This window comes from Micrasema longulum, unplaced genomic scaffold (assembly GCF_059751315.1).
Source record: "Micrasema longulum isolate JH-2025_06_02 unplaced genomic scaffold, ASM5975131v1 h1tg001083l, whole genome shotgun sequence".
NCBI lineage: Eukaryota > Metazoa > Arthropoda > Insecta > Trichoptera > Brachycentridae > Micrasema > Micrasema longulum.
This window is the reverse complement of record NW_028278271.1, coordinates 1-68,834: the sequence shown is the minus strand read 5'-3', so window position 1 is coordinate 68,834 and position 68,834 is coordinate 1. Positions and strand designations below refer to the sequence as shown.

The 68,834-nt window shown below is 35.7% G+C and overlaps 3 protein-coding genes and 2 long non-coding RNA genes across 6 annotated transcripts; 4 read left to right on the top strand and 1 right to left on the bottom strand.

Moving 5' to 3' along the window:
* Positions 1 to 9,905: 9,905 nt before the first annotated feature.
* Positions 9,906 to 35,506, top strand: LOC148277102 (zonadhesin-like). Its single transcript, XM_088233333.1, has 7 exons — positions 9,906 to 10,080; positions 11,802 to 11,993; positions 13,075 to 13,257; positions 15,824 to 16,000; positions 23,093 to 23,275; positions 33,830 to 34,009; positions 35,286 to 35,506. The coding sequence occupies exons 1-7, from the start codon at positions 9,906 to 9,908 to the stop codon at positions 35,504 to 35,506; spliced, it is 1,311 nt and encodes a 436-aa protein (XP_088089459.1).
* A 4,055-nt stretch (positions 35,507 to 39,561) lies between these two features.
* LOC148277101 (uncharacterized) lies at positions 39,562 to 41,266 on the bottom strand. Its single transcript, XR_015823591.1, has 2 exons — positions 41,192 to 41,266; positions 39,562 to 40,162 (listed from the first exon to the last, which is right to left on the bottom strand). It is a non-coding gene; the product is annotated as an uncharacterized LOC148277101 (long non-coding RNA).
* Positions 41,267 to 44,286: 3,020 nt separating this feature from the next.
* LOC148277100 (tubulin alpha-1 chain) lies at positions 44,287 to 46,824 on the top strand. Its single transcript, XM_088233327.1, has 2 exons — positions 44,287 to 44,383; positions 45,442 to 46,824. The coding sequence occupies exons 1-2, from the start codon at positions 44,381 to 44,383 to the stop codon at positions 46,789 to 46,791; spliced, it is 1,353 nt and encodes a 450-aa protein (XP_088089453.1). The 5' UTR covers positions 44,287 to 44,380; the 3' UTR covers positions 46,792 to 46,824.
* A 9,188-nt stretch (positions 46,825 to 56,012) lies between these two features.
* LOC148277099 (uncharacterized) lies at positions 56,013 to 58,228 on the top strand. The gene is made up of 3 exons (XR_015823594.1): positions 56,013 to 56,957; positions 57,706 to 57,844; positions 58,085 to 58,228. It is a non-coding gene; the product is annotated as an uncharacterized LOC148277099 (long non-coding RNA).
* Positions 58,229 to 61,810: 3,582 nt separating this feature from the next.
* Positions 61,811 to 68,799, top strand: LOC148277098 (inducible metalloproteinase inhibitor protein-like). Of its 2 annotated transcripts, none has more exons than XM_088233324.1 (4): positions 61,811 to 62,089; positions 65,137 to 65,247; positions 67,625 to 67,816; positions 68,605 to 68,799. In XM_088233324.1, the coding sequence occupies exons 2-4, from the start codon at positions 65,160 to 65,162 to the stop codon at positions 68,796 to 68,798; spliced, it is 474 nt and encodes a 157-aa protein (XP_088089450.1). In that variant the 5' UTR covers positions 61,811 to 62,089; positions 65,137 to 65,159; the 3' UTR covers position 68,799. The 2 variants fall into 2 exon arrangements, with proteins under 2 accessions (XP_088089450.1, XP_088089452.1); XM_088233326.1 differs by having other exon boundaries at positions 61,939 to 62,089; positions 65,140 to 65,247.
* The last annotated feature ends 35 nt before the right edge of the window (positions 68,800 to 68,834 follow it).

The window sequence follows — 68,834 nt, the reverse complement described above, 5'->3', positions numbered from 1 at the left end:
ACGGTTGGGATTCTAGTTTCTCGTTTTTAATTAAGAACAATAAAAAATTATAACAGATAGGGGCTAGATTACAGGACGTCTTGCAGCTACAGAGCGCATAGACAGTTAGAAATTTAGCCCCCATTTACACATTTTAAAAATTGACAAGTAAATTTAGTGTATTAATGATATAAAAAAATAAAAAACAATAATAATAATAAAAAGGAGTAAGATTACAACACGTCTTGCAGCTATTAAGCGCATATACGATTGGAATTCTAGACCCCATTTACAAAATTTAGGTATTTTAAAGTTGATATTTGAAAGCTAGATAACCAATCATCGTGCAGCTACAAAGCGCATGGACGAGTGGAATTCCAGCAAAGTTAGAATGATATCAATAAATTTATAAAAAATAGAGCATAGTAGTAAATTTGTCAAGTGTTCATGCCAAGAAGTAAGCAATAAAAAACTAAATAAATTAAACACTGTTTCAACTCCATGATAAGGTCAAATGGAGATAGATGTCCGAAGAGAAGCTTTTGTAGACAGTAGGTTGATACCGTCGCCATGTGGCCCACTGGCTGTTTGATAATTTCTGGAAACGCACGTGTGTAGTTACTGGGGGATTATGCCTATTGTTCCAACGACTTGGTGTCCATTTTGGACCGTATTATTTCGTTTTATGAGACGCAACATTCCATACTGATACTATGATTAACAAGTCACTAAAACTCTTGGGTTTTGTTAGCAGGACGTCTAGTAACTTTACTAATATGTTCACGGTTAAAATCTCAGAGTAATAATGCGTAACCTAGAGAGAAGCCCTATCACTATGTTTCATAGAACGCAAGCGATGTTGGTTCGTTGGTTAGCAACCAATTGGTGGGCATTTTGTTTTATTTGACAGCATAAACATAACGGTTCGATCGGATGCTTTTGTAGCTGTGCTCTGCTTTGTTTGTAAATAACTTGGATATTTACGTTATAATAAATAAAAATCCACTATGGCGAATTGAAGTATGTTTGATTGCAGCAGTAGGAGCGCCAAAGCTGTTAAAGGAGTCAGTTTTCACAGGTAATTGATTCCGAATATTTTCCCATGATTTACATTGATTTTTGGCATTTATTGTCCCGACACGTGTATTATGTTGCTTAAAAACTTTCCTTATAACAACATATTTACTTCAGATATTATTTTTTCTCAATTTAAGGAATAAATTTGTGAATTAAAGTATGTTTCCTGTTGACAATGACAGTTGATTACGGGCAATATGTCGGGGCCGCACTAGGCATCCATATAAAGTTTGAGTTTTTATCGAGTAGAGGTTGATTAAAATTTGACTCGAAAATAGCAACGTTAAACTTGAAATCGCATCTAAAATGACGTGTCCAAATTTCAGGCCGCTACGACTCGCCGTTTCGGAGATGTGACGGACAAACAAACAAACTCAACACAGGACTTTGGTTCCATGGAGTTGGGATTTATGTCTCAATAAATATATTGTGAATAAAATGAATAAATAAATAAAAAAATTAACACAAACATGTATTTTCAGTTTTATAAAATAAGTATAGGCGAATTATAGAAAAACAGATTGGAATAACCCCTGCAATGATAAGAACACGGGTACATATTTAAAAGTAATTACAATGCAAATTAATATCCATTTGGCAATTCTCGACCTGAGTACGGCCCATTGTTTTGCTGCGAACTGTAGCTAACTTAATACCCAATAGACATAGAATGGTTTTCCTACGTTTGGGCTCCTCTCTAGGTTACGCATTATTACTCTGAGGTTAGAACACTATATTGCTCACTTGTTCGGCCTCTTTTAGAATATGCCTCGGCGATCTGGTCTCCCTTCTACGTAGGCCGGATAAATCATATCGAATCGGTGCAAGATCGTTTGCTAAGAAAAGTAGCATGGATGATTGGCCTCGAGAGGGGAGACTACACTTCGGAGAAATGGAGTCAAATAGGTGCGAAGGTTTTCACGGTCACTGTTATCAATATTATGTATCTTTTTTGGGTGATACCGTGTATGTTGGATTTGATCCGACGTTTCGGCTACCATTGCAGGAGCCATCTTCAGGGAAAGCTGTGTGTTTTATAGAGAAATGTATGTGTTTATGTACTAGTAATTTGTACCGTGTCACAGTCAGCAGTAAGCACATTTCTAGTTTTGTAGGAAAGAATAATTATGTTTATGTACTAGTAATTTGTACCGTGTCGCAGTCGGCAGTAGGCACATTTCAATTCGTTTTTGTCATATGTAGTGCTGGGAACCATGTTGAATTTAATTTAAGCCCGTCGTCTTTGTTTATATTATTTGGATGTCTGTGTATTTCAATTGCCTCTTTTATTATTCGAGCACTATAATTACTAGGTTTATGTAGAATTTTTGGTTCAAAGGCGGAAAAATGTCCTGTGTCGTATAAAGTGTTCCGCTATTGCGGATTTGTCTGGGTGCCCAAGTTTACACGCTCTTTTGTGTTCGTCAATTCTCTTCTTTGCTGTGCGCCCTGTTTGTCCAATATACACTTTATCACATCCTTGGCAACTTAGTTTGTACACGGCTTCAGTTTCCAGAGGATTTTTATCTTTTGGGTTTACTAAATGGTCTTTTGTTTTTCCCACAGTCCCAAACGTTGTTGCAATATTTTGTTTCTTCAGCACTTTGGCTATCCTGTCAGTTACATTCTGTACATATGGCAGGTATGCAGTCCCTCTGGTAATATCTTCTTCCTTGTTCTTCTTTGTCCCTTGCGATTTAATAATGTTGTCAATTTGTTTCTTGTGTATTGTGGTGTATAGAAAACCAACACATACGAATCGATACTTACACGCTGATTCACATCATCATCCAGCCCAAAAACGAGGATTAATAAATACACTTCTAACAAGAGCGACTCGAATATGCGAAGATTCCGAAAAGGGCGAAGAGTTCAACAAAATTTCAGATGCATTGGAGCATAATCTCTCTAAGTCTCTAACATTAGTGCGTAGATTATTCCACAATCGAGCGGTTACTACTGTGAAAGACGAGGCAAGAAAATTAGAGCGATGACAGGGTATTAAAAGGTTCTCTCGTTACTAGAACGAAGAGATAGTCCGTATTGTGAAAGAGGTTGGATGAGCTCTCTCAGATAAACAGGCGAAGTGGGATTATTTAAAATATTGTGAAGAAGTTATAGAATGTGAATGTTTCTTCTATGCCTGGTACTCAGCCAGTGTAGTTGCGTGCGATACTCGGTTATGTGGTCGAATTTGCGAAGATGACAGGTGATGACAGATAAATGCTCTCCGTCATTGTATAAAAAATATGTGATTGTTGCTGGTACCTTACCCCTTAAAAACAATAGCGCCGTATTTTCGTTCTAATGAGATTTTACATACAGTTAATTCTAGAATTCCTGATGGGTGAGAACCTGATATATGAGTAACTTCAAATCAAATAAATTATTTAGAATCAAATATACACATCTACATTGAAGATCGAAAGTCGAAAAAAAATACCTCTAAAACGGTAAGTCGCAGCGACGTGAAATTCATCATTATTCTGTCCGCTCCCTAGTTGGAGCATCTGTGTCCACAAAGATCCTCCAGGCATCTCTGTCGGCCTTGTGGTCTAATGGTCAGCGCGTTTGCCTACCATGCGAGAGGTCTCGGGTTCGATTCCCGACAAGGTTGATATGAAATATTTATTTAAAAGGGTGTTTTCACACCAGAATATTTCATAGTCCCTAGGCTGGTACGCGAAGCGTTAGACTGATCATCTTACTCTCATGTAACAAAAATGATCAAGATACGCTGCGATTGGTGTACTAATACAGTGCCCTATGGAAAGGGAATGATGATGATGATGAATTTCAATTAAATATATTATTTAGAATCAAATATACCCATCTACATTATTGAACACCGAAAAAAAAAATACCTCCAAAACGGTAAGTCGTAGCGACGTGAAATTCATCATCATTCCATCATTGTCCGCTCCCTAGTCGGAGCATATGGTGTCCACGAAGATCCCCAGGCATCTCTGTCGCCTGACGGCTCCTGCGCATCCGCCAAGTCAGGTTCGCGTCTCGTAGTTCTGACACGAACTGCCGACGAACGTCCAGGACGTCGAGAGCCTGATGCCTCGTAAAGTAGGCAAGCGTGGTTAAGGCTCTCGGGAGGCGTCGGCAGCACATGGCCGAGCCAACGGTATCGCCTCCGCTTGATGACCAACGCAGACCCGAGATTCTTCTGAGACACCTTTTTCAAAATTAAGTATTTTGCTGGTTTGGGCCCTGGAGTGGGGCCACGATTCGCACCTCTAGAGGAGAATAGGTGTTATGCAGGCGTTATATAGGCGGAATTTGGCGTTCACTGAGTAAATATCCGATCTCCGGACAGCCTTCATACTGTTGAAGTGTTTCATACAGTAGTAATGCGTTGAAGATGTTAGGATTTGTTCCGCGTACTGCCAGGGTTTTCGAAAATACCCGCGTACTGAGAACTCTTTACAACTCCTCGGTGCGAAGTAGACTCGAGAGTCTGGGGGCCACATGAACTGAAGTACTCTCTTATGATTGAGAAAATCCAAAAGAAGTTTCTGAGATATCTCTACATGAGAGAGTGCGGGTATTATCCTCGGCTCTACCCGACCGAGTTTTTAAAAAAATATATATATTTAAATTTCATTGATAAACCCTTACTTACATTTAACAAAATATTTTCACTTTTAAAATTCACATTCTACTGTTAATAATAATATTTTTAACATCTTGTGTAAAGGTTGTCTGAGTCTTTTGTTTAGTTTTGTCTGGTAGTTTATTGTATAATTTCAGTCCATGGTTTATTAGTCTCGATTGTTCTTTTCTCATTTTGAAAGATTGTATATGATATTTTTCTGATATTCTCATATTGTGTTCATGTTTAGTACAGTTTTTTTCAAGTTTTAATTCTTCGTCTACAATTACATCAGTGGCTAATTTGTGAACAAATTTTAAAGATTCTAGTTTAAAGAGTTCAGTCACATTTAATTGTTTAGTTTGTTCAAAAAGTTCTTTAGTTGCTGTTAGATAGGGAAGGTCATATACTAACTTTAATATTTTATTTTGCTGTCTTTGTAGTCTGTTTATGTCATTTTGATTTCCTGTTCCCCATAGTAGTTGCATATAACATATTTTAGTTTTTACATAGGCTTCATACATTTTTTTTTCCTTTGTTGGAACATAGTTTTTGATTTTAAAAAATAGACTCGATAAAGTCGCCATTTTGCAAATTAAATTGTTGATATGAATTGTCCATGTCAATTGTCTGTCTATTGTTAGTCCTAAGTATTTAACATGTTCAATTTCAGTTAGTCGTTCATTATTTATGTAAGCATCTACTTTGTGACATATTTTTCTAGATTCAAAATGGATAATATTGCATTTTTTTTCATTAAGTGTAAGTAAGTTTGTGCTTGTCCATTTAGTCAACATAGTAAAGTCTTCGTTCATGTCATTGCTTGTTGTACAATGTTTCTCCAGGGTATGTTCGGCTACAACAGTTTAGAGACTAGAAGGAATGTTATTTGACTACACATTTTTATCGATTGTTGCGCGGTATGATCGATAATCCTGAGATTATGATGAGCATTGGTTTGTATGTTCCTGATAATTACCTAAGACAGCGTCAGCATAGATTGTTTCATATTCCTTGTTGTTGGAAGGGCTATCACTACGCAGAACAACATCGCTCTGGATATTGATCTGTTCCATGTATCCGAAGGGGTTTTCCGGATTCTCCTACTACTTTGACATGAGTATCTTTCGTGTATTTTTTTCTTTTTTATATTATGTACGTATTGAATACATGTTTGTAATGTATATGTTATATTAAAAATACATTAATTGAATTGAATGTGGCGCCTGCTATTCTTAGCCGCACTTTCAGTTATTTTTGAAAGCTGCCATTTTCTGTAACTCCCGGGTATTTATTTATGCTTTGTTAAGTTAGTTCAAAACATTTTAAGAACTAATATAAACTTTTGATAATATTAACATATTACAACAGAGATGAAGAACATTTAAGAGAAGTTAATATAGAAGAACCTCACAAACATCAACAGATGAAAGAATCGAAGTAATATAGATGTTCAAATATGGGCAGAATGGTGAATGTTACACAGTGTGTAAAGTGGCCACTTAAACCAGCCATTGACAGGTCATAAGCCCTGTAGATGCCTAGACTTATATATTGGCGGCCTCCGTGGTGTGGTGGTCAAGACGCTTGACTCACGCACGGAAGGTTCCGGGTTCGATTCCCGGTGAGAACACAAAAATTAAAATGTGATTTTTCTCAAGCCTGGGTGCTCTGTGATGTAATTCACCGCTGTAATTAGGCCTCCTGGCCTGTTGTGGTGCAAAAAAAAAATGTAAAAAATACATTACCTTCTCTTAAATGTTCTTCATCTCTGTTGTAATATGTTAATATAAACAGCTCCCCAGGGAGTTGAATCCAGTCCTTGTCTACAAAAATTTGGACAAACTCAAAATATTGTTGCAATTTTTTTAATTTTTTTTTTTGTTACATATTGAGTATGTTTTTTAAAATTTAAATATCTATCCAAGTAGACCTTGAGATACTTTATTTCGTCCTCATGATTTTTATTCATATTATCAATATTGATTTTGCAACCCTGAGGTATTATTTTTGTCCCAATAATCATATATTTTGTTTTTGATATATTTAATTTCAATTTATTTACTTTTAACCATTTTGATATATTTCCTAAATCGTAATTAATTTTATTTATCATCGTGTCATAATTATCTTCTGATATGTAAACTAGTGCATCATCTGCAAACAGTTGGATTTCACAATTTTTTTTTAAATTTGTTTTTTAACATTTTTGGTTCGTACTTAACTTCAATATCAATGCATAGATGGCGCTTCCAACTCGTTTGTGGATGGGTTCTTGATTCGTAGCATATATACAAAAACCAAAAATGTTACCTGGTGTGGATATTCGCTAAATAAGCGTAATGGGGAATGTTGTAGTACCTACATAAAGTGGCCACTTAACCCAGCCAATGACAGGTCATAAGCCCTGTAAACGCTCGAATATCCATAATCCTGAATCTTGAATTTGAAAAAAAATCTACCTCATCTCTGTAGGGATATAAATAAAAATAAATAAAAAAAATGGATTTAACAATATTTTAGAGATTTACTGATGTCATTTATGCATCTTCCTTCTCTGGTCCCAATCCTGGGATTGGCTGGCAGCAATTACCTTCATTCTTCTCCTCCATTCCTCCCTGTCTTGTGCGGCTCTTCTAAAGTCAGCATATGATGAGCAGCGCACGTCCTCTCATAGGTCCTCCAGGTACTCTCGGCGTGGGCGTCCCCTAGAATTTGTCCCCTCGGTCATCCCCTCCATTATGACATTCTTGACGTATTACGTGGCCGATCCACCTCGCTCGCCTTTCGGACAAGGTCCTGAGCAAGTGCCTTCCACCTTCGATTCTTTGGAGAACCTCTTCATTTGTAATGTGGTCTCTCCGGGAAATTCCTAGTAGTCTTCTATAGGAACACATCTCAAAAACCTCTAGTTCATCTCTTTCGGATAGGCACCATGTAAATATGTATATGATAAACAATATGGGCCCTCTATGAAACTATGAAACTCTCGACCCTTTCGACGACTCGGTTTGACAGAGTCAGGGAATTTTGGGCATCAAGGCATGAAGCGTCACACAGTACATGGGTTTTTGCATCATTGATTTCAAACCCATGCATGCGGAGTACCTATTCAGGCTATCTACAGTGACTGAATCGTCCAAAATCCAAACCGTCAATGACTGGATGTCATCAAACAGACTCAAACTCAATCCATCCAAAACTAAGCTTCTTTTGACAGCGACAAAAAAGCGACAATGCCTTTTCGACCGATCTCCAATTTCAATCCCAGGTTGTGATCTTACCCTTAGTATAAATGCTCAACTACTGGGTGTTCATTTAGATTCAAATCATTCTCTTCATTCTGCACTACATTCACGCCATAGTGACATGAAGAACAAAGGAAAGTGGCCTATAAAGAGACCACAGTGCGTGCCCAGTCAGCCCAATGAATCAGCTTGAGCAAGTCAGGTACAGTTATTTATGATTGAACTACAGGAATGGAATCCAGGACCTCAAGTATGGAAGGCGAACGAGCCGACTACTACACAATCAGATGGCGGTGGTTGGCGCGTCAACTTACGTCCACTCGATTTTCTATTTCAGGTTTTTTACCTTAGAGCAGCCATCGAGCGGAAAACACTCGTTCAGAATTCTGGCTCTATTTCACGCAGAGAACTGTATAACGCCCAGACACAGAGAAAATGTATTAAAAAAACTATTTCAAGATTTAAATAAAAAAATAATATTTAATGATTTAGACGTACCTGTACATTGTAAGTTATTAAACCAATTTATGTTTTAGGACGCTCAATATTAAAAATCACACCATGGGGAAAATGTTACCACTCTTGCTGATTGCTTTATTGAGCAATTTCGTGAATGGTATGACTATTCTACCAACATATACAACTTTGCGCGGACCGATGACTTTCCCAACAGCTCCGCCGACAGAGACAAGGACAACTTCACGCGTACCTATAACTTTCCCGACAGCTCTGCCGACAGAGACAAGGACAGCTTCGCGCGTACCGGTAACTTTCCCGACAGCTCCGCCGACAGAGACAAGGACAACTTCACGCGTACCGATAACTTTCCCGACAGCTCCGCCGACAGAGACAAGGACAACTTCACGCGTACCGATAACTTTCCCGACAGCTCCGCCGACAGAGACAAGGACAGCTTCGCGCGTACCGGTAACTTTCCCGACAGCTCCGCCGACAGAGACAAGGACAACTTCGCGCGTACCGGTAACTTTCCCGACAGCTCCGCCGACAGAGACAAGGACAAATTCACGCGTACCGATAACTTTCCCGACAGCTCCGCCGACAGAGACAAGGACAACTTCGCGCGTACCGGTAACTTTCCCGACAGCTCCGCCGACAGAGACAAGGACAACTTCGCGCGTACCGGTAACTTTCCCGACAGCTCCGCCGACAGAGACAAGGACAACTTCACGCGTACCGATAACTTTCCCGACAGCTCCGCCGACAGAGACGAGGACAACTTCGCGCGAACCGATAACACCTACGCCCACAGTCCCACCGACAGTCACAAAGACGACTCCGCAAATAAAGCTGCCCACAACTCCACCTAGACTTCCAACAACTCCACCCACAATCCCGCCAACATCTTCGCCTAGATCTACGCAGACAGTTTCACGGACAATACAAACAGATCCGCCAACACCTACATCAACGACAGGTATAGTCTAACACAAATTTTATTTGTAAAACGTACTATTTTTCTTTTTTCAAATTCAAATTTCAAATTCAAATTATTTGTTCACAAAGTAACATAACAAATAACAAAGGATTTAAGACGTTAAATTGGAAGTTTATATCAAACCAAGAACCCTTGAGCAATGGTTCGACATTACTAAGGTATAATACTCTCTAATAGCAAGAGTATTTGCCTCTTAAACATAGTTTCACTAATGTGAAAGGTGTCGATCTCTTAAGTGATAATGTTCAGCTGCTTGACTGCTCTTCCAATCGGCATGACCAGAGGCAGGTTGGTTCTGGAAACCGGGAGGTAAAACAGTCTGTGCTGACGCTGTCGGAGATGGCCATCAGGAACATAAAAATTGATACTCTCTAAAATGGCCGAGTTTTCGATGAAACCCCTAACAGTCTGAAAAAATAGGTCAGTGAAGACCCATCCCTTCTAAGTTGCAAACTATTGGTCCCAAGCATACCCAAGAGGAACCCAGTGGGATAGAGCCACGGATAACTACCATACTCCCTCATGTAGAGATACCCTCTCCAACATGAGGGAGTATCTCGCTTCCTGCGGACTCCAAATCACCGATGCACTCTCAAGCCTCGAGCGAACCAACGAGTTGTACAAAATTCTGAGTGTACGGGGATTCTCAAAAACCCTTCTAGTTCGGAGAATAAAACCCAACATCAAGGTCACATGTTCTCTCGATGTGAGCATGACAAGTCCTGATAGCATTCTGGTTTCTGGCACATCATTATCATTCCCTTTCCACACCTAATGATGCATAGAGCACTGCATTAGTACACGAATCACAGCGTAACTTGATCATTTTTGTTACATCACGGTAAGATGATAAGTCTTACGCATCAGTTGCCAGTCCAGGGACTATGAAATATCCTAGTGTAAGAACACCTTTTAAAATTAATATATCGAGTCAGCCATGTCGGGAATCGAACCCGAGACCTCTTGCATAGAAGCAAACGCGCTGACCACTACGCCACGAGGCCGACGGCTGGCACAGTTATCCCATTACATTCCAGATACCGCAAAAGTGAATCTCCTCGGCGGTGCTCACTAATAATCTCACAATAATTGTTTGTTCCTGAACGAGAAAAGCTGCCGTAAGGAGCTCTTTGTAATCTGGTAGCATTGGCATCGTTGTGCCGAAATAAGATAATCCAGAAGTAAGATTAATTATTTCAAATTAATTATTTTATTCAATTTAGGACACAAAATTACGCTAAGAGCTTTATTTTTTTTTAAAGATTGAATTTTACTGTAACAGAGGGGAAAACATTTTTTATAAGGGAATATGGAAGTCTAGGCATTTACATTGACTGGTTTAAGTGGCCACTTTACATAATGTGTAACAATCCAAAATTCTGTCAATAATTAAACATTCACATATCCTCAACTCTTTAATCTGTTGATGGAATTATGTTTTCTTATAAAGAAAAAAAACATTTTCTGATGAAGGTGAAACTCAGCTGCCTGAATTATTTGACCATGAAAAGACTTTTCAATGTCTGTACTTCTTATATTTAACGTACGGTTATCAAAATAATGTTATGAAAATAACATGTTTTTAAAATAACCTGTTATTAAAACAACCTAATATTAAAATAACATGTTATTAAAATGACCTGTTTTAAAAATGACCTGTTAATAAAATAACATGTTATCAAAAAAACATGTTATTAAAATAACCTGTTTTCAAAAGAACCTGTTATTAAAATAACCTGTTCTTAAAACAACCTGTTATTTGAAAAACTTGTTATATTACCAACATGTTATTAAAATAACCTGTTCTTTAAATAATGTTATTAAAATAACCGGTTATTAAAATACCATGTTATTAAAATAACCTGTTATTCAAATGATGTTATTAAAATAACCGGTTATTAAAAAGCCATTTTATTAAAATACCATGTTATTAAAACAACCTGTTATTAAAATAAACTGTCAATAATATAATCAGTTATTAAAAAAAACCTGTTATTAAAAAAACATCGTAGTAAAATAACCTGTTATTGAAAAACATGATTTAAAATTATGTTATTAAAACCACCTATTATTAAATTTAGCTGTCATTATTAATTGGATATCAACATTTAAATTCAATATTAAAAAGTTATTAAAATACCATGTTATTAAAATAACATAGTATTAAAATAACTGGTTAAAAAAATACAGGTTATTTAAATAACTTTATTGTCTTTATTTTATTTTCAGACTATGTTAAAATAACTGTAAGCATAAAATTAACATGTTATTAAAATAACCTGTTATTAAAATAAAACTGGTTGTCTTAATAACCGTTTATTAAAATTATTAAATATAACCGACTTTATCAAAACCAGTATAAAAAAAATAACCTGTTATCAAAACAATTGGTTTAAAAAAAAAACCGGTTATCAAAATAACCTGTTATCTTACATTGCAGCGCGTTACACCCACGTGATATGTCCCGACAACGAGGTGTTCAGCGAGTGCGACAACAACTCGTGCCAGAAGTCGTGCGCGACGTTCGGCAGAACCGACATCGCGTGCCGCCCGACGTGCACGCCGGGCTGCGTGTGCGTGCGCGGCTACATAAGGAACGCCAACGGACGGTGCGTCAAGCCGAAGAACTGCGGTGAGTGACATAGAAGAATGAGAAGTCCAGTGGTAAAAAAAAGCCAAAATTAAGAAAAAATAAATTATATAATTTTGACATTACTCCGCCCGTGACGTCACGAGTTGTCGTCGGTGAGTTGCGCTGACATTTAAAAATAGCGCCCCCCGTAGCTTTCGAAGAAAACTACACGTTAAAAAACATGGCTTCCCGGAAACTGGAAATTTACGTCACAAGTCACAACACATTTGATTGGTTATTCTATCAGTCTGGCCCTTCAATGGAACGGGGTGTTTTGTTCGGTTTTTTTCTGTAAAAATGCTTTGAAAGCCGTTGCGATGTTTCGTTCTATTAAAAGAAATTGAGATTTGAACAATTAAAATATTCATAAAATTCAGATAAATCTGAAAGTGACTAGTTTTTTGTTGAACTTACTTTTTTCAGTTGAGCCCATCGCAGAATGAGTGAACCAACTGATATTTTAAAGGTGAAGTAAACTCATTGCTCATTGCTCATTGCTTAAATTACATTTCTGTAATCAGCATAATCCAAATACCTTTTTTCCTGTTTTATGTACAAAACATCCATGTTTAGTAAAATATCAAAACAATTTGATAAAAAAAGAATTAGGCAGAAAACTCGTAGAGTTTAAACTTTGAGGGTTGCTATATGGTGAATATATCATCCGGAAGGCACTTAACGGCTGGACAAGAGGCTTCACAATTGGAGGAAGGAAGTTATCCAACCTGAGATATGCTGAAGATATGCACATTTTTTGCATCGTCAGAAATTGAAATGAAAGAACTAATTGACCGAATAGATGCTGTTAGTTCAGACCTGGGACTCTCAATGAATATGAGCAAAACTAGGCTTGTGGTCATTGATCAAGCTAATAAAATAGCACAATTATCTTTATTGCATAACTTAGAAAGGGTCAACAATTTAATTTATCTAGGCGATGGTAAAGGTGAAATACGGCAACATGTCGGTATTGCCAATAGTACTATGCGTCGGCTGGTGAAGATTTCGAAGAATCACAGAATAACCAATAACACCAAAAAGAGACTAGCGCAATATGTTGAAATAAATTATCGAATTTTAGGATTTGAAATATGCTCGCAGCCGAACCAAGAACTGAGCGATTGCGTGTCTCCCTGCGAAGAATCATGCGCCACTCTTGGACAGGACATCGTTTGCAATTTCCTCCTCTGCAACGAAGGATGCGCTTGCAAAGCCGGATTTGTGAGGAACTCGAGGAGCCAATGTGTTCTGCCGAAAGAGTGTGGTAAGTTTTTCATTGTAAATCGTACGTGTTTTGGTATTCATCATCATCATCATCATCAGCCATCTCTTGTCCGATGTTGAACATAGGCCTCCTCCTTTAGTCTCCATATTTCCTTACCCTGAGCCAACCGCATCCATCCACTTCCTGCAACTCGTCTTATGTCATCAGACCACCTTGTCTGAGGCCTGCCGACACTTCTTCTACCCGTTCTGGGACGCCATTCCGGGACTTTTTGGTCCATCTAGAGTCTGTGATTCTGGCTATATGACCAGCCCAGTTCTATTTCTGGTTGGCAGCCCTATGGACCACTTCGGTGATCTTTGTTCTTGCTCTAATCCATGTATTGGTTTTTCAGTCTCTCAAAGAAATACCCAGCATTCTCCTTTCCATGGCTCTCTGTGTCACTGATAATTTGTGAAAATTTTTTTTCGTGAACACAAAAGTTTCACAGCCATATGTCAGTACAGGGAGAACACAAGCATCATCATGTTTTGGTATTAAATAATTAAAATTACAGGAAAACCTCGTACGAGCATTCAGCTGGGATCTCCTCTTGTGGCCGAATGACCAGAAATGTGTCGATGACTCTTTTGAAAAAATTGCCTAATGTCCTGCACCTTCATGAATTGAAACAATGTCTCAGATAGGAAAGTTAGGGGACATCAATGCATCAATATAAGAATTAATTTTTGTACAACTGTTAAATGTTTGTTAACTGTCTTCTGTATGCGGATGACGCCGCGCTTCTTGCTAGCAGCAAAGAAGACCTTCAATTCTTGGTAACAAAAGTCTAAGATGTATGCAAGAAAAGCGATTTGCTTATGAATGTTGATAAAACCAAAGCTATGGTTTTTGAAAGGGATGAAAATATAACTAAATGTGAGATCAGTGTAAACGGAGATATTCTGAATCAGGTAGAAGAATTTGTGTACCCGGGAAGTATGTTTACTAGGGACGGAAAGGCCGAGAAAGATATTGAAAGGAGGTTGAGTGCCGGGAACAGGGTGAACGGTGCACTGAAATCTACTTTGGCAAACAAATGTTTATCGCAGGAGGCTAAACTAGCAGTTCACAACGGAGTTCTAGTGCCAACTCTAATGTATGGGAGCGAAGTATGGAATTGGAAAAATGATGATGAAAGTAGGTTGAATGCTGTCGAAATGCGATCCCTCAGTCGCATGTGTGGTAAAACGATGTATGATAGGTGCACAAATGTCGAGATCCGTGAAGTGTGTAAGGCTGAGACATGCATTATTGACAGAATCAAGAAAGGGGTGCTGCGTTGGTTTGGACATGTAGAGCGAATGGACAGCGAAAGAACGGCTAAAAGGATCTACGATGCAAATGTTGATGGATGCAGAAAACGAGGAAGACCGAGAACGACATGGCACGATCAAGTCCATCAAATACTTGAAGACGGGCATGTCAAAAGTAGGAATAATCAGCGTGCGTGCATGAGAAGATGTATGACTGTAGAGGAAGCGAGGTCTGTATGCCAAGATTAGAGTGTTATGGCGTTCTATCCTCCCTGCCTACCCCTACGGTGAAACGGCGTGATGGTTTGTTTGGATTTTTGTACATTTCTTAGGGTGTTCATGATAGACGCCGCGCAACCTCCCCAGCCCACTATACAACAGGTAGCTACTGACTGAAAATTAGCAAAATACACAGTTCTAAGAATGCTAATGTTCAGAATACATGACACTGGAAACCAGCTATTGGACCTGTGCCTCCCATCGTAGATTTTTTATATTGACTGTTACTGCTAGGAAATTCTGCCATTGGGGCCTCGCTTTATCGGCCCTTCGGGTCTCATTTAAATTATTAGAATCTCGTGCGTGGTGAAATTTCACCCTTTTGAGACTCACAATTTGTTTTTTGCTGTTAGGAACCATCTAAATAAATGAACCGGGGTGTGGTCCCGTAGCTAGTGTCGCGGACCCAAGGATCAGAGATCCGAGCATCGTACCACGCTCTACCACAACTTGGTTCTCATTTTCTAATAAATAAATCATTTAGGTAAATCATAAGAACACAAATATTAATAATAATAAAAAAAAGAGTAAGCTGTCAATCAGATTAACGTTTCAAAATTAACTAATTCAATTAACGCCTCTTTGGTGAAGTGGTTAAGACGCCTGAATCACACATGGAAGATTCCGGGTTCTAATCCTGGTGAGAACACAAAAATTTAATGAGAATAAAGCTACTTTTTCTGCCTGTCCGTTATTATCATTATAATTCACCACAAACCAAGTCTTATTTATTTATATAGATTTAAATATTATTTTATAAGAAAAATAAAAACATTAAAATATCCTGCCATCTAGCGGCCGAATTGTAAAACGTTAAACCAAAATTTCATCCAATATATGAATCAAAATTACATACTTTCAACTCACTTACGAAACTTCAGGCTTCGGAAGTACATAAACTAAAAAAAATAATTTCACCAGCAAAATAAGCCCGTACAGGACAGATGCAACCAATCATTTCTAGAGTATTAATATATAGATAGATACCTACATTCCTTACAAATGTCAATATGTATGGTGTTTGGTTTTAGACTGTGGACCGAACGAGGAGTTCGATCCTTGCCACTATTCCTGCCCCCCCGAGACGTGCTCTTCTGTGGGCAAGATTTTCAAGTGCGTCTCTCCCAGTGGCTGCCGACCGGCCTGCAAATGCAAGACGAACTTCAAGAGAAATAGCGATGGCCAATGCGTCGACATCAGAGAATGCCGTAAGTGACAGCACTCCCTTCTATAGATAAATTGATTTTAGTTGAGGCCACGCATACATAGTAATTTGCTCTATCTATATACATTTCCGAAATGTACAAGTGTGTGTTTATTGAACGCGTAGGCCCAATCGACACGAATCGTCCTAATCCAAACGGCACGGTAAAACTAGGATGGATAGTATTATTTTGTATTTATTTAAAATTTATTCAGGGCTATTTTTAGGTGAAAATCCTACAAAATTGCGTTTGCCTGGCAAATAATAAATAAATGTAATTTAAAAAATATATATTAGATTACTAAAAATATCAACCCACCTTCAGGTGTTACGTGTATTATTGTGCCGTGTAGATTTTTACCGCTGTGTGAAATGGGTTGTATTTTTAGGTTTAATTTATGACATAATTACGAGTATTCCTAACGCAGGTATAGAACGATATTTAAATTTATTATAAAATACATTTTTTTCGTTCCAGTTACTGAAAGATACAATGGCATTATACAATAATAAAGCACCCGCTTAAATACCAATACATTTTTTTCGAATATTGCTATCCTAGTCTAACAACACAGTTACGTATTGTCTACTCCTCTAACATGTGCAGTAGATTTGCATCCTCTCGTATTCCAACGCGATGTCCTTCTGACACCCTTACAGCCACTCGCACTCACCCCATGCCCCACGAGACCCCTAAATTTGTCATCCCCCTTAATTTTGGCCTTTATAAGGCAGACTCCTAGCTCCAGAAATCAGATCAACCCGGGTTGTCTTCCTGCCGTTCTGCTTACCTATTATTTTGGGTACTTTTCTGGCTTAAGCCTGCTCAGGGCTCCCTTAGCCTAAACCAGCCTGCTTTCCATGTTTGGAACTCTTTGGTACTAAGGAAAGCATTGACTCTCACCTAGTACGATCATTGTTATACTGATCTTCTATTGCCTACCTGGTCGAATACCTTAATTGGTTCCCCAGGTTCTTTGGTACGACATATAACTTGATTAATACAGATCATAGATCACTCAACCGGGAGTACTGTAAGAAACGATTTGGTGATTCCAATAGCACGTACAGCGGTATTCCAAAAATCATTTCTATATAACGGACCTAAACTATGCAACCTGATGCCGTCATTTTGGAAATCTGATAAACCATCAGTACTGAAAAAGAAATTAAAAATTTGGTTGACAGACATTGGAAGTAAGGAATCGGAGAATTTATTGAGGATAGTAATCTAAATATTATGCTATCCCATTGAATCATTTATAAATTTATTGTATTTTTGCATGTGCATATATATTGTGTATGTATGTGTGTATATATATGTATATGTATGTATATGTGTGTATATTGTAACGTTGTAAAAAACAAGTCCAACGTACCCCGTTTTGAAAGCATTTTAGTACTGGATTATAATTCTAAGTTGCCTGATTTAGCGCTATCTGACGGCCGCGGTAGTAACTCATCCATACGATATCCGTGCATTAGAAATAACTTATTTTCTATTTGAAAACTCGGGACGAACAGTCCAACTGTCGCGCAAGGACTCAAAGAGAGGCGACCGCACATTTCAAAAATGTAGTCCTTCAAGAAAGGGAACGTTCAACGTAACGTAAGCCTATTTGTTTTAAATTTTTTACCGAAATTCTTGTAGAGAGAGATATCATATTCTAATGAAATTGTATTTATACAAGTTCCCTTTTCTCTACCTTTTTTTACCTTTTTCTATCTTTTTCTACCTTTTTCTACCTTTTTCTACCTTTTTCTATCTTTTTCCATTTTTCCACCTTATTTTATTTTATTTACTCCACCTTTTGTCTACTTTGTCCGATGATAAAGATTTTACGATGCAGTATATTTACTCCATGATTCGAATGGATCACTAATTATTACGAAGTTTATTCGTAAATACCTGGAAAAGTCGGTGTCAGATTTTAAAGTTTTCTTCAAGATCATGAGACACATATTTACGAATGCAAGGAAGCAGACGATCATTTACTGAATTAAAATGTCGACAAATAATCTTCTGGGAAATCATCAACTGAGCCAACCACGAGTAAAAATATATCAACCGAAGACGTCGCATATCAAGTTCCATCTATTCCAGTTCATATCATCTCGAGAAGAAAACAATCAAGAATCTATTTCACTTGTCATTATTATTGTTACGAATATTTATTTCTTAGATAAATTTATTGTCAACCACTTACTCATATTAGCTAGGCAGAATTCTGAATTTTAATATTAACTAATCTTGGTACATTTGTAGAGAATTGCTTCTTTTATTAAAATTTTGTATTTCACTAACGAGTTGTTTATTTCATTAAATCCAGATCATTAAGTCATATTTGTTCCATTTTACAGTAAGGTATTTTATATATAACGTTTTTGATTCCGTTCATAAAATTAAATTTATACAACATAATCTTATTCTTTTGGAGAATTCTCATGTTCTTGCCGATTGAGCAAAACTGGTGAATGGTAAGTTGTTTGTAGGTACTCTATTTGGTTATCTGCATTATTCTTCTTAATCTTAAAAATTTGCTTATTGATTTTTGATAACCTACCTCTATAATGTCGCCCACCTGGGACCAAATAATTTATTTCAACCTACACTGACCGTTACAATATATGTATGTATGTGTATATATATGTATGTAGTATGTATGCTATATAATTAATTGTATTTTTACTTTTAATGTAAACTGTACTTTTTTTTCTTTTCTTCTCTTTTGGGCTATAACTGTTTTTCTATTTCTTCAATATTATTTTTATTTATAGGAAACATATTCGAAAACCATATTTGCCGCAACAAATCGGTTTCTTAGAACAGGCATTTGCCCATATAGGAACCGATTGCAACATTAGGCATACTAATATTTCTGACATTTTTGTAACAATGTATGTATAAACTAATAAATAAATAGTAATTGATCCCTAGTACCTATTATGTTATGCACGAATGCAGGCTGTTAGGCCCTTTCGACAACAACAATAAACCATCACGCCGTTTCCCCGTAGGGGTAGGCAGAGAGGATAGAACGCCATAACACTCTATCTTGGCATACAGACCTCGCTTCCTCTACATTCATACATCTTCTTATGCACGCACGCCGATTATTCCTACTTTTGACACGTCCATCTTCAAGTATTTGATGGACTTGATCGTGCCATGTCTTTCTCGGTCTTCCTCGTTTTCTGCATCCATCAACATTTGCATCGTAGATCCTTTTAGCCGTTCTTTTGCTGTCCATTCGCTCTACATGTCCAAACCAACGCAGCACCCCTTTCTCAATTCTGTCAATAATGCATGTCTCAGCCTTACACACTTCACGGATCTCGACATTTGTGCACCAATCATACATCGTTTTACCACACATTCGCCTGAGGGATCGCATTTCGACAGCATTCAACCTACTTTCATCATTATTTTTCCAATTCCATACTTCGCTCCCGTACATTAGAGTTGGAACTAGAACTCCGTTGTGAACTGCTAGTTTAGCCTCCTGCGATAAACATTTTTTTGCCAAAGTAGATTTCAGTGCACCGTTCACCCTGTTCCCGGCACTCACCCTTCTTTCAATATCTTTATCGGCCTTTCCGTCCCTAGTAAACATACTTCCCAGGTACACAAATTCTTCTACCTGATTCAGAATATCTCCGTTTACGCTGATCTCACATTTAGTTATCTTTTCATCCCTTTCAAAAACCATCACTTTCGATTTATCAACTCGCTTTTCTTGCATACCTCGTAGACTTTTGTTACTAAGAATTGAAGGTCTTCTTTGCTGCTAGCAAGAAGCACGGCATCATCCGCATACAGAAGACAGTTAACAGTTATACCATTCATTTTTGCTCCCATTCTTAAATCTTTCAGTTCTTTCATACAGTTATCGATGTATATGTTGAACAACCATGGTGACATTACACATCCCTGTTTGACTCCTTTCGGAATATTAAACCATGATGTGAATGACCCATTCACCTTCACACATGCTGTGCTGTCCTTATACAGTGACGCAATAGCCCTTGTCAGGTTACCATTTACTCCATACTCCGATAAAACCTTCCACAATTTCTCTCTGTCAACTCTATCAAATGCCTTTTAAATACGGTGCAAGACTAGGTTACTTGATAGAGAGAGCTCGGCCGTCCCAAGGACCACGTCATCTTTTGCTTTGGTCATCCGGGGCCCATAAATCACTCCCGCGTCGAGAAACAATAACTCCATCGCTTTTCAATCTGTAAAGTCGGTACTCGTCAACCCGTGTGACCTACGACAGTAAATTTACTTCATGTTCTAGTGCCTGTACTGCGCTTTGTGTTTGAAATGAATTAATAAACATATTTAAAATATAACCAGACGTGTTATAATACTTGCCGTCTCGCAATCGTCACGCGTTTGTCGGAAAGATCGAGTACTTTTATTTACCATTTTAACGGCTTAAGAAATAAGTGACTGGACTGAACTGGACACATCACCACGGTACGGCGCCGCGCCGTGGTGATGTGTTTAGACCTTTAGAGCCTTTTAAAACGTAAAATCGAATCATCGATTAAAAATAATAAAGAGTATTAGAAGCAAATTTCCACCAAAAACGGAAAGTTAGTTACTGATGTCAAAATAAAAACCTACCTACTTAAATAATAGCGTAATTCAAAACCATCTCTAAATCTTGCAAAAACAGATTTTAATTATACTACTTGACGCTGCAAACTGAGCATTCTCCGTTGAGTTGGTGAAGCATAATTACAAATCTCACAATTCTTATTTCAACGTTCCATAGTTGCATTTTGGATCACATTAAACGTAAAACATATTTAAAAAAATATTCCATACTATTTTTGACTCTCAAAAAAGGTTTGAAGTTTTTGTTTATGTCTGAACATTTTGTTAATAATATATATTTATAAAATAATTTTTATTTTAGTTAAGATACAACTTAATCACATTACAAATTCGAACACGTTTTGAAACTACCGAAACGCAAAAATTTTACACTCCGCGGAACTGATTCCGTTGAGCGCCTGGCTAATTTTGACGAAAACAATGGCTCATTATAACAATGCTACCCATTTATTACAAAACAAAGTGCGACTCGCGCCCCTTTCACCTTATACAATTTAAATGGACTGATTTTCTTACTTAAATACGAAATGACGACCGGTTTAGAGCAAACAATTGATCTTTTGGAAAACTTCAAGCTCAAACAGGGTTGAGGGCCAAAGGTAGAATCAAATATTTTTAAAATATTTTTTTCATTCCGAGTAATCTAAAAGGCAACTTTTTAGACCCCTTTCATTTCACCCTAATGAAGAATGATACCAATGCTAACTTACACTACTACTACTACCATCACGCCATTTCTCCGTAGGGGTAGGCAGATAGACGTGTGTGGACCGCCACACACGTCTATCCTAGAATACATTCCGAGCTTCTTCCACATTCATACATCTTATCATACATGCCCTTCGGTTCTGCCTGTATTCGACATGCCCAGACTTAAGTTTTTGGTTTATCTGATCATGCCACGTCTTCCTCGGTCGACCTCGTCTCAGGTTACCGTTAATTTTCCCCATATAAACTCGTTTTACCATTCTATCGTCGTCCATTCGTTCTACGTGACCAAGCGATCTCAGAGACCCTTTCTTAATCTTATCAATTATACTTGACTCAGATTTACACTCTCGCCTGATTTCATCATTCGTAACCCTGTCATACGTTGATTTCCCAGACATAAGGTGTTGACCTCGCTCTTTCATGACATTGGTCGTAGGGAGTCAGAAAAGTTGATGCATGCCACGGATTGGAGAACCTTAATGGACGTCAAAGATAAAATATAAAAAATAAGGAATAATTAAAAAAATATATAAATTTATAGATGACAACCATGAAGTTTCGCATAAATAAATTGTCTATGTTTTTATGAATGTATGTATGTGTATGCGCATGGGTGTATGTACGTGTGTGTGTATGTACATGTGTATATATGTGTATGTCTGTATGTATATGTATCAAAATGTGTATACGAATAAGTTTACATTTTATTTGTCTGTGCTCTATGTTAATTTGTTAACTATTATAATATATTAAAATGTAATTGCCTAGCTCGGAACGGGGTATGTACCCTTGTTAGCTGGGCAAAGTGAACATGGAATTGTATTTTGATAAAGAGTGTGAATAAATAAATAAGAGATCGCATTTCAACCGCGTTCACTCGGCTTTCATCCTTCCTCTGCCAGTCTCATGTTTCACTTCCATACTTGTGTTAGGACTAAAACTTCGTTGTGCGCTGTCAGTTTAGTTTCGATCGGCATATCGGGTTGTGGTCCCGTGGCTAGTGTCTCGGACTCACAGACCAAAGGTCCGTGGTTCGAATCCCACTCTACCCCAACTTAATTCCCATTTTTTAATAGTGAGTTATTTACAACTCGTTGAAAATGGCCCTCAAAATTAAATATTCGGGTAAATGTATCCTCTCGCACATGTATCCTCTCCCTCGTAAATGTATCCTCACGCACATGTATCCTCTCCCTCATTCATTCACGCATACACACATTCACATACACATGAATACAAACGTCACACAAATAAAATTACTAAACTTCTTTTCTTATATATTATGTGTCATTATATTTACAGTGGATTTTTTTAATTGGCTTTAGTATTGTTAAGATTTTTCTAATTATTTTGTTTATGTAATAGCTGTAAAAATCCCAAATAAAATGAAATAAATAAATAAATAAATAAATCATAAGAACGCAAATATTTCTTTTAAAAAAATAATATATATTAGCAATTACTGTGCTTAGAGCTCCGTTCATTTTGTCACCCGCATTCACTCTCCTTTCAACATTTTTTTCTACTCTTCCATCTCTTGAAAACATGCTTCCCAGATACACAAATTCTTCTACTTGTTCAAGACATTCGTTGTTCAATGCTTACTTACAAATCGTATGTATTTCATGTACCCTAGTTAAACTTCCCAATAAAATAAAAATATGTGTGAAATTATCGACTCTGAATACGTACTCGTGGGTTGGCAAGTAGTTTTAAAATTTGACAGAACATAACACATACAATTATTAATAATTTCAGCTCCAGCATTCCAGTGTCGCAAGTTCGAGGTTTACGACCCATGTCCAGGTTACTGCACCGATGAACGCTGCAACAAGCTTCCACTCCTCGCGTGTTCTTCGATCAGGATTCTCGTCAACATCTGCACACCGCAGTGTAGTTGTATTCCTGGCTTCTGCAGAAACGACAACGGAGACTGTGTTGGTAAGTTCGCAAATTTGACCACATAACCGAGTATCGCACGCAACTACACTGGCTCAGTATCAGGCATATAAGAAACATTCACATTCTATCACTTTTTCACAATATTTTAAATAATCCCACTTCGCCTGTTTATCTGAGAGAGCTCATCCAACTTCTTTCACAACACGGACTATCTCTTCGTTCTTGTAACGAGAGAACCCTTTTAATACCCTGTGATCGCTCTAATTTTCTTGCCTCCTCTTTCACAGTAGTAGCCGCTCGATTGTGGAATAATCTACCCACTAATGTTAGAGACACCCCTTCTTTATTCACATTTAAGTCAAGATTGAAATGTCCCTATCTAAATATTTAAATTGTTCCTTTATCCTTCTTCTTTCCTTCCGTTTCAAATAAATAAATAAGTTGAATGGGCAATTATCATGGATTTTTGTTGGCCAATAAATTAATCTAAAAAATCACAAGCCGATCGGTACTATTCTCATTAAAATCTGTTAAGAACTAAGGGAGATATAAAGGATAAAATTCTAGTGATTTGAATGGTGCCGAAAACAAAAAATTCGTGACGTCCTCAAGTATGACGTCTTCGGATGTTTTGTGACGTCGTTGGATTGTTTGTCATCAATGTCTATGGATTTTATAGAGAATTGTAGATAGCTTCCTTTTTCTATGTGTCGTTTGTTTACATTTACGGCGTCCTGTCACTTATCAAACGCTACGAGTTGTGATTTATAATTTTCATGATAAGTTGATAATTCAATTTATCATTATCATAATAAATTAATATTTAGAAGAGGTTGAAAACCATAAAATAAGAAAAGAAATTCGAGATGAAAGATGTAATCCGTTTTCACTTTCATCTGTCAGTGCCTGGAACTGGAGTGTGGAGTGGGTAAGGGGGGTCTTAAGATAATATGCATAGACAACTCTCCTTATATTTCTATCTGTGGCCTGTGGAATAACCAACATTAAAATGAATGCATTACTCGTGAACTTATGTGACAAAATTTATTACCAACTTACGAAACGATCATTTTCGAAAATGGTGAATGAAAATATTAGTTATAAACACTAGGAGAATCTTTAAAACATATTTTATTTGTAGAGTAGATAAAATCGGATATTCCTCCCGAGTGTTAATACCTTATTGTATTTAAGTATTTTTAAGGCTGTTTTGTTCAGTTTCCAGACATAATTATCCATTCTTGTATCCAAAATTATTTTAAGCAAAGACGCTGAATCACAGCATCCTCGAATCTCGTCGTCAAATTTTTCTCGGGAAATATTTCTATAAGCTGATTTCTGGAAGTATTTATGATCCAAATATACTGAAAGAGATCAGTTTGTATGTTCGCAATAATTATACTAGAGCGAGAATCTCATGCACTGTTTTACACACCCAGAAGCACGCACACTAATGCAAGTCAGAATTCACCCATTATTAATTCTACTTCTGAACACGACTTTTGCGGATAATACGAATCTATTTTTCTGTACATTTCGGCAGTTTAGCAGCTATCTGCTATTTATTCATTCTTCTAACTTACATTTACAGTCTGCATCACGTAATGGGTTCAACAGCCCGTAAAGTAAAGCAGACTACAATTTGTCTAATAAATAAATATAAGGAAAACAGATCTGTGAAGACAAAGTTCGTTGGCCAATCTGTAGTAGAAACCGCGGCGGAGACAAGTTAGTTGGCCAATATATGGTATAAACCGCGGCGGAGACAAATTAAATGGCCAATCTGTAGTAGAAACCGCGGCGGAGACAAGTTAGTTGGCCAATATATGGTATAAACCGCGGCGGAGACAAATTAAATGGCCAATCTGTAGTAGAAACCGCGGCGGAGATAAGTAAGTTGGCCAATCTGTGGTAGAAACCGCAGCAGAGACAAGTAATCTGGCCAATCTATGGTAGAAACCGCAGCGGAGATAAGTTAGTTGGCCAATCTGTGGTAGAAACCGCAGCAGAGACAAGTTAGTTGGCCTATCTGTCAGAAACCATTAGTTATAAAACTTAGTTGTAAAGCGCTTTTAAAATAATTTTCCCATCTTCATCCAGTGGTTCATAGGGCACTGCATCGGTACTACAATTGCAAAGTATCTGTATTTTAATTATTTGGAAGGTAAGGTGATCAGTTTTACGCCGCGGTTACCAGTCCAAGTATAGTGAAATATTGCAGTGAAATCCCACATTATTTTTTTAATATATATTTTTTTTATTTATTGGGGATATCAACAGTAATACATGTGAAAAATATAACATCAAATATACAGAGAATGAAAACCAATGACAGATATTCACAGAAATACATGAAATACTCGTACAATACTGTACTGTAGTGGGTGAGTGGGTGTTATAATTGAATGAGGGTGGACATGTGTGTAAATATTATTGCACAAGTGTCAAAAATATATTAAATATGAAGAATTAGATATATCTAATTTTATTATAGAAACTACTAAGTATAAGACCAAAATGCGTGTTTTAAAACGCGCATTTTAAATGTTAATTTGTTACAATCAAACGGATCAATAAGGGGAAAGTTCAAATTATATTCACGAGCTAAACGTATAAGTGGAGAGTTCTGGGCATAGTTCGTACGAACTGCTGGCATATGAAATAGAGAGCTCGACGTGTGACGGGTGCGTTAGCCAGGAACATTTAATGATAACTCCGACATAAGAGCCGGACTATCAAGGCGTCAACTGAGAATGTCATGAAGGACCCCCAAGTCTAATAGCAGACGGCGATCTTCCAAAGTAAGCAAGTGGTGCTTTTTGCAGGAAGACATATAATTGAGATCGGTATTCTTGCATCTCCAGTTAAACGTCAAAGAAAAGTCCATTGAATTTTCTCGAACCTTTCTTTATGTGTGACATATTGTGGAGACCAAACAGAAGAGGCATACTCGAGCAAACTGCGAACATATGCAAAGCAGACCATTTTAGTACACGCGATATCTTTAAATACCTGGCGTGTACGAAGTACAAAACTGAGATTTCTATTTGCACGGGTCAGTATGTCATCGAAGTGTGCGAATAGAACACGTGTTGTCTTTGCGTTGCCGGGAATCGAGCCCAAGACCTGATGCGCTCGACGCAGACTTGATTGCAATATTCAATTGTTTGTGAACTGACCTCTGAAGCGTTCGACTGGTCACCTTACCTTCATTGTTAGATGTTAAGATGTGCTACTGGATGCGAAAAGGGGAATGTTGATACTATTCATTATTATTGATGTTCTTTCCAAATATTCTAGCAAAGTGTGGCGAAAACGAAGTCTTCGCTTGCGGGTCAGCGTGCGATACAACTTGCGGAGCAATCGGAGTCGCATGCCCAATAATCAATAAGAAATGCGTAGAACGATGCTATTGCAAAACTGGATTCGCGAGGAACGCTTTGGACGTTTGCATTCCTATCGCCAACTGTCCATGTTAGTTCTGTTATATATTATTTTTAAATACATGTAAGGGTAAGATCATAGAATTAAGAATAGTCCAGAAACCGCATCAAACAAAAGGATGCTAAATTACTCTTAAACGAGTAGTTTTACGTTTTGACCCATTAGTTTATTTGTAGACATCGCGTCACTCAGTACGCAACTCCAGATTTGAATTTAACTATGCCGTGTTGTGTCGTTTCAAAGTGTAGAAATGCTGCTGGGACCAACAAGAAACAGGATGGGATCACATGTCATGTGTAATTTGCGAATTTATGTGTAAGCACCAAATGCATTACTCAAAATTTTTAATTTTTTTCCACCTGTCAGATTGCCAAAGATAAAAAAATTAATATTTTGTTGGTGTTGCCAGGGTAGTAAATTTTTTCATAGTCCATAGTCGATGACATGCACACGTGTTAAATTAGTTCACCTGAAGTAGACTAATGACCGACGATGCAATGCCATCGTTTTCTATCGAATCCAATACAACTTATATTGCAACTCTAGCAATATTGCACATAAAGATGGGGTCGTCGCCCTGCAGTACATTCGCGTCGTCCCTACCATGAAGAAATAAACTACAAAGGAATGTGGTCTATAAAGAGACCACAGGACGCAGCCAACGTCAGTCAGCCCAACAAGTTCAGTTTACTTCAATCCAGCTCAACGACGTCACTCAATTCCTGCATGCAGTTCAAGTACAGTCTCTTCAACCCATCATCGCCGCTACGCTCGCGCTACACAGCCAAGTGCTGTATGTTATTCGCCATGTAATAAATACGCATTAAACAGCAACCTCGTGTCTTCTCTATCAATCTCTAACTGGGGTAGGAACTCCAACCAACCCTCAACAACCATAATACTACATATGTATACAACATATTACAACAGAGATGAAGAACATTTAAGAGAAGGTAACATAGAAGTCTAGGCATCTACAGGGCTTACGACCTGTCAGTGGCTGGTTTAAGTGGTCCTTGTCTACAAAAATTTGGACAAACTCAAAATATTGTTGATAAATCCACCTGGTCCATGGCGAGGGATAGAAATTGAGAAATTTGTTTTTAACCACTTATTTTATATTTTTTCTACCGACCGGTTCCAAAGCTATATAAGCTTTTTTATCAAGGTATACTTAACTAATGAACTCTATCTTATTTTATTTTATCGATGCTGCGTATGGAGCTAATAAATCAGGTCTCTTTGTCTTGTAAGGGTAGGAGGCGTGAAATAATAAATAATCAAATTAACAATATTTTCATTAGTCTACTTCTGTCTAGTTTTAAAGATCGTACCCATCTCACATTACGCTTCCCACTCTTACAAGACAAAAAGACTTGATCCGTAGAAACCGGTCAGAAGAGGAAATAAAAAAATAGTTGTCTATACAAGGTTGTTTTTAATTACATATTTTAATTTAATGAATAACCATAAAGTTTGTGATTCAAATATAAAATTTATGCGATTATTACTTGTTTAAATAAAGAAATCAAATACGTTTTTCAAATACAATCTAATAATAAAATTACTTCCATACATAGAATAAAAAATAGTCCAGAAGGAGCGTCGAATCATATTTGAATATCATATTACATAATGTTTGATGTTTTAAAGATAATGTCGGTCAAATGTCCACCACAGAGTTGTTTAATCCAAGGTACAGTTTTAGTTAGTTCTCTCATTCAATGAGCAAAGTAGGGTAAAAAAAATACTACCCTGGCGACACTAACGAAATTTCCATTTTGTTTCTTCGACAATCTGACAGATGGAATAATAATTCAATTTTTAAGTAATGCATTTGCTACTTACACATGAAATGTGATCCCATTCTGTTTCTTTAAGATCCTAGCTGTATTTCTACACTTTAAAGGACACAACACGGCATTGTTGAATTCAAATCAGGAGTTGCGTACCGAGCGACGTCTACAAAGAAACTAATGGGTCAAAAACTAATAAACTAATGGGTGGGCGGCCTCCGTGGTGTAGTGGTCAAGACGCTTGACTCACAGACGGAAGGTTCCGGGTTCGATTCCCGATGAGAACACAAACATAAAATGTGATTTTTCTCAAGCCTGGGTGTTCTGTGATGTAATTTACCGCTGTAATTGGGCCTCCTAGCCTGTTGTGGTGCAAAAAAAAAAAAAAAACAAAACAAATTATTTAAAAAAACGTAAACCTATTCATTTATGAGTAGTTTAGTCGCCTTCTGTTTGATGTGCGTATGCGGTTTCTGGACTATTCTTAATTCTATGCGTTCATAATAAATAATAAGGATATTGTTATAGAAGTTTTTGCAATTCTCACAAAACTCTTTTTTTACGTGAGTTTTGATTTTACATCCCTCAATTGTATTTGATTTGTAAACTGTATAAATATTTAATGTAATTTGTTCGTTTAAATCACTATATAAAGACCAATGTTTGCAAGCATATTTAATTTTGTGTTAATTTGTTTTTTTTCAAGGGCCCCGACCACAACTCGAAGCTGAAATGGTCTCTGCAATAAATCAACGTATGTATCATTCTATCATGCCGGTCCTAAATAAATATATATTTACAATTTTGTTAGTTTTACCAGAAAAATATTTAGCTTACCGAGATCCGAAGATATTTTCCGCTCACAGTCGAACACTTAAACTTATTTAAGCCACTGAAAAATGGAACGATAACTTATTTAAATAATACTACTATTGCATAACGTCGAGAAATAATGGTTCAATTTTTGAGCATTCAAGTACATATTAAACAGTAATTTTGACAGTTACGTGTAACTATAGTCACTCAAAACGCCACAATCATGTCTTGATCAAAAAAGCTAATCTTATAACATGTTTTATTTCAAATAAATTAGATAACTCAAAGGTTTTTTACGAATTTTTAAGTATAATATTGTACTATTGTGACAGCGAATTGCACGGCGCAACGAATTCACATTTTGAATAAGAAAAAATGGTGGACATACCATAGACAAATGTGTCCATAAACAAATTAATATCCATGTGGAATACTAAATTACGTACTTACTAAAGTAGCATAAACGGGGTTAGATGAAGAAATTTTATAGGCCTCATGGTATAAAAAATCGATTTAGCTTTAGATAAGATAGGTTGCAATCAAGGTGCAGGCCTCCATTGGTTTCCGAATGTTAAGCGTTATTCCAAGTTTGCGTCCCGTTATCTATTCAATAATTGTTTTGGAATAATTTATATGAAAATATTATGTCAGTATAGAGAAAAAAATGAATAAATGCTTTTTTTTCGATTTTAGGCATAATAGATTTCAATTATGGGCACACGTTTTAACCACTGCACCCAAGGCTGATAAAATTAAGTATAAGATTTATTTACTCGCGAACCCACCGAAATATTAATTTTTAAACAATGTTTTGAGTATGTCCAAACGTTTGCAGACTGGCTGGATTTCCTCTCTAGCGAGTTATTTAAATCTAATTTTTTTGCAACAAAGAGCGAAAGTGTTTTCGAGAAGGGAAGGTCTGCAAGCATTTGGACATACTCAAAACATTGTTGGATATATTTTTCTATTGAAAGTTGTTCTAAAATTTGGTAAATTTCTCTCTGTATCTTAGGTTTTTTATGCTTTTCTCACATTTGAAAAAAAATGTCTTTGGGATGGGTTAGATTGATTGATTTGATTTTTATTGTTGAATTGTGTTTAATAAAACAAAAAAAAGACAAAATGTCATTTCTCAGGTACATATTTTTTCTCGTAAATTACAAAACTTTTTTTTGTGAAAATATGATAAAAAATATATAGAATCCATTGATGCAAAAAAAATACTAGCTTGTATCAATCTAGTACTGAAAAAAAATATTTGCACTTCATGCTACGAGCAGACACATTGAGGTTTTTCACCAATTGATCAGCGCTTTGTCGCGGATTACGTTGAATTCTGGCCTTCATCTTTAAAAGCATTTCTGTCGATGTGACTGTTTTTGTATGTCCACCTCCATGGCGTTTTTCAAAGCTACCGGTATCATTGTAACGTGAAATGGTCCGATATACAATCATTTTGTTCACATGGAAATGCCGTAGCTCATCAATCATGAATCGGGTTGTAGTCCCGTGGCTAGTGTTGCGGACTCACGGATCAGAGGTCCGAGGTTCGAACCCGAACTTGATTCCCATTTTCTAATAGTGAGTTATTTACAACTCGTTGAAAATGGCCCCAAAAATTGAAATATTCGGGTAAATAATAATTTTAATTTATTTCAACAGAGAAGGAAAACATTTTTGAGAAGGGAATATGGAAGTCTAGGCATTTACAGGGCTTATGACCTGTCATTGGCTGGTTTAAGTGGCCACTTTACACACTGTGTAACATTCACCATTCTGCCCATGTTTGAACATCCACATTTCCTCAACTCTTCCATCTGTTGACTTTTGTGAAGTAAAAGAGCTGAAACCTTTATCACGCGGGTGAGATTCATCCGGCTGAACCAAATCACCTACTAGGCAACGCCTGAAAACAATTTTCCAATATTTATACTTCTTTTTTTACCAGGTAGTAATTCAACAATGTTTGATTATGTCCAAATGCTTGCAGGCTGCCTGGATTTCCTCCCTGGGGAGTTGATATTTAAATTTATTTCAACAGTAAATGCCTAGACTTCCATTTTCCCTTCTCAAAAATGTTTTCCCTCTCTGTTGAAATAAATTTAAACATAAACAACTCCCTAGGGGGGAAATCCAGCCAATCTGCAGGCATTTGGACATAAAAAACATTGTTAAAATAAATAATGGCTGGTTGCTATTTTCCTGCCAAATACAGAGCAATAACACTGTTGAGTTTAAATTCCACTTCGATAACTTTTTTTAACTGTGACGTAAAACGATATGCTTCGGTAGAATTATTAACAATATGATTGATGTAGACATTTTTTTACCGTGCGTTGCATTTGTACAGAAAATTTCTTCATGGAGTTGATTATTTGGGGTAGTTGCTGAATGTACATCTTGAGTGGTTTGTGCTATGTATATGTGCCGCATGTAATGTATATGCTTGTGTATGTTTTATATGTGCGTTCATGTGTGTGTGCGTGGATGGCTCGGGTGTGCATTCGGTATTTTTATTTATTACCAATGATAACCTCCACGGAAAACGCAAATGTTAACAATTATTCTTTTCTCACTTTAATTTATTATTTATTTATTTTTTTGTCACATTTAGTGTTTAAATTTTTAATGCTGTTTATGTATGACTGTGTGTTTTTTGAATAAAATAAAATAAATAAATAAATAAAATAACAGACTGACACGTGTCGAAACATGAGCGCACTGTCATTAACCGTTTGGTTGCTACAGCAGCGTGAAGTTGGTGACACGTGTCAGTTGATTTTACTTTCCAAACCCGGCGTAAAAATGTTTATTTGAAGATTACAAAAAATGCAAATTCGTCATTTAAAAAAAAACTCTTGTATTGTATGTAAACTAGTGTGACACCACAGCCACGCAAGAAATAAAAAACTTTTTTCTTGCTGACTAGCTTGCAATGGCGACTCAAATGCCGATCCTCAGAATGGCTGTAGCTGCAAAAAAGGCTTCTTAAAGGATTTAGGAGGAAAATGTATAGCTCCAGTACCCAAAACTGGTAAGTTGATTGATTATTTTTTTTAATTAGGAACAAAACAAGTCTTAAATTCGTTAATGGGCTTCTTAAGATATTACCAGGTTCGAACCGTCACACAGTGGTCCGGATTTGGAAAACAGTGGACTTATGAACCAAAGTCATTATTTAGATTTTTTTTAAATTTTTTGATGTAGAAAATCTAATTTGTAACAATATTTGTGATGTTCAATTTTTCGTTATTTTGAGTCTAACATGGTTTAAAAAAAAACAAACGAAAAAAATGTATGGAGTAAAATTGTTTTTTTTTTTTTCTAGGTGCGTTTTAAAGTTTTAGCAACAAAACTTGTATATTAACGTATGTAATCAGTACTTTATGTTCTTTCTTTTTTTCTCCTATACACTTGCAACCTTGGCGTTAAATCGCAGTTGAACCTTCAAAAAAAAAATATTACACAACACACCAAATGTTTCTGCCAGAAGATTTGGTTTGGTGGGCACAATTATTTTTTTATTACAAATTTGAAAACCAAAATTGCCTATCACCTGCAGTTTTCGAAATATTTACCAAAAACTGCATTTGAAAGTATGAAAACCCATGCATACAAATATAATGTTATTATAATGGAGTGCTATATAATAATTTATTTTATGAATGAGTCGTTACTGCAGTTTTTAAGAATTATACGAAACAAATAATTCACCGTTAAGACTTATTTGATGAATCATTAAAAGCAATTTCCTGTAGTTTCTGAGAATTATATGGAATTATATAGCTACTGTCTACAAAAGATTCTCTTTGTACATCTATCTCCCTTTATTAACCATGAAGTTGAAACAGTGTTTTATTTTTTTTATTATTTTATTTATTTACAATTTTAAAAAACCCGTTAGGGTTACATTAGAAATTTAATATTGTCTAGTCATTTTATGTCTCGTCTAGTTTAGTTAGTTCAGTCATCATGTGCTTTTTCAGATTGATTTTAAATTTGTCTCCAGTAAAAGTTTTCAAGTAGTAAGGTAGGTCGTTGTAGTGTTTAAGTCCATTATGTAGTATTTTTGACTGTCCTGTGTTTGTCTTTGCCTTTTCAATATGATAGTGTTGTTGTTGTCTGGTGTTATATTTGTGTATGTCAGCATTTTTGACTAATATTATGTCGTCGTCTTGTATGTTTCCCAGTGTTATTTTGTACACAATTTTTAAGGTCTCAATTTTAGTCAAGTAGTTTATGTCAAACTGGTGTGTTTTTTTAGATTTGTATTGCTTACTTCTTGGTATGAGCACTTGACAAACTTACTACTATGCTCTATTTTTTGTTAATTTATTGATATCATTTTAACTATGCTAAAATTCCACTCGTTCATGCGCTCTGTAGCTGCAAGACGTACTGGGATATTTATTAATTGTACAGCGCCCTTGAAGTGATTTTCACAAAAATGAATTATCCAACTATATATATATATATATATATGTACAGAGGAATTGTATATATATAAAGATATGTATATAAAAAATGTTTATTTCAGTTTGTGGACCTAACGAGATTGGCCCAGTATGCCCGCGATGCGCCGACATAACCTGCCCCATGGTGTTCGCCGGGAGAGAGAGCGACTGCCTGCCCCCCCCTCGCTGTCCACCCTTCGTGTGCCCCTGTGCGAGAGGGTATATTAGGAACGACAAGAACCAGTGTGTCTTGCCAGAAAAGTGTAAGTTTATTTGATTGTTGGCAAAACTACCCAGATAACAATGTAAACTTGCCTCAAGCTTGTGTCAAGTTTGAAGAGTTCAAGCTTGGCCCAAGTTTGAGATTGCAACTCTGTAAGCTTGAGGCAAGTTTAAAGCAAACTTCCTAGTTACCATCCAACAAACTTGCATGATGTTTGTTTTTACAAACATCCCACAAGGTTATCACACCAACATTCATGCAATTTGGATTTATTTCTACAAAGCAAAAAAATAAACAAACAAAAAACAAACAAAAAAAACAACAAAAAAACAAAACAAAAAAACAAAAAACAACGAAAAAAATACAAAAAAATACAAAAAAAACCCAAAAAACGAAGCTTCTAAAAATATTAAAATTAAAAATAATATTTTGTTATTATTACTCAGTATATTTATTGTGAATAAATAACAAAAATTACAGGCTATTTTGGCCAAGAAAGTCAGATGTCAAATAATTCATGTCAATCGACTGGAGATAAGAGTCCGGGGCATTTTTCGTCTCTCAGCTCTGAAACAAATAAATAAAACTGTTTTATGACTTACTAGCTTTTCGACTAGCGGGATTTCTCATGGTAAAAAGTATCTGATATTCAAATCAAAATTTGTTGCAACAGAGGGAAAACATTTTGAGAGGGGAATTTGGAAGTCTAGGTATTTACTGGGCTTATGTACTGTCATTGGCTGGTTTAAGTGGCCACTTTGCAAACCGTGTAACATTCAGCGTTCTGCCTATGTTTAAACATCTTCATTTCCTCAACTGAAGTATAAGAGCTGACGGTTCAGCCGGATGAATCTCACCCACATAATAAAGGTTTCAGCTCTTATACTTCACAAAAAATAGCTGATAAAAGAGTTGAAGAAATGTGGATGTTTGAACATAGGCAGTATGGTGAACGCTACACAGTGTGTAAAGTTACCTCTTAAACCAGTCGATGACAGGTCATAAGCTCTATAAATGCCTAGACTTCAATATTCATTTCTCTATCGAAAATATTTTCCCTCTCTGTTGCATCAAATTTATACAAGTTCTTCTTCCTTCAAACTCTTTTTGAACTGGTTAACCAAATTGAAATGGACAACTAGATTTGGGAATGTATTCCAGTCTGAAACTACGCGGCTGGAAAGGAAGTTTATCTTGGGATTGAGGTAGAATTGATGGAATTTAGATCTGAAAACCCTCCCAGGCAATCCAGCCTGTCTGCAAACATTCGGACATGCTCAAACATTGTCGGATTCATTGCTTATTGCGCTTCGCAGGTTGCAAGGACCCGAACGCGGAATTGGTTGCGTGTCCCAACCCCTGCCCGGGAGGAACCTGTATGTTGCCCGTCTTCGCGAAGTGTAGGATCCAATGTGCTCCGAAAGGCTGCCAGTGCAAAAAGGGATACGTCAAGAGAAGCGTCGCCAACCCAACCTGCGTGCCCATCAGCAGCTGTCGCATTGGTCCTTTTGGCAAAGTTCCACTAATCTTCGGATAATTCAATTATAACCAGTGACTTATAAATATTTTTCCTCTTATTTCTGATTTAAATACACACTGATTCCATTATTAAGTATTTTTATTGATGCAAAAAATAACATCTTCTCAATTTTTAGTACATGTGTAGGATTAAGTAGTTGAGAGTTTGGCTGAAGTTCCTACCACAGTTAGAGATTGACAGAGAAGATACGAGGTCGCTGTTAAATGCGTATTTATTACATGGCAAATAAGATACAGCGCTGGTTGTATAGCGCGAGCGTAGCGGCGATGATGGGTTGAAGAGACTGCACTTGAACTACATGCTGGAGCTGAGTAAACTGCACTGATCTTGTTGGGCTGACTGGACGAGCTGACTGACGTCGGCTGCGTCCTCTGGTCTTTTTATAGACGAAGTTCCTTTGTAGTTCATTTCTTCATGGTAGGGACGATGTGAATGTACTGTAGAACGATGCCCTCCGATTTCATGTGAATTACTCATTCAATTGCATTTTACAAATGTTTTGGATTCAATTGAAAATGATGACATTGCATCGTCGGTCATTAGTCTATTTTAAGTGAACTAATTTAACACGTGTGTGTCATCGACTATGGACTATAGATCCAACACATGTATTGGCGGCCTCCGTGGTGTAGTGGTCAAGACGCTTGACTCACACTCGGAAGGTTCCGGGTTCGATTCGATTTATCCTTTAAATTGAGTATTAATATTAAAACAATATTAAAAGTATTTAAAATCACCCAAATAGAAATGCCTGATTATTTGATTTTGTTATTTCCTCGATTGCAATTTTAAATCCAAAATAAACCACCAGATCATGACCCGACAAGTATCGGCACAGCAGCTGATGGTACCACGACAGAAAAACTACTATGGTGACGGAACAATGGGTAGTGTGGTACCAAAACTGTACAATTTAATACCAGCTAAAAATCGTGAAGAAAAAAACCTAATTTCATTAAAAAAAAAAAGTCAAAAATTCTTAAACAGCAAGTGAAACGTAAGTGTAAAAATATATTTTATTCTTTAATTATTATTAAACTATGTACTTACTTATAAATTTGTTTAAAAATAATGTAATGTAACCCGCAGACAAGCTTCGGCTTTGCGGGAACAAAAATACAATTATGTATGTTACTTATTTGTTAAAATGAATAAAACTTTAAAAAAAATTTAAAAAAAACTGACTGACTTGAAAACATGTCTCAAATAAAAATATGTTTTTATTACGAAAGTGGTTAGTGTTTGTTTTATATTGAATTATTATTTATGTATAACTTTAATTTGAAAAACTCAATATTTTTATCTTTTGTTAAATATACATTTTTTTATTTCACTAACCTTTTCTTTTTAATTTTATTAACATACACCGCAAGACAAAAAAAATTACGAGTTTACCTGCTACCGCGCCCCTTGACTTTACTGAACCCTTTTTCTAAGAAATCCTTTATCGATACCTCTTTCTTTTGTTTAATAAATTAAGGACACTATGTGTCACCTTTCTACAATATTTACATTTTAAAATGTCTCAACAGTCTTGTTTTACCCGCGTTTGAGTGAACATAACACAACAATCATGGAAAGTGCAAAGCAAATGTCGATTGCGATAAAATCCAAAATAATCACATTCTCGCAAGAAAACATATCTAATTGTGAAATATCTCGTCGAGTTGGGTATTCAGAAGGTGCAGTGAGGTTTTTATTAAAAAAAATCCAAGAAACTGGATCCATAGAACGGAAAAAAGGAAGCGGACGGGGGCGCGTGACATCTGCCCGAGATGATCGCTTAATAAAAAAAATTGTTATGCGCGATCGATTTTTAACGGCACCTGAAATACACGCAGAGGTGCAGTCTACCTGCACATCAACATTTTCAGTAAAAACAGTGTCCAGGCGGCTGTTGGAGCATGGTTTCCAAGCACGGAGTCCCGCAAAGAAACCATTACTCACGGACAAAATGAAGAAGGCTAGACTGGATTGGGCGAAAGAGCACCAGAATTGGACCTTGGAGGATTGGCAAAATGTTGTTTTCTCTGATGAATCAAAATTCAACCTTTTTGGTCCAGACGGCAGAAAGATAGTTCGACGAAAACGTGGGGAAAGATATCATCCGTCGTGCGTCACTCGAACCGTTAAACATTCACCCTACGTGATGATTTGGGGGTGCATGACAGCATACGGTTTAGGACCTCTAAATTTTGTACAGGGTACGATGAATGCCATTCAGTACAAAAAAGTGTTAAAAAAACATATTATTCCAACAATCGAGGACATTACGCAGTATACCGCGGACCCAATTTTTCAGGACGATTCTGCGCCGTGCCATAGAGTCCGCACTGTGAGTACAAATATATATATTTTTAAATGCATTTTGTGACCACATGATAAATAATTTATTGTTTTTTTATAGATCAATGAATTCAAGGAGAAAATTGGCTTAAAATCGTTGACGTGGCCCGGGAATAGCCCTGATTTGAACCCGATAGAAAATTTATGGGCGATTATGAAAAAAAAAGTCGGGAAAAAAAAAACAAAAAACATTGAGAAATTAAAAAAAAACTTAATTCAAGTTTGGGAAGAAGAAATAACATCAGAAATTTTAGATTCGCTTTACGCTTCTCTAAATAATAGAATTTTACATGTTATAAAAAATAAAGGTGAATTCACTAAGTACTAAATATTTTTAAATGTTATAAATATGTTTAAATGTAAAATACTTTAATTTAAAATAAAGCGATAAGAACCTACTTCTTAAATATGAATTAAAAAATAACATGTCTTTTATTATTCCATCACAAACACTCGACCATAAATGAACCGTTATGGGTCTCTAAGGTTCGGGTAATCTGATACCTGATATATAATGGCAATTTCTAAGTACAATTCATGAGTAAGATTTTTTATTTTAACCTTGAAATAACGAGTAGTCATCACATATGTCAAACAATATAAAAAAAACTAATTAAATATCAAGAATAATTCATTATATGTCAATTTTAGTTTTTTTTGAGAACTCGTAAATTTATTTGTCTTGCGGTGTATTTAGATCTTAATTTTAAGAGGTATCGGGTCAAATATGTTTTTCAAACAAAAAAGGTCAATTCAAGTTGAGCCAAAAAAACTTTTTTTTATTATTATGTTTTGTTATTGTAATGACATGTATATAATATTGAATAAAGACTATAAGGTTTTTTCTTTCATTGTTACTGTAGTTTTGTTTAATTTAGGTACCTTTATATTATGTAGGTAAATATTTGTATTTTATATATATATATTATATCTATCAATACTTTCTCCTGTGTACTTTTCTCTCCCTCTCACTTCTGTTCAATGGACTTCATAGTCCTAATGCTCCAATATACCCGTGTGAAAAATTTCGACGCTTATCAGTTCATGGTTTACCTCTTCGTTCTCATTCTCAAGGCACTCTCTTAATACCGATACACAATTCCTCTTTCTTCTCTAACTCATATAGTGTCCATGCGGCTCGACTGTGGAATCATCTCCCATCCACCATCAAAGATGTTACTACATTATCTCTGTTTAAATCACGTCTGAAGAAACATCTCCTTTCTCTTCCTTAATCTCTCCTCCTTTCCTTTTTCCTCTTTCCGCTTTTTCCCTTTTCCCATTGAGTAATAGTTTTGATTTAAGGTAATTTATAAACAAATACATTTATTTCTATTTTTATATATTTTTAACTTTTTAATCTTTTTTTTTTCTATTGAATATGTTCTGTAACTTGAATTATAAAAATAAAACTTTTATTTTATCGGTTGGTTGGAAGAAATTGCCATTTGGCAATAAGCCCGCCAATGTACAAATAACATTATGTACAAAAAGTTAAATAAATAAATAAATACTTTTCAAGTTTTTAAAAAATATAATTTTATTATATTATTTTTGTTGTAATTATTTCAATGCTGTTATTTTCATTTTGTAAAAGATTTGTTGAACTGTAAATATAAATAAAACACCCATTCGTTTAAAAAAAGAATTAAATCCAAGAAGGCTTTTTGGAAAAAAAAGTATTTTGGATAAAGAAAAACACAAGCTGGGGCTTAATTATGTATTTAATTATTAAAAACTTCGCATAAACTAGTTATAGATGTTTGAAAATATAAACATTTACAGGCTTCGGGTTAATAGGAGTAACCGCATTAATTATTTGGTCTTCAGACCCTAAACTTGAAATATCGGCAGAAATAGTTTCTTCGTCAGACGTTACATCTATGAGTGATGAAGAATCTTCCTGAGTAAACAATTTTCTTTTAGTTGCTGTTTTCATGGGGGAAAAGGCTATTTTTTTACAGCCTAGGGATGTTGTAGTTGATTTACTTCCTCCTAAGGGACGACGTTGATTTAAATTTGTTTGAACCGCCTATTGATAGCCAAAGGCAGCCTACTTGTAGAAGGCGGGGAATCCAATCCTGGAGATGATAGTGACACAGCGATCACTTGTGGGTCGAATGTACTCACTACGGGAGGAAAAGGTTTGGCTAGCTCTAATCCCACTGTTTCCAATTCAGTTATGGAAGCATCAGTTTCGCCACATGTAGATGAAGATGATTAAGCAATATGTAGGATTACGTGACTCTTCAAGATGGGAATGTCACCCATCAGTCTGTACCTGTGGTCATTTTTCAAATCTTCCATCTAAAAAATAAACTTAATAAGTTATAGAATGTAAACTTAATAGAAATTGAATGGAAATCAGCTCATTTAGTGATTTTTCAAACAATTTTTTGAGCTAGTAAAAAAAAAGTGTGATACTACCCTATTGGATAAAAAAATGTATTCGAACACGCGGTACGGCGCATCTTTGATCAATTTTAATATAGAATCACTACAAAAAAGGCGCCTTAGATATGATTTAATTTTTCTTTTCAAAATTCTCAATAACATAGTTGATTCGCCGTATCTTTTACAAAATATAGGTTTCCGTTGTCCTCTTCGCTATACTAGATTAAATTCCCTTTTTTATGTACCAACTTGTAAAAACAATTATACCTCGAATTCATTTATTAGACGTACCTGTAGAAATTATAACAGACTCAGTATTGATGTAGACATTTTTAACTGCACGTTGCATTTGTACAGAAAATTTCTTCATGGGGTCGATTATTTGGGATAGTTGCTGAATGTACATCTTGAGTGGTTTATGCTATGTATATGTGCCGCATATGATGTATATGTTTGTGTATGTTTTATATGTGCGTTCATGTGTGTGCGTGGATGGCTTGGAGTGTACATTCGGTATTTTTATTTATTTTAATTTATTATCTCCATGGAAAACGCAAATGTCAACAATTATTCTTTTCTCATTTAAAATTCTTATTTATTTTTTATTTTTTGTCACATTTAATGTTTATATCTTTTTAATTTATGAAAACTTAATTGGTCTTTTTATTTTAAAAAAATGTTGTTTTTAGTACTTATTTTGTATGACTGTATGTTTTCTGAATAAAATAAATAAATAAATAAAAATTAAAGCATTAAATGGTTCGGCGAAGTTTCTTTAAAATATATGGAATAACATTCTTTACCAACATAATCCACGGATCTCGACATGTGTGCACATACCGTTCATAGTTTTAACACACATTTGCCGGAGAGATCGAATTTCGTCAGCATTCATCCTAAATGTCATCAACTATCAAATGATTTCAAACTTTAATTACCTACCTACGTAAACAGGTATAGAATTCCAACTGTCCATGCGCTCTGTAGCTGCAAGACGTGTTGTAATCTAACTCATATCTGAAATTAAATTCTACCACAGTTGGAATCGAGGAATTATGTAGAATCTTGACAGTCCACGCGCTCTGTAGCTGCAAGACGTGTTGGGATACTTGGGGTGGTAAACAGCGCTTTGAGGTGGTTTTCACAAAAATGGAGCTATATAAATAATCCATTACAGTTCTACTACTACTACTACCATCACGCCATTTCTCCGTAGGGGTAGGCAGAGAGAATGGACCTCCACACACGTCTATCCTGGCATATATTCCTAGCTTCTTTCACAGATATTGGTTTATCTGATCATGCCACGTCTTCCTCGGTCGTCCTCGTCTCACGTCACCGTTCATTTTCGACATATTTACTTGTTTTACCATTCTTTCGTCGTCCATTCATTCTACGTGACCGAACCATCGCAGAGACCCTTTCTTAATCTTATTAATTATACTTGACTCAGATTTACACTCTCGCCTGATTTCATCATTCGTAACCCTGTCACACATTGGTATAAGAGATCGCATTTCAACTGCGTTCACTCGGCTTTCATCCTTCCTCTGCCAGTTCCATGTTTCACTTCCATACATAAGTGTTGGGACTAAAACTCCATTGTGCACTGCCAGCTCAGCTTCGATTGACATATTTTTAATAGCAATTACTGAGCTTAGTGCTTCGTTCATTTTGTTGCCCGCATTCACTCTCCTTTCAACATCTTTTTCTACTCTTCCATCTCTTGAAAACATGCATCCCAGATACACAAATTATTCTACTTGTTCAAGACATTCGTTGTTTACATTTATTATGCAGTCAGTAACCTCACTTCCCCTTTCAAATACCATCACTTTTGACTTAGGTACCTACTTTCGTTCATCGCCATTATACTAATAGGAACAAAATAAATTAATATGCGTTATTGATGTTTTTATCTTCGTGAAGGTACCTACCTAGTAAAAAAAGCCCTCAATTTTATAAATGAAAAACCCAAAGCAAAAACCGCCACAAACTTCTATAATAGACTTGTAATTTTCTCCGATTTTTAATTCTTTAGATTTTTTTTACATTTTTTTTTGCACCACAACAGGCCAGGAGGCCTAATTACAGTGGTGAATTACATCACAGAGCACCCAGGCTTGAGAAAAATCACATTTTTAATTTTTGTGTTCTCACCGGGAATCGAACCCGGAACCTTCCGTGCGTGAGTCAAGCGTCTTGACCACTACACCACGGAGGCTGCCAAAATATGATATATAAGATGCACTATAACAGTACATTTAAGTAATCTAAACTGTCTTCTATAAATTTTCATTATTAAAATTCGGAGTTCTAGTTCCAACTCTAATGTATGGGAGCGAAGTATGGAATTGGAAAAATAATGATGAAAGTAGGTCGAATGCTGTCGAAATGCGATCTCTCAGGCGAATGTGTGGTAAAACTATGTACGATAGATGCACAAATGTTGAGATCCGTACATTATGTAAGGCTGAGACAAGCATTATCGACAAAATCAAGAAAGGAGCTCTGCGCCGGTTTGGACATGTAGAACGAATGGACAGCGAGAGAACGGCTAAGAATATTTACAATGCGAATGTTGATGGATGCAGAAATAGAGGAAGACCGAGAAAGACATGGCATGACCAAATCCAACAAATACTTAAAGATGGACATGTCAAAAGTCGGAATAATCGGCGCGCGTGCATGAGAAGATGTATGAATGTAGAGGAAGCGAGATCTGTATGCAAAGATAGAGTGTTGTGGCGTTCTATCCTCTCTGCCTACCCTTACGGGGAAACGGCGTGATGGTTTGTTTGTTTGTTTGAAAATTCGGAGTTCTAGTTCCAACTCTAATGTATGGGAGCGAAGTATGGAATTGGAAAAATAATTATGAAAGTAGGTTGAATGCTGTCGAAATGCGATCCCTCGGGCGAATGTGTGGTAAAACTATGTATGATAGGTGCACAAATGTCGAGATCCGTGAAGTGTGTAAGGCTGAGACATGCATTATTGACAGAATTAAGAAAGGGGTGCTGCGTTGGTTTGGGCATGTAGAGCGAATGGACAGCGAAAGAACGACTAAAAGGATCTACGATGCAAATGTTGATGGATGCAGAAAACGAGGAAGACCGAGAAAGACATGGCACGATCAAGTCCATCAAATACTTGAAGATGGACATGTCAAAAGTAGGAATAATCGGCGTGCGTGCATAAGAAGATGTATGAATGTAAAGGAAGCGAGGTCTGTACGCAAAGAATATGGGGACTAAGTTTTAAATCTTATACGGATAGATTCTTGAACTTACAGGTACAAATTTTAAAAATTAACGTACCTGTAAAAATAAAGAATGGGGCAAAAGACAACAATAAAATATTATTTGATTTTGTTAACGTTTTGCCAATTAACAAACAGTGTCAGTATAAGATAATGACAGATCATTTCCTCGATTGCAATTTTAAATCTGTATGCCAAGATAGAGTGTTATGGCGTTCTATCCTCTCTGCCTACTCCTACGGGGAAACGGCGTGATGGTTTGTTGTTGTTGTTGTTGTTGTATAATTTGGTGTTAAAACATGTTAATTGTTTCACGCATTCCGCTTTAGTTTTCTGAATGAAATTCGAGATTCAAAATGATATAAAAAAAAAAAACATGCCAGCAATTTTGGTTTGTTATTTCGATTTTGTTTAATTTATGATATGAAAATGTACTAATATAGTGAGACTGAGGCGTATGAAAACAAGGCCACTTTATGCAGCGTGATGTCACCATTAAGGTTTACGAATAAAATGAATCGAGTCAATGAAAAAAATTAACATGAATTTATAAAACCTCTAGGTACGATTTTCATTTCTCATCCCACATATAAACCGTTCGTTGTAGGCGCCGTTCAGTGGGCAGTAGATTGAAAAATCCCAAAGCGGCTCACGGCGCTTTCTGATTGGCCGAAATACATATGCGGCACCCGCCGCGCCCAATCAGCGCTGCGCATTCATTGCCAACTCGATGACGTCACATTTTGTATATACTCACTGCGCGAACCGGCATCGCGTCATTGAAAGTTTGATCGGCCTCCTCGTTGGTACGTCGAACAATTCTCGTTTTCCACATTTTCGCGATTAAATTTTATTAGCAAAACCCTACCATAATGGTAAGTACTTCAATCAAACTGTGTTATTATAAATCGTTTCACGTTTTTACGGTCTGATATGTGTGATTTTCTCTTGGTTCTGTGTGTGAATAATTTTCGCAGTGACGCCATCTTGGGATATGAATTTTCAATTCGGTTTTACTTGCATTTTACGCGTTTATTTCGGCGTTTCTCCTAACATTTCTCTTCAAATACTCGTCAAATATACATTACACTAGATTTAAAGTAATTCTTTCACGACTTTCTGCGAGTTATCTCGTCAGATGGCCGGCGTTTTCAGAGGGAGGGAGGTCATAGCCTCTCCTATTTTACGGTACTTTCCAATTTTCGCTATTTTTCTGCCAACGCTTTCTCTGTTATCATATCAACCCTCGGAAATAACACTGCTATAACATTCGTAGAGACTTTTTAACGATTTAACGTAACGAATCCCTTCAACAAAGTTACATTTCATACCGGCCCAATGACTTAGCTTTCAATGTAATAATTTTACAACCGCTAGTAAAATAATTGTTTCGCGTAATTACTAACATCAGTAATAAAATTTCTAACAAGTTTCCCACAAAAATGATGTTTTAAAAACTCCATAGCAACCATGTGGCACGGCGCTATATTTAAGTTACTAGTTTTTTTTTTTTTTGCTTCGGGCGTGTCTTCACCTATGACACCCAAACTCGACAATCTTTTGGGTATGTCCAAATAGCCGTAGACAGGCTGGATTTTTTATTAAGATCTAAGTTTATCGCAACAGAGGTAAACATTTTTGAAAAGGGAATTCTAGGCGTTTACAGTGATCACTTCACACACTAACATTCACCATTTTGCCCATGTTTGAACCAAATTTCTTCAATGCTTCCGCGAAGTCTATGAGCCGATACCTTTAATAATGTAGGTGATAATTCTGACTGAATTAAGTTTGCCAAATTTGTTAATTTGTCATTAAATCAGCCGACGTCCGGTCATAAGCCCTTTAAATACCCAGGCTTCCATGTCCCCTTTCTTAAAAGTGTCTTCATTTCCGTTTTAATTTTGACCATTTTTTTTATATTTGTTCACAGCGTGAGTGCATCTCTATCCACGTGGGTCAGGCCGGCGTCCAGATCGGTAACGCGTGCTGGGAGCTGTACTGCCTGGAGCATGGCATCCAGCCCGACGGCCAGATGCCCTCCGACAAGAGCATCGGCGGCGGCGACGACTCCTTCAACACGTTCTTCAGCGAGACCGGCGCCGGCAAGCACGTGCCCCGCGCGGTCTTCGTGGACCTCGAGCCCACCGTGGTGGACGAGGTCAGGACCGGGACATACCGCCAGCTCTTTCACCCGGAGCAGCTCATCACCGGGAAAGAAGACGCCGCCAATAACTACGCGCGCGGTCACTACACAATCGGCAAAGAGATCGTAGACCTCGTACTCGACAGAATTCGCAAACTGGCCGACCAATGCACCGGACTCCAAGGGTTCTTAATCTTCCACTCGTTCGGCGGAGGCACCGGATCCGGGTTCACGTCCCTGCTGATGGAGCGCCTCTCCGTGGACTACGGCAAAAAGTCGAAGCTGGAATTCGCCATCTACCCCGCGCCGCAGGTCTCCACGGCCGTCGTCGAGCCCTACAACTCCATCCTCACCACGCACACGACCCTCGAGCACTCCGACTGCGCCTTCATGGTCGACAACGAGGCCATCTACGACATCTGCCGCCGCAACCTGGACATCGAGCGCCCGACCTACACGAACCTCAACCGGCTCATCGGCCAGATCGTGTCCTCGATCACGGCGTCACTGCGCTTCGACGGCGCGCTCAACGTCGACCTGACCGAGTTCCAGACCAACCTGGTGCCCTACCCGCGCATCCACTTCCCCCTGGTGACGTACGCGCCCGTCATCAGCGCCGAGAAGGCGTACCACGAGCAGCTGTCCGTCGCGGAGATCACCAACGCGTGCTTCGAGCCGGCGAACCAGATGGTCAAGTGCGACCCGCGCCACGGCAAGTACATGGCGTGCTGCATGCTGTACCGCGGGGACGTCGTGCCCAAGGACGTGAACGCCGCCATCGCCACCATCAAGACCAAGCGCACCATCCAGTTCGTGGACTGGTGTCCCACCGGCTTCAAGGTCGGCATCAACTACCAGCCGCCCACCGTCGTCCCCGGCGGCGACCTGGCCAAGGTGCAGCGCGCCGTCTGCATGCTGTCTAACACCACCGCCATCGCCGAGGCCTGGGCGCGCCTCGACCACAAGTTCGACCTGATGTACGCCAAGCGCGCCTTCGTGCACTGGTATGTCGGAGAGGGCATGGAGGAGGGAGAATTCAGCGAGGCTCGCGAGGACCTGGCCGCTCTGGAGAAGGACTACGAAGAGGTCGGCATGGACTCCGGAGAAGGTGAAGGCGAAGGTGCCGAGGAGTATTAAATGAATGGATGAATAAATAAATCGCGCAACCCATCTAATGTATTTTATTAGTCTCCTTTATTACTTACACCGCTGGATGATTTCAATATCTACCAGTTTCTTTGTTTCTAAGGGAACGTATGAGTCTGGGCTGGCTCTCGGCCGGCTTGTGCGGCCCCTGCACACTGCGTGACATGCGTCGTTCAGCCTGTTTGAGCGCGGGCGGAGTGGCGAATGCTGCGCAGAGTGTAAAGTGGTCACTTAAACCAGCCAATGGCATAAATGCCTCGACTTGTTTTTCCTCTTGCGATACTTTGGTCACTTAAACCAGCCAATGGCATAAATGCCTCGACTTGTTTTTCCTCTTGCGATACTTTGATTTTGGCAACTCCCTAGGGAGGAAATATGGTCAGCCTACGAGCATTTGGACATACAAATGTCTCACGTTTTGTCAAAATGAGTTAAATTATTTTGACTTGTACATTTTGTCGAAAATGCAACAATTAATTCATATTATTTCTATCAGTAGGGATAGCAATATTCTAAAATGGCCATCGAATGGTTCTAAAACATGTCTATGTGCCTGTCATTAGTTGGAATTGCTGTTTCAATTACTGCTGTTTTAAGTGTGTCCAAATGTTTGTAGACGCGCTGGATTCTACTCCCCAGGAAATTGTTTAGAAATAAATTTACTGCAACATATAAAGAATATGTACGTCCAGCTGTTTACAGGGTTAAAACTCTTGTTGTAACATTCACTGTTCTGCCCATGTTTAAACATCTACATTTCGTTAACTCCTCCGTCTGATAACTTTTGTGAAGCAAAAAAAAGCTGAAACTCCTACAAATGTGGGGAGATTCATCTGGTTGAATTATTTCAGCTACTAGGCAACTCCTGAAAATGCTTTTTAACGTTTATACCAGTTAGTCAAATCAACGACAGGTCGTAAGACATGTAAATGCCCACAGTTCCTTGTTGGCATGGATTGAGATCTTAAGAACTCCCTAAGGATCCGGCTTGTCTACAAGCTCTTAGGCATACCTACTTGAAATATTTTTGTTAAAATAAATTGTTTTACCAAAAAGTTAAATTAAAAACAGGATCATTTTGTAAAGCACACCCTTAAGACATGTTATTTATTTATTTATTAATGGACATTGTCCATGTATACAATTTATAAGGTTTAAATATTACAATAAAGGAATAGTTTTAAAACATTTTTAAAAAAAGAAAGAAGCACTGACAAACATAAGGAACATCGAGACAAGATCTGGACTATTTATTTAGTGCTCGTTTAAATCCTTGTAAACTTAAACCAAAAAAGTCCAGATCTTGTCTTGAGATAACAATACGACAAAGACGGGTCATTGGAGAATTTAGGCCATAGTTTGTTCTATGCTGATCGATGAACAGTACTTCATTGTTTCTCAATCTACGAGTCGGAATATTGAATTTTACTTGTCCCAGTAATGATGGAACATCGATTATACCATTTAGTATGCCGAACATATATATGGAGTCAATATTAGTTCTACGTTTTTGTAGACTAGAAATATTTAACATTGACTCTATTTCAGCATAAGAATAATTATCTCTCTCTAGTCCGAGCATCCACGCTATTTTTCGAAGCAAGCGATGTTGGACTGATTCAATGTGATTTATGCGATTGACATAGAATGGAGACCAGACCACAGAGGCATATTCTAGAAGAGGGCGAACAGTTGAGCAATAAAGAGTTTTGATTGTACGGACATGAGTAAAATCAGAGGATATTCTGTTAATGAAGCCGAGTAATTTCAGTGATTTATTTACTGTATTATCCATATGCTCGTTGTTTGTCAGTTTATAGTCCAAAACAACTCCTAAATCTCTGATGGACTTGACTACATCAATTTTGGAGTTTTCTAATAGGTACTCGAAGGAAATTGGTTGTTTTGTTCTATGAAATGACATTTTTTGCATTTTTTAATATTTAGTTCTAATTTATTGACTTTACACCATTGGTTAAAAGAGTTAATGTCTGATTGAAGAAGAAAGCAGTCTTGTAAAGTTTGAATTATTTTGAGAATTTTGAATTTTGTTGTGCGCTCAATTAAATGTCGATCCAGAAGCCACAGAAGAATCTTGGAAGTCTTATGAAACTATCAGCCAGAAGTACACTTTGGACGTAAGTTTACTTTAAAACATAACTTACTTCTCGTTATTAAAGAAACTATGTAAATCTGACTCTAAAAATTAGCTTCCTGAATATTTTTGTATCCGATGTTAAAATGTGAATTTTCACAATAAGTAGTCATGTCAAAGTTTAACCCAATTTTAATTTAATTATTTACTTTCTCATCCATTTTAATTATAATGTAAGACTTTTGCATTTTCCATCTAATTTTCAATAATATTTTGAAATATGTATTTTTTTTTCTTTCTTTGGTAGGAACTAATAATTATGGACAATTTGTACAGTGCCATTTTTACATTGCATATGATAAATAAATATCCCCTCAATTTCAAAGAATACACTGTATGAAGTTTACCATTGCCCTTATTCTAAATTTAGAAAAATATGTAGCTTAATCTATGCGATATTAGACATCTTGAAAGTTGTAATTCCTAAATAATGATTGCTTTTTTATACAACGATAAGTAATTGGAAAAACTGATACGACATCCAATTTATTAACAACTATTTTGAATATCATTATTTTAATTGTATTAAGTGTGAATTTTTTATTTATTTATTTATTTTTGCACCACAACAGGCCAGGAGGCCCAATTACAGTAGTGAATTACATCACAGAACACCCAGGCTTGAGAAAAATCACATTTTAATTTTTGTGTTCTCTTTTAATCAACCATATTTTGAGTATGTCCAAATGTTTGTAGGGAGTTATTTAGATTGAAACTTAAAGGTAACTGGTAAATTTACTAAGAAGTGATATTATTTCTTGGTAGTTGTTATAATATAATTTTAATTTGAAAAAAATAATGTTTTTGTACAACTGTCTCACAAATTGATATCACTTCTAAGAAAAATATTCCGTTACACTAATAGCTAGTTCACGCATAATGGATTGAGCGAGATAGACAACAGTTGCCGAAATTACAAACAGCTGAGGTAAATTACATATTTTTTACATTTATATATATTTTTAATCTTACTTTGTTACTCTAACTAACAATTTAACTCTGCAAAGCGTCCTTTTTATTATGAATAAATTTACAAAATATATCATTCAAAATGATAACGGATAGTGAAAGTGATAAAGAAGTTCAGTCATATCACTCCACTACTTCGGGAACTACACTGGCTACGTTTTCCACAGAGGGTCGAATACAAACTCTGTTGGCTTATGTATAAGTCACTGCACAACTCTGCTCCGGAATATCTAAGGGAACTCTGCATTCCAGGTGAACTAGCTGACAGGCGTCTCACGCTTAGATCAGCTACGTCTACGGCGAGAGGAAAGGTTATTATACCTCTACGCAAACAGCGCACTAAATTTAGTAAACGCGCATTTGCGGTTGCAGGCCCTATGGCATGGAATGCTCTCCCAGCAGAGGTGCGAGGCTGTGAAAGTGAAGTGATGTTTCGGAAAAAACTAAAAACCCACTTGTTCTCTAAATCATTTGAATAAATCCGTAGCATGTGACAACAAAATAAATTATTTTGATTAAATTACAAATTTAAAAGCTTCAATTAAATTAATTTAACAATAAAATCACTATGTAAAGCGCCCTTGAAGTATACGAAAATGGCGATATATAAGTTATCCATAATAATAATAATAAAAAAGAAATAATAGTACCTCGTCGAGAAACTCGGAGGCTTAGCAGCTCAACCTTTTCCGAAAGCGAATAAGACAATAACAATATTTTTTTAAGTGATAGTGATAATAATTTATAATATGACTCTTACGAAGAGCACGAAATCGAAGAAGCTTTTTCTGAAGTATTTTTGGATCAATATCGAGCTGATATACCTCATTTACGTTTTGTTTGTAGAATAGTTTGTAGAATAGAGTTTGTATAGTAATAATTACGTTTTGTTAGTAGAGTAATAATTACTACCTAATGAACAGCTAAAACATTTTAATTTCCTATTACTGGGTACCCATTATAATAAATTAACAAATGATTTTTTAAATATTTAAACGTCCTAATTGACAATCATTAGGTTCCGTGGTGAATTATTTTTATGTTTTATGGCTCTTTACTTATTTGTTTATATTCTTAATTATGGGATTTTCCGGTGATATAGGGACCTTACTAAATAAGAGTTATTATATTAAAGGTAAAGTATGCAATTAGTTATTCATTACGGAAGTACATCAATATCGTAATCACTGGAACGTGTTTAATAGCGGGGAAAACACCGAATATAATTATTTTCTTCAAATATCATATAAGTGATGAAAAATCTAACTTTAACATTAATTTATTTTTTATTTGACTGTTTTTGCAATGCAAAAAAGTTCACTGTTTCAGGTCCCGACTAGCTAGAAGTTTCCTGTGTTTAGTCGCATCTCTTTTCTTATAAGCGCTGCGAATTTAAACATCATAAGTAAATTTAAAATGAGGATGTTTAGTGGTTTTAAAAAAAAATATTCAATAGACAAAGCTTTTTTTTTCAATTTTTATGTATCGTATTATCAGCACTACGATCTTTTAAAGTTTCGTATTTCTGACATTAATCCGCGTGTGACGTCGCAAGTTCTCTTCCGCTTCTTCTTGGTTAGTTCTGTTGATTGGTCCACTGACGATTAGCAAACCGGAAATCTTACACAACCCTCTTTTCATTGATTTATTTATTTATTTATTTATTTAGCATTTCACAGTTTTAAAATGTACATAGTTTATTTGTTTCAGGTCCCGACTAGCTAGGAAATTCCTGTGTTTAGGAAGGACCTTATTTTATTCATGTGTTTTTTTTTTATTTTTAATTTCATTAAATGATGCTTAATAAATTCAAAGAATAATAATAACATTATTAAAAATCAATATAAATTTAAATTAGAAAACATGCAAGTAATAATAATAAAAATTGTATCATAAAAATAGATTAGAAAATATGCCATTAATAGTAAATAAATGAGACACAATTATTATAAATTATAAAACATACCGATAATAATAAAAATTGAACCACAAATACACATTATAATATATAAAATGAGTAATTAAGAAATTAAACAAAAATATAAATTGGAAAACATACTGATAATAATAAAAATTGAAGAACAAAAATAAATTACAGAATATACCATTTATAATTTATTTTTTTTAAATAAGATACGGTTAAAATACTAGTTTTAAAAAGAAAGAAAAAAACATATGTAAATGAATAAACATAAAAAGTAAAAATGAAATATACATAAAAACAATAAGAGATTTTTTTCAATTAAAAGCAACACAATTTTTAGTCATGAAAATAATTACAGGATATAAAAAGGTCTACCCCTAATCCACTTGCTCACCTTCTTCTTATAATCATTGTAACTGACAGACGTCTTTATGTCAGGGTCCAACATGTTAAAAAACCTAGGGCCCAATACTGCAAAATGCCTCTGAAAAAAGGCAGTTCTACTTAGAGGTACCCCAAAGTTTATGCTCATTGCATATCTTGTTTTAATATTTTGTTGTGTGATTGATTCATATGAACAAGTGACGTCGTTCAAAGTTGTTCGTTTTCATTAAAATATTTTCAAGGATTTTTTATTCATTCTCAAGAAACTTTGCTTTACAATTTAATGCTTAAATTTTTACTGCGCGTAAGAAAACATTTTTGGTATAAAATTTTCCGTAGGGCTGAAATAGGTACGAAACTAAATAATAACCCGTCGAATAAGTCATTTTTATGTTTTGAAAATGTTTTACACCACTGACGGTTAAGTGCAACAAGCAGTTCCCGAATTCATTTACCCTTTTGGGGATTATGACGTCAGCATCAGTCTAGTTAGAACTTTATGATAGGGATTAGCAACAACGATATATCGTTGTTTACAATGAAAGCATCCACCCCTTTCCCGAAACTGTTCATAAAGACTTGAGTCTTTCTTCAGTTTCGCATATCAATATCAATTTTTTTTTTTTTAAACTAATTAAGCGAAAATTTAATATTTCTTTACAATCAAACCGCGAAAATAACAAAACAAATAAACTTTAAAAACTTTCATTGTACCCCTCACTGCAGTTTTTTCAGTTTGTGATCAATCAAATACACATGGTCAGCACAATCACCCTTTTCTAATTTCCCAGTATTACAGTGGAGGAATACAGTGTTAGTTCTAAATTGAGACCGCGGCCGCACGCTCCAGATCCCGCATCGGAAAGGAAGAAGAACGTAGTAATACAAACAAATCAATCAAACGACACGAAACCCAAATACATATAGGAAACATTAGAATAATTTGCCCTATACAACATGCACTCAATCAACAGAAGAAAAACAATACGTATCTATAACAAATCACAGTGGAACATCAAATCATTAAGACACTACCGGCAAAATCCTAACACAGATCCTAACACGATCCCTATCGAACTCAGGCGAAATTACTTTTCTTCATAGTACTGATTTCCTCGCAAAAACCATTTTCCTAATACCAACAGTAGAAACAATCCTATGCAAAGACCTTAATCGTCCTAACAATCTCACAGACCTTAAAGCAGACGAAACGGGTCCTAGAGCGTGGTCGGCGTGTGGTTCTCTTGAGTTAGTCTACTATTTAAATTTGTAATTTACCATTTCCCTTCTATGGGACAGAAACAACACAGACGGACAAGAGTTCAGTTCAGACAACCAATGCTAGTACCCAAGTATGCATCCCTTCATATCGTTGTTTAGCAGAATAAGGGTTAAGCAATGCTTTGAGTATGTCAAAATGTGCGCAAACACAGCAGTGAGATTCATCCGGAGAGATTCATCCGGCGTCCTTAAAATATAGCTTGACAGCTGTCATACTAATGGCACTAGTGATGGGAAATTATTGATCACTGATCATGTACTGATCAAATCGATTTTATCAGTTTTTTCATACAAACATGAGATTCTGTTTCCGAAAATTGATATAAAAACGCAAAACAAGCCTATTATAGTATGTTAAAGACAATTATTCACCAAAAAATAAAACATTTATACTTTTTATCATAAACAACATCAAATAAATTATTTTTAATAATTAATTAGATTTTTTTCGTTTTTTTTTTGTTTTAAAGCTGATTTTATACATTTATAACGATTTATATGTCAAGCATTGTATTAAAAAAATAAATGAACATGCCAGATACGAAAGAGTTTTCGTGTGTCAATATAAATCACTCCTTAGACGTTACTACAAAGTTATGTCCTCACTTTTGCTAACAACTGTCATTCTAATCAAGCTTCATTTTAAGGACTACCAGGTCATAAGCCCTGTAGATGCCTAGACCTCTATATTGCCTTCTCTCAAATGTTCTTCATCTCTTTTGTAATATGTTAATATAAACAGCGCTCCCCAGGGAGTTGAATCCAGTCCTTGTCTACAAAAATTTGGACAGACTCAAAATATTGTTGATAAATCCACCTGGTCCATGAAGAAGTATAGAAATTGAAAAAATAAAATTTTCAGGCGTTGCCTAGTCTAGTATGTAGGTGAAATAATTCAATTAGACGAATCTCACCCGCATAAAAAAAGGTTTCAGCTCTTTAACTTCACAAGCATCAACAGATGAAAGAATTGAAGGAATATAAATGTTCAAATATGGGCAGAATGGTGAATGTTACAGTGTGTAAAGTGGCCACTTAAACCAGCCATTGACATAGACATAAATATTACCTTCTATTAAATGTTCTTCATCTCTGTTGAAACATGTTAATGTAAACAGCTCCTCAGGGAGTTGAATCCAGTCCTTGTCTACAAAAATTTTGACAAACTCAAAATAAAAAAATTATGTTTTTTTTATATTTTTTATTATTATTGCGCAATAAATAAAAACATTCGTTTTAAAATGGCAAAATCGTATGATTTCCTCATTTTGCGTTCGTTTTACCAGACTACAGCCTTAAGAATATTCCTCCCGGACAGAAAGGGTCAAGTAAAAATTAATTGCATAAAATATTGTATGGCAAAGAAAAATAGTCAGTCTTCTTCAATCTTATCTTATTCTGTTTATAAAGTTTAATGACTTAAGTATTAACAAATAAATAATAGTTTACGTACAGCCTTATTAACACATTAAATGGACCTGTGTACATGAACATATTCTAAGGAATTATACTAAATCTTATAATATTCTACCAAATTAAAAACAAAAATTAACTTAAATAAATCAAGACTTTACTATGAAGAGAGGAGAGGAGATGGAAAAGAAAGAAAAAGGAGAAAGAAACCACTCAAAAATTAAGATAGTGATATTTCAATTTCGATTCTAACGTAAATAAAGAAGGGGCTCTAACATCAATGGGTAGATTATTCCACAACCGAGCAGCTACTACTGTGAAAGAAGCGACAATTAAATTAGAGCGGTGAAAGGGTATTAAAAGGGTTCTCTCGTTACTAGAACGAAGATTTAGTCTATGTTGTGATACAGGTTGGAAGAGCTCTCTCAGATAAACAGACAAAGTGGGATTATTTTAAATTTATATTTATTTACATTTAGATAATTTATATAGCGCCATTTTTTAAAAATCACCTCAAGGGCTACTACTACTACCATCGCGCCACTTCCCCATAGGAGTAGGCACAGAGAATAGACCGCCTTACACGTATTCCTAGCTTCTTACACATTCATACATCTTGTCATACATGCCCTTCTGTTTTGTATGTTTTTGACACGACCAGACTTAAGATTTTGGTTTATCTGATCATGCCACGTCTTCCTTGGTCGTCCTCGTCTCACGTTACCGTTCATTTTTGCCATATATAATTGTTTTACCATTCTTTCGTCGTTCATTCGTTCTACGTGACCAAACCATCTCAGAGACCCTTTCTTAATCTTATCAATTCCCATATAGCAGTGAAACTTGCTACAAACTTGATTTAAGATTGATGGAAAGTTGAAAAGGAAAATTTGACGCGACAAGTTTTTATCAAAAGTTGCTGGAATCTTGTTACGCCAAGTTTGAAGAGACAAGTTTTTGCCAAAACTTGCTGGAAACTTGTTATGTCAATAACGGTATAGAAAGTCATAGAATGATGATCAACACATTGCCATATACGTTAAAATATGGAGAGAATTATTTTTTATTTAAACAGTTATATTTAATCCCAGGACTTCTACAAGATCGATAATTTTTTTGCACCATAACAGGCCGTGAGGTCCATTTACAGTGATGAATTACAGCACGGTACACCCAGTCATGAGAAAAATCATTTTTAATTTTTGTGTTCTCACCGGGAATCGAACCGAGAACCTTCCGTGTGTGAGTCAAATGTCTTGTCTGTCAAAAAACCACTACACCACAGAGGCCGCCGAATTAAATTAGTTATTTTAAAACTGTGGTTAATTCCAAATAACATTCAGATTGGCAACACTTCTCCAGTCATAGAAAAATCCCCATTTTACTCTGTGGATTAATGTAAATGCGGTGCTGCCGATGTTTTATTCATTTTAACAAATAAGTAACATACATAATTTTTTTTGCTCCCGCAAAGCCGAAGCTTGTCTACGGGTTACATTACTTTAAAAAAAATATATATAAGTAAGTTCATAGTTTAATAATAATTGAAGAATAAAAGATATTTATACACTTAAGTTTCACTTGCTGTTTAATAATTTTTTGACTATTTTTTAAAATGAAATTAGGTTTTTTTCTTCACGATTTTTGGCTGGTATTAAATTGTACAGTTTTGGTACTACACTACCCATTGTTCTGTCACCATAGTAGTTTTTCTGTCGTGGTACCATCAGCTGCTGTGCCGATACTTGTCGGGTCACGACCTGGTGGTTTATTTTGGATTTAAAATTGCAATCGAGGAAATGATCTGTCATTATCTTATACTGACACTGTTTGTTAATTGGCAAAGCGTTAACAAAATCAAATAATCAGGCATTTCTATTTGGGTGATTTTTAATACTTTTAACATTGTTTAAATATTAATACTCAGTTTAAAAGATAAACTCTTGATATGCCACCGAGGAAAAAACAACCAAAATGAGTTTTTGTCGAACTGTCATCCGACAAAACCGCCTTGTCCAAAGTTCTTTTGAGGTAAGTTTGAATATATTTTTCCAACATTAATATCTCATCCGCTGCATAATGCTTACAACAGTTTCAACTGATTAATTATTAAATATCACAAACATTATACTATTAGGTAAGTCATCGCATCAAAACATAATTGATTAAATGATGTTTTATGGTTTATATTTTATTTTTCTATAACTGAAACTGATCCGTCATGTTATAACTATTTATGTCATGTTTATGTTGGTAACATAAAAAAATGTATGCTAAGTAAAACGGTTTATTTTATTACAATATTTGAGCTTGTCCAAATGTTCATAGACAAAAGACTGGATTTCACCCCCTCGGGAGTCATTAAGATTAACAAATTACAACAGGGATGGAGAATACCTTAAATAAGGGAATATGGAAGTCAAGGCATTTACAGGATAATTGGACAAACTCAAAAATTGTAATGAAACCAACTGGTCCAAGAAGAAGTTTGTGAATTGAAAAATTGTTTAGTATGTGAAATAATTCAGTCAGATGAATCTCTTCACAACAATAAAGGTTTCAGCTCTTTAACTTCACTAAAATCAACAGATGGAAGAATTGAAGAAATATGGATGTTCAAACATAGGCAAAATTGTGAATATTACACAGTGTGTAAAGTGGCCACTTAAACCAGCCAATGACAGGTCATAAGCCCTGTAAATGCCTTGACTTCCATTTTCCCTTATTTAAGGTATTCTCCATCCCTGTTGTAATTTGTTAATATTTATTTTATTTTCAGAAACGTACGGGAAAGCACGACTTTTGAAAGTATGGGGAAACATTTTTAAAAAGCTGGAGAAATTTCCAATTTAGACTCAGACGATGAGGTGAGGAACCATGTGTTAACGTTGAAGTATAAGAGCTGAAACCTTAAACATGTGAGTGAGATTCATCCGACTCGACCATCAGCTCTTATCAGTTTGTAAAGTGCCCACTTAAACCAGCCAATGACAGTGAATAAGCCCAGTAAATACCTAGACTTCCATATTCCATTCTCAAAAGGTTTTCCCTCTGTTGCAACAAATTTTGATTTGAATATCGGATACTTTTAACCATGATGAAATCCCATTAGTCAAAAAGCTAGTAAGTCATAAAACAGTTGTATTTATTTGTTTCAGAGCTGAGAGACAAAAGAATGCACCGGACTCTGATCTCCAGTCAATTTACATGAATTATTTGATATCACATCATCTGACATCACATCATCTGACTTTCTTGCCAAAAATAGTCCGTAATTTTTATTATTTATTTAAAATAAATATACTGAGTAATTATAACAAGAAATTTTATTTAATATTAATATTTTTAAGAAGATTCGTGTTTTTTGTTTTTTTTGGTTTGTGTTTTTTTTGTTTCGTTTTTTTGTTTTTTTATTTTTTTTTATTTTTTCTTGTTTTTTTTGTTTTTTTTTCTCTATTTTTTGTTTTTTTTTGTTTTTGTTTTTTTTTTCTAAATAAACCCAAACTTGCATGATGTTTGTTTTTTTTGTAAAAAACAAACATCATGCAAGTTTGTTGGAAGGTAACTAGGAAGTTTGCTTTAAACTTGCCTCAAGTTTACAGAGTTGCAATCTCAAACTTGGGTTGTGTTGCCTGATCTCTTGATACTTCAAACTTGATACAAGCTGAGGCAAGTTTAAATTGCTATCTGGGTTATACTTGGCTCAGATTTACACTCTCGCCTGATTTCATCATTCGTAACCCTGTCATACATTGATTTTTCCACACATACGTCTAAAAGATCGCATTTCAACCGCGTTCACTGGGCTTTCATCCTTTCTCCGCCAGTTTCATGTTTCACCTCCATACATAAGTGTTGAGAGGGCGCTGTACAATAAATAAATATCCCAGCACGTCTTGCAGCTACAGAGCGCATGGACAGTGAGAAATCTAGCCCTTTTTATTTTTTTTATTTGACAAAGAAGTTTAGAGTTTTAGTGATATTTTCAAAAATTGAATAAAAAACAAATTTATAAAAAAAGAAGTTAGATTACAACAAGCCTTGCAGCTACTGAGCGCATGGACGCAATTCTATATAGACTCCATTTACTACATTGAGATATTTGATAGTTGATAACATTTACCTATTGAAGCTAGATTACTAATCGTCTTGCAGCTACAAATTGCATGAACAAGTCAAATTTACGCAACTTAAAATTATCAAAAAATTTACAAAAATGTACATTAAGCATAATAATTGTTAATATGTAAAGTGTGCATGCCAAAAAGTTAACAATAAAAAAATAGACAGATAAAGAACCGTTTCAACACTATAAATAACTAAACACTGCCTTCTGTGTGCGGATGATGCCGTGCTTCTTGCTAGCAGCAAAGAAGACCTTCAATTCTTGGTAACAAAAGTCTACGATGTATGCAAGAAAAGCGATTTGCTTATGAATGTTGATAAATCCAAAGTGATGGTTTTTGAAAGGGATGAAAATATAACTAAGTGTGAGATCAGCGTGAACGGAGATATTCTGAATCAGGTAGAAGAATTTGTGTACCTGGGAAGTATGTTTACTAGGGACGGAAAGGCCGATAAAGATATTGAAAGGAGGGTGAGTGCCGGGAACAGGGTGAACGGTGCACTAAAATCTACTTTGGCAAACAAATGTTTATCGCAGGAGGCTAAACTAGCAGTTCACAACAGAGTTCTAGTGCTAACTCGTATGGGAGTGAAGTATGGAATTGGAGAAATTATGATGAAAGTAGGTTAAATGCTGTCGAAATGCGATCCCTCAGCCGAATGTGTGGTAAAACGATGTATGATAGGTGCACAAATGTCGAGATCCATGAAATGTGTTGAGACATGCATTATTGACAGAATCAAGAAAGGGGTGCTGCGTTGGTTTGGACATGTAGAGCGAATGGACAGCGAAAGAACGGCTAAAAGGATCTACGATGCAAATGTTGATGGATGCAGAAAACGAGGAAGACCGAGAAAGACATGGCACGATCAAGTCCATCAAATACTTGAAGATGGACATGTCAAAAGTAGGAATAATCGGCGTGCGTGCATAAGAAGATGTATGAATGTAGAGGAAGCAAGGTCTGTATGCCAAGATATAGTGTTATGGCGTTCTATCCTTTCTGCCTACCCCTACGGGGAAATGGCGTGATGGTTTTTTGTTGTTGTTGTTGTTGTTGTTAAAAATTTCAAAAGAAGCTTTCGTAGATTTTGGGTAGTCACGGTCGCAGTATCGAACATGTGGCAAACATAGATTGTTTGCTAAATTCCTGGAAGATGGCCCGGCCCATGTGTAGTTGCCGAAGGGGGAATGATGCCTATTGTTCCCATGCCTTTGTATTCATTTTAGTCTGTATTATTTCGTTTTATAATGGGCACGCAAAATTCTCGCTCAATTTTATATTTATTTTTTACATTTTCATTAGACAAACGAGTGTATTTATTTATTCATATTTTTTCTGTTGCAAACTTTAATTAATAATAAAAATAATGTGACCTCACTGAGGTTACCCGTGCCGAAGACACTGAACAATATACTTTTTTTTAAAGATTTTTACATTTGAGAATAAACAAAGAAGACTAACTTAATAAACAGAGATGATTAACAAAATATTCAGACAGTTTTGAACATTACGTATTTATGTTTACAGTTAATTTATGTACATATATATTATTTATATTACAATACGCACAATGAAAGAACAAAAACCTAACATAAGCTGTACACTTGTGGAGCAGTTGATTCAATATTGGTTTGAGCGAATGAGACAATCCATTTTACTTCTACCTAGCTCCATTATCCATTTTTTATAGCCTTTTTGAACATTTTCTCGTTACTAATTGTTTTAATAGATAGTATGATGGTTTAAGGATTGTCATATCATTTTGTATGTGTATTGGAAGTAAATAATCTAAAATATTAACATTTATTTATAAATTTATTGCAAAAAAAATAATATACATACCTAATAACAGGGAAACTATATAAAACAAAATGTAAAATGAAAACGGAGTGTTCTCTGTTTATGATAGTCTCCATCTAACATGACACAGCCTGTTCTAAGATGGAGATTTTTTATCTTTAGAGCGTAAGTAGTCCTATACTAACAATAACATAAAAAAGAAAACTAAAACTACTTAATTATAAATGCCTAGCTAATCAAATGTAAGAAATTAAAAATCATTATTATACAAATATAAAGTATATATATATATATATATGCCAAGAATACATGTTACTTAAACATAAATAATATAGTATAATAGATAATAAAACAAATATAAAGCAATGAAATATATAAAAATATAAATAATATGTGTACCAATTATATAAAGTACTACGTTTTTTGATTAATATATATTTTTCAAAAATATCTCTCGCTACACTATTTATATGTGCAGTTATTTTTATTTTAAAATTTGTTTTACATTTTGAGTCTTTTATATTTGGCAATAAATCATTAAATATTTTTGGAGCAATTACATTGTATTGCTTTTTACCAAAGGCGGTTGATACAAATGGGACAATACGGTTAATTTGTGTTGCTGAACGAGTGTTTATATTCTGTTGGGTTCTTTTGACCTCACTTAATTTATCATCAAATTTAAGTAGTAGGCACCTCACAAACAATTGTCTTACATCCAATATCTTTAACTCAGCGAATAGATTCTCCGTCGAATACCTCAAGGGTTTTTAGAGAATGATCTTCATGATCCATTTTTGTGCTATTTTTACTGGTTCAAGGATTGAACGAGAGCAACCTCCCCAAGCTAAATTGCAATATGATAGTTTGCTTTGGCAAAAAGCAAAGTAAATTTGTCTCATAAGTTGAGCATTCAAATATTTTTAATTATGGGTGCCCCACACCCGGCTCATTCACGGCGTGGCGTAAAATAGATTCACTGTGGCCGGGTTAAATAATTTTTATAAAAAAATGATTTAAACTATTTTCTTGAAGTAAATAAGCATAATTCTTATGATTATAATATTGATATAACTCAGACTGTCGTATAAAATTGTGACACATATAAATATTTACTTTGCGTAAAGGAAAAATGCATAATGACTCTATAAAAGGAGATTTATTTGTTAAATGTCTCAGTACAGTGTAAAAGCCTTTATACAAGTTATGAAATATATAGTTTGAAATATCCAGGTACGGTTTTTTGCATTTATATTTCTTAACCTTAAAACTGAAATTCTGGAAGTAACATTTGGCTAATTGTTTGGGAGAGCGTTTGAAGTTGTAAAACTGTTGTGTATGTATCTCTCTAAGTAAAAACACAATGTATTGCTTTTTTGCTGGATTTATAGACTTTAATAAGAAAGTAAATGCTTACATAAATAATGAACAACTAACTGAAATTGAACATGTTAAATACTTAGGACTAACAATAGACAATTCATATCAACAATTTAATTAGCAAAGTGGCGACTTTATCGAGTCTTTTTTTTAATCAAAAACTTTGTTCTAATAAAGAAAAAAAATCATGTTTGAAGCCTATGTAAAAACTAAAATATGTTATATGCAACTACTATGGGGAACAGGAAATCAAAACAACATAAACAGACTACAAAGACAGCAAAATAAAATATTAAAGTTAGTATGTGACCTTCCCTATCTAACAGCAACTAAAGAACTTTTAAAACAAACTAAACAATTAAATGTAACTGAACTTTTTAAACTAGAATCCTTCAAATTCATTCATAAATTAGCCACTGATGTAATTGTAGACGAAGAATTAAAACTTGAAAAAAACTGTAGTAAACATGAACACAATACGAGAATATCAGAAACATATTATCGTATACAACCTTCTAAAACGAGACAAGGACAGTCGAGACTAATAAACCATGGACTGAAATTATACAATAAACTACCAGACAAAACTAAACAAAAGACTCAGACAACCTTTACAAAAGATTTTTTTTTAAGAAAAAATAAATATTTGCGTTTTTATGATTTACCCAAATATTTCATTTTGAGGGCCATTTTCAACGAGTTGTAAATAACTCACTATTAGAAAATGGGAATCAAGTTGGGGTAGAGTATTCGAACCACAAACCTTTGAGTGGGATTCGAACACAACCCGATTATAATAAATATTATTATTAACAGCAGAATGTGAGTTTTAAAAGTAAAAATATTTTGTTAAATGTATGTAACCCGTAAGGGTTTACCAATGAAAAATTTTAATAAAAAAAACAATATTTAAGAAAAAAAATATTTTAAGTATGTACTATAAAATAACTAGGAGACTTCGGTGTTTTTGTTCTAACCGCCCGCCCCGCGTCCTAATTCCTCCTCTGACTTTAGTGTGAAAAGTCATGTAGAGTATTGAATGAAAAACAATGTATTTTTTAAACTTTCTTTAGGCAAAAACATTATATTACGTGCCATTAATAAAACATTAATTATTTGTGGAAATACTAAGAGTAACAATGCGCCAAGCTATAGAGGAGACAAACGTAGGAAAACAATTCTGTGACTATTGGGTATTAAGTTAGCTACAGTTCGCAGCAAAACAATGAGCCGTACTCAAGTCGAGAATTTCCAAATAGATATTAATTATCTTTGTAATTACTTTTAAATGTGTACCGGTGTATTTTTTATTGTAGGGTTATTCCAATTTATTTTTTTATAATTCGCCCATATTTATTTTATAAAACTGAAAATACATGTGTGTGTCATTTATTTATTCATTTATTCACAATATACTTATGTTACATTTATTGAGACATAAATCCCAACTCCATGGAACCAAAGTCCTGGGTTGAGTTTGTTTGTTTGTCCGTCACATCTCCGAAACGGCGAGTCGTAGCGGCCTGAAATTTGGACACGTCATTTTAGATGCGATTTCAAGGTTAACGTTGCTATTTTCGAGTAAAATTTGAATCGACCTCTACTCGATAAAGACGCAAACTTTATATGGCTGCCTAATGCAGCCGCGACATATTGCCCGTAATCAACTGTCATTATCCACAGTAAACATACTTTAATTCACAAATTTATCCCCTAAATTGAGAAAAAATAATATCTGAAGTAAATATGTTGATATAAGGAAAGTTTTTGAGCAACATAATACACGCGCTGGGACAATAAATGCCAAAAATCAATGTGAATCATGGGAAAATATTCAAAATCAATTACCTGTGAAAACTGACTCCTTAAACACCTTTGACGCTCCTACTGCTGCAACCAAACATACTGCAATTCACCATTGTCGATTTTTATTTATTAAAACGTAAATATCCAAGTTATTTACAAACAAAGCCAAGCACAGTGACAAAAGCATCCGATAGAACCGTTACGCGTATGTTGTCAAACAAAACAAAATTATTATATATATAACAAAAAAAAACTAGTAAATCTCTAAAAATGTTAGGCTTCATGTTACGTGTGACTAACGAATTAAAAAACATAGGCACTTTGAAGCTGATGTAAACTTCATTAGTGAGAAGCCGGTTAGAGTATAACTCTACAATATGGACTCCTTACTACAACTGACATTGAATTTGTTAAAACTTAACGATGGAAGAAAAATTATAGACCTTTTAAATTTATTCAAAATTGTGAATTCAATATGGGATAGCCCTGAACTATTATCTCTCATCAACTTCAGGGTGCCTGGAAGAATGACTAGACAGGCGCCACCGTTTTGTAGCAATAATTCACGGACAGTGTATACTTGTAATGCAGTATTAAACAGACTTCGTGAACTCGGGAATAGTTATTCCCACGTATCTGGTATATTTAGTGTAGGGTATTATTGTTCAGAACAAACCTTTTGAACTTTTTCAATGATGGTGAATGGTTATTATATTTATTTATTCATGCATTTCATAATATACACAGTTTTTTTGTTCATTTTGCCCAGCTGTATGAAACAGTACTTATGATTTTCTTGTTGTTTTACTGTAGAATGTTTTATTATTTAAACTTTCTACTGAATATGCTGTATATATTTTTAGGTTAATTTTTAAAATATAAATCTTGTATAATTTTTTTTATAAATCTTGGGTAAAAGGAAATTTATGTTTTTTAAAAAAAAATAAAAAATATTAATCAAAATATGTTAGTATTATAAATTTCTGTAAAAGACAGATTTTCCGTTAGACAAAGTAAAATATCATAAAATAATACGCACGAAGCGTAATTTTCAAAAAGTAATACGTGTTTTTTCATCCTTTTTTTAATTTCAGCAGAAAAATATAAAAAACTCAACATGGGATTTTTAACGGCCATTTTCTTGATGGCTGTAATAAGCGATGCCGTTTTGGGGGTGTCTTTTATACCCACAATATCACCAACAAGTAAGTATACCATCAGCTTATTTATTTTTATTTATGTTTTTTTAATCTTTTCACCTTTAAAATCGTGTGTGACTTTCGTGAGTTGTCAAGTTTAATGACAGCCATAGAATAAGCAAATATCACATACTACTAATTCATCGCTTGCTTCGAAAAGTAGCGTGGATGCTTGGACTAGAGAGAGGTAATTATTCTTATGCTTTCAATATTTCTAGTCTACAAACACGTAGAACTAATATTGACTCCATATATATGTTTGGCATACTAAATGGTATAATCGATGTTCCATCATTACTGGGACAAGTAAAATTCCGTATTCCGGCACGAGAAACAATGAAGTTGGTACTGATCATCGATCAGCATAGAACAAACCATGGCCTTAATTCTCCAACCCGCCTTTGTCTATTGTCAACTCGAGACAAGATCATCTGGACTTTTTTGGTTTACAAGGATTTAAACGAGCCCTAAATAAATAGTCCAGATCTTGTCTCGATATCCCTTATGTTTGTCAATGTTTCTTTTCTTTTTAAAAAATATTTCAAACTATTCTTTTATTGTGACATTTAAACCCTATAAATTTTATACATGGACAATGTCCGTTAATAAATAAATACAAATAAAAATACATAAAAAAGATTTAGACCAATTAATTGTATTTTCAAAATCAATATGGATATTTTGAAGAAACGTTTTCATACGTGAATTCAAAGAAGAACTAAAAAAATACGTTGCAAGAAAAACGCAACATGTTTGGACTTGACAGTTGTGACGTCAAGATTTGTGACAATGTTCTAAACAAATTTGAATAGTCAGGAACAAATTAAAATGAATCGTCATGTGTTAGGGACACGTGGACAATTGAATAATCGTTTTTGCGGGAATTCAAAATTACAAATTATTATTCTTTTTTTTTCATGGACCTTTATTACTTTAAAACTGTAAAAAACAAACTGATATTTATCTATTTCAATATAAATTTGATTCTACGCGCCTTCTGGGCTGGTAATGCAAACGCTCTCGCGGCCGTAGAAAAACTATTTATCTTGCGTGTTTACATACAAAATACACGAGATTTCAGGTGGTAAGAATGTAAAATATAGCGGATTTCTTCGTTTGAGACCTCCATACTCGACACGATAGTTCACAACTGAAACGACCAAGCGCAATACTGTCAAAAAAGCGTTTGTAGTATACATTCACACCTTTACAACGCCGCATTGTATAATCCAATGTGACCAATAATGAACGAGATATAGTTAGTTGAAAAAAAAGAGCGTAAAATACGAAATTATTTTTTCCCCAACGAGTAAATATTTTCAGGCGTTGCATAGGCAACGCCTGAAGTTCTTAAAATATAGCTTTATTAGAATGACAGCTGTCAAAATCATTTCATTAGTGATGGGAAATTACTGATCACTGATCGAATCGATTTTATCAGCTATTTCATGCAATCGTGAAACTCAAAAACGCAAAAACAAGCCCATGACAGTGTGTTTAACACAATTATTCACCAAAAAATGAGACATTTATACTTTTTTCATGAACAACATCAAATGAATATTTTTTTATTCGAGCATTTTTTGTGTGTCAATATAAATAACTCCTTTGACGTTACTACAAACTTATGACGTCACTTTTTCTGACAACTGTCATCCATACAGTATGTGGGTGAAATAATTCAATTAATTGAATCTCACCCGCTTCAGGTTTCAGCTCTGTAACTTTACAAACATTAACAGATGACAGAACTGAAGGAATAGGATGTTGAAATATGGCCAGAATTGTGAATGTTACACAGTGTGTAAAGTGGCCACTTAAACTAGCCATTGACAGGTCATAAGCCCTGTAGATGCCTAGACTTCTATATTACCTTCTCTCGAATGTTCTTCATCTCTGTTGTAATATGTTAAGTTCATTTTATGTTGATTATATTATTTTAGTAGTAAATAGTTAAATCAAAAGGAGCGAAGTTAAATACTAAATTAATGGTTAAAACCACTTAAGTAAAGGAGAGTTGGATAATTCCTATTGCTGGTTAATTATTACTGCATTAAGTTTAATTCTATTAATTTCTAATGATTCTAATTTTTCTAATTTTTTCCATTTGTTTTCAAAATGTAGTAATTTAATCATAATTATTAACTATGGAGTTTTATCAAGAAATATCAACAAAAAACATTAATATTGTTACAAATTTAGTTCTAGATAAAATAAATTAGAGTATCTTCTGCGACAAAGATTTATTCATCAGAGTTGATTCTGATTCAGAGCTGTTCCCGGCACTCCCACCCCTTTCAATATCTCTCAGCCATTTCTCAAGAGTGACTGGACCACCCAGTTCTCCGAGCTCTTTCATACGCATCCTCTTTTTTAATTTTAGAAGGACCCACCATTTTGTGCTCGGGAGAACACGAAATATGGAGCGAGTGCGGAAACAACTCTTGCCTAAAGGACTGTAAATCTATCGCCTTGACCAACGTTGCCTGCCGGCCGACGTGCAATAGCGGATGCATATGCGCGCCGGGGTACTTGAGAAACGCCAATGGAAAATGTGTCACGCCGGAAAATTGCGGTACTTAAAACTAACATTGAAATTTGTTGTAACTCCATCATAATTGTTACATCTCCGCTTCCCAGTTGGAGCACGGTGCCTGCAAAGTTCTCTTCTTCTTCTTGTCCATATCCGCTCCTAAGTGGAGCATGTGGACATCATCCGTTGTCTCCAGGAGACCCTATCGCCAGCCAGCATTTGCCTTTTCCCACGTCAATCCAACGCCCCTTAATTCCGCCAAATAAAGTCTAAAGATCGCCATCGACGGCCTTCCAGGACGGCGTGAGCCCGCAGGTTTAAAGAAGAGGAAATTTTAGGTTTAGGTTCTCCCGAGGCATGCGCAACACGTGTATTAGCCAGGTCCACCGCCGCATCCTCAAGACGCTCGTTATAAGAGGCTGCTGCCTCTGTTCTCGAACTTCAATGTTAGTTATAAAATCGAACCATCTTATACCTAATATTCTTCTCAAGCACTTACTCTCAAAACTCAGAAGTTTGGTGTTTTGAGGTTTGGTAAGGTGCCAAGACGCTTATCAGTTCATGGTTTACCTCTTCGTTCTAATTCTCAAGGCACTCTCTTAATACCCATCCACAATCTCTCTTTCTTCTCTGCTCATATAGTGTCCATGCTGTTCTACTGTGGAATTATCTCCCATCCACCATCTAAGACGTTACTACATTATCTATCGATAAGCGTTGAAATTTTTCACAAAAATCAACAGATTGAAGACACATAATTAATATTTTCAGTATTTTTAGGGCAAAGAGATTCGGACGCACTAAAACTATGTTTAAAAATATATTTTCAGACATTTCAGTTTGCAAGGCGAACGAAGATTTTGACCCTTGCTATAATCCTTGCCCGCCGGAGACTTGCTCAGACATTGGCCAGGTGTTCAAGTGTACCGTCCCCCAGGAATGTAATCCGACTTGCAAATGCAAAAGGAATTTCAAGAGAGACCGCAATGGAGAATGCATCGATATCAGAAAATGCCGTAAGTAAACTTCCTGACTAACATTACCCTGTTCATGGCGTGTA

Coding starts and splice junctions, on each gene's coding strand:
- LOC148277098 (XM_088233324.1), top strand. CDS start 65,160: ATGGGATTTTTAACGGCCATTTTCTTGATGGCTGTAATAAGCGATGCC. Junction 65,248..67,624: donor ACCCACAATATCACCAACAA/GTAAGTATACCA, acceptor TTTTAATTTTAG/AAGGACCCACCATTTTGTGC. Junction 67,817..68,604: donor TGTCACGCCGGAAAATTGCG/GTACTTAAAACT, acceptor ATATATTTTCAG/ACATTTCAGTTTGCAAGGCG.
- LOC148277102 (XM_088233333.1), top strand. CDS start 9,906: ATGAGGGAGTATCTCGCTTCCTGCGGACTCCAAATCACCGATGCACTC. Junction 11,994..13,074: donor CGTCAAGCCGAAGAACTGCG/GTGAGTGACATA, acceptor ATCGAATTTTAG/GATTTGAAATATGCTCGCAG. Junction 34,010..35,285: donor GTGTGTCTTGCCAGAAAAGT/GTAAGTTTATTT, acceptor TGCGCTTCGCAG/GTTGCAAGGACCCGAACGCG.